We start from the raw sequence: 72,089 nt of genomic DNA, 5'->3' as shown, positions 1-72,089 counted from the left end.
AGTGTTCTTTATCACTTCCTTTATTATAGATTACTATCGGATTTTCCATACCATCAATGTCAGACTAACAGATTCTAACTAACAGGACCAAATTCCCCTCCAATTCAATTTTCAAGTTTGCTGATGACACCACCGTAGTGGGTCGGATCTCAAACAATGATGAGACAGAGTACAGGAATGAGATATAGAATCTGGTGAATTGGTGCTGCAACAATAATCTCTCCCTCAATGTCAACAAAATGAAGGAGATTGTCATTGACTTCAAGAACCGTAAAGGAGAACATGCCCCTATCTACATCAAAGGGGATGAAGTAGAAAGGATCGAGAGCTCCAAGTTTTTAGGTGTCCACATCACCAACAAGCTGTGACCGACACTATAGTTAAGAAAGCCCACCAACGCCTCTATTTTCTCAGAAGACGAAGGTAATTCGGCATGTCAGCTACGACTCTCATCAGCCTTTACTGATGCATCATGGAAAGCATTCTTTCTGGTTGTATCACAGTTTGGTATGGCTCCTGCTCTGCCCAAGACCGCAAGGAACTACAAAAGGTCGTGATGTAGTCCAATCCATCATGCAAATCAGCCTCCCATCCATTGACTCCGTCTACACTTCCTGCTGCCTCGGCAAAGCAGCCAGCATAATTAAGGACTCCACACACCCCGGACATTCTCTCTTCTTCCTTCGGGAAAAAGATACAAAAGTCAAGTCACGTACCAACCGACTCAAGAACAGCTTCTTCCCTGCTGCTGCTGAATAGACTTACCTTGTATTAAGTTGATCTTTCTCTCTACTCTAGCTATGACTGTAACACTACATTCTGCACTCTCGCATTTCCTTCTCTATGAACGATATGTTTTGTCTGTATAGCGCGCAAGAAACAATATTTTTCACTGCATATTAATACATGTGACAATAATAAATCAAATCAAATCAGATCTGCAGTTGCCTATTTTTCCATAACCCCACATATTTACATCACTAATCCCCCTAACCTACACATCTTGGACACTAAGGGGCAATTTAGCATGGCCAATCCACGTAACTTGCACATTCTTTGGACTGTGGGAAGAAACAGGAGCAACCGGAGGAAACCCACACAGACACAGGGAGAACGTGCAAACTCCACACAGACAATCGCCCTAGGCTGGAATGAATCCAGGTCCCTGACACTGTGAGGCAGCAGTGCCAACTATGGTGCCACATCTTCGCTTAATCTAATAGTCCTTTATTTAGCAATGGTTGGAACACTTCTGCTGCTGTTTTTTCAAATGAAAGGAATTGAGTTTTGTTGGAAACAGCACACATTTGCACATCCCCATGTCTAAAATACATGGTGGTGGAGTCTCTCTGTTTGTCACAAATGACAGTACAGTGGCGGTGGTGAACTTAGTTCAAATGATCAAGATGCAGAATCAGTTTGGGTAGAGATAAGAATTAGCAAAGTTAAAAGATCACTTCTGGGAATCATTTCTAGGCCCCGAACAATAGACATCATCTCTGACATAGGAGAGAGGAAAAATAATGGGGTCTTGTAAAAGCTGTGAGATTTTGTGTTTTGCACTGGAACGTGCTTCTCCAAGAAACTCCTTGAATATATTCTGCGGACTAATCTTCTATTCAACTTTTGACTATCTGATTCATGCAATCGAGATGCTTTTTAAAAGACCTAATTCAGGAGCAATTTATACAGTAAATGGAAGAACCCAGAGGAACATTGACATATAGAGGGTCTGTGCATACTGGTCCACAGATCCCTGAAAGTGGCAACACAGGTGGCTGACGTGGTTAAGAAGGCAGACAGTATGCTTGTCTTCATCGACCAGAACATCGAGTATAAAAGTTGGCATGTTATGCTAAAGTTGTCTGAAAATTTAGTTAGGCCACCTTTGGAATACTGCCTGCAGTATGTTCATCACACGACCAGAAGGATCTGGATGCTTTGGAGAGGGTGCAAAGAACGTTTACCAGAATGTTGCTTGGTCAAGGCGGACTAAGGTGTGAGGAGAGGTTGGATAAACATGGATAGTTTTCACTGCAAAAAGGGAGGCTGAGGGTTGACCGAATAGAGGTGTACACTATTCTGAGAGGCATCAGTATGGTGGATACTCAGAGACTTTTCCCCAGGGTGGAATGATCAACTACAAGAGGGCACAGGATGAAGGTGAGAGGGGCAAAGTTTAGGGGAGACCTGTGGGGTAAGTTTTCACACAGAGGGTGGTGGGTGCCTGGAATGCACAGCCAATGGAGGTGTTGGAAGCAGGCATGTTACCAATGTTCAAGCTGTATCTTGATAAACACATGGACAGGAGAGGAACAGAGAATGGAAACCGCGTATGGGCAGTAAGTACTGGGTCTGGATAAGGATTAGGAGTCACCGAAGGCCTGGTCGGCTGAAGGGCCTGTTACTGTGTTGTATGGTTCTTTGTTCTTATTTGTATACAAAGATTAAGATCACCTGTGATGATTGCAGTGTGCTTTTACAAGACCACATTATTTTTCTTCTCTACTATGTCAGAGATGATGACTATTGTTCGGGGCCGAGAACTGATTCCCAGAAGTGATCTTTTAACTTTACGAATTCTTATCTCTCCCCAAACTGATTCTGCATCTTGATCATTTGAACCAAGTTCACCTCTCACCACTGTACTGTCATTTGTTACAAACATAGAGGCTCCAAAACCATGTCCTGTCCTCCATTCACTGTCACCTATTCACTCTCCTCCTTTTCACAAATCAATGGATGCTATGTCCAGGGACAGTCGTGCACCTCGGAGGAGGAGGAGAGGACCTCAAAGGGTGGACCATAACATTATTGCCCTGCACCCTCGACATAACGAATTGTGGGAGAGACATCCCATTGCTGAGGGATGAGAGAGAGAAGCAACAGGAGTCAGAGTAAAAGCAGTTCTTCTTCTTCAAATACCAGGGGTCAAATTATATTGTTGAATATGCAGTCATTATAAACACAATCTCACACAGTCTGCTACTTACTACAGTTCCTGTATTTTACAGTCTAGATTCCTCAGAGCAACAGGCAGCAGTCTCAATCATGAATCTCCCAGTTTATTGTAACCCAGATTCAGATCCATCAGTGAGCGGTTTGTCCTGAGAACAGGGGCCAGGTCCTCGGCACAAGAATCTGTGAGAATATTTCCTTTCAGACTGGAGACGAGGGAGAGAAAAATAACAGGAATCAGGGTAAATTCCCAGTCTATTTAAGAATAAGCTTATAAACAATAATAATGTACAGTGCGGGACATTCAAGAAACACAACTTCAGTTGATACAGAAGGCAAAATACTGTTCATGCTGTAAATGTGAAATATGAATAAAATATGCTGGAAACTCTCAGCAGAACAGGCAGTATCTGTGACGATAGAAACAGATTTAGCTTCAGTTCAATTAGCTATAATTGAAACTTGGAAGTAGCAGAGAGTTAAATTGTTTTAAGTGACAGGGAGCTGGGGATGGGCAGGTGACGAAGAAAGATAAAAGTGGATAATAGATAAAATATAAAAGTTTACTCTCTGGAGCGGAGGAGGCTGAGGGGAGACTTAATAGAGGTTTATAAAATGATGAAGGGGATAGATAGTGAACGTTCAAAGACTATTTCCTCGGGTCGATGGAGCTATTACAAGGGGGCATAACTATAGGGTTCGTGGTGGGAGATATAGGAAGGATATCAGAGGTAGGTTCTTTACGCAGAGAGTGGTTGGGGTGTGGAATGGACTGCCTGCAGTGATAGTGGAGTCAGACACTTTAGGAACATTTAAGCTGTTATTGGATAGGCACATGGAGCACACCAGGATGATAGGGAGTGGGATAGCTTGATCTTGGTTTCAGATAAAGCTCGGCACAACATCGTGGGCCGAAGGGCCTGTTCTGTGCTGTACTGTTCTATGTTCTATGGAAGTGCCGGAGTGATTAAATGACAAAAAGGATGATGGTGAAAGGGAAGCACAGGATCCCCATGTCCTTACCCTGAGTCACTAGGGAGTTACATGGGATGGTCAGAGGCTCAGGAATGGAGTGTGTGGTTTTGTTGAAGATAATGTGAGAGGAACCTTTTTTATGCTGCCAGTGGTACGGGTCTGGAAGGTACAGCCGTGAAGTGTGATGGAGGCAGGCTGAATCGAGGCATCACAGAGGGCAGTCGATTAATATTCAAATGAAACAATGTGCAAAGATACGAGGAGAAGACAGAAGAATGAGAGAAATTCTAAATACTAGTCTGGTGAGCTGGTGCTTAGCCTCGTGGTTCTCCGTAACAGTTCTGTGAAGATAATGGTTGGAAATGTATCGATATTTTAACTGGAAGCTGGTGATGATGCAGTGTCGACAGGGTGAGGTAATTTCCCCAGTGTCCACAAAGGGCCATTGGTGTCTCTCTCAGGTAGAATCACAGAATTGTTCCACAGCAGAAGGAGACCATTCGGCTTGTGCTGTCTGCACTGACTCTCTGAATGAGCAATTTACTAAGTGTCATTCCCCCAAATTCTCCCCATAACCCTGCACATTCTTCCTTTTCAGAGAACAATCCAATTCCCTTTGGAAAGTTTCAACTGACCGTGTCACCACCATACTCTCAGACAGTGAATTCCAGCCCTGAGCCACTCGCTGCAGGGGAAGGCCCGGTTCAGGCAATGCTAGCACCACTCCATTTCATAGGCAGCAGCTCTGGAGAGACCAGTGGGGAAGATCTGGTCACTGAAAGCAGGGCTGAAATGGGAGAAGGAAGATTGAACTCAATTCAATGATGCACTTGAGAACACTTGGCAGTATTCCCCAAGACTACGTGAGTTTGGAGCAAATTTCTGTTCTCTCAGGACTGGAGAGTATCTGCCACATCAACCCAAGCAAATGTGGATGGAGATTTCCCGAGACCTGAGCAGGTGTGGATTATGTGGTTGCAGCGAAGCAAAAGGGTGAATAACCTATGTTCTGACAAGATGGTGAAACATCTTGTAGCATGTCATCTGAGGCATAGGGGGTCGAATGAGAATGAAAGTGAAATCGCAGAAAGGTCATCCCCACACAGACGCAGGCAATGCCCAGGCAGTAGCATCGACAGTCAGAGACATGCCAGCCTCTCTCTGCAGGGTTCTGGTTAGTCAGAGATAACTCATGCACTGTGAGAATGGAATGGTCATGATGTGGAGATGCCGAAATTGGACTGGGGTAAACACAGGGAGACGTCTCACAACACCAGGTTAAAGTCCAACAGGTTTATTTGGTAGCAAAATCCACTCGCTTTCGGTGCGCTGCTCCTTCGTCAGGGGCCGAAAGCTAGTGGGTTTTGCGACCAAATAAACCTGTTGGACTTTAACCTGGTGTTGTGAGACTTCTTACTGAATGGAATGGTCACAGGCAAGAGGATTTCCCTGTGGAGACATGATGGGCAGTCAGGTTGTCACCAGCTTAGGCTTGTGTCTTTGATGGGAGAGAAACAATGGGAATTAATGTGCCTGTAGAAGAGAGCACAAAACTTCAGAAAATGAACTAAAAACGGTGGCAGCGTCCAGATCCTGTAATCCTTACACCTTGAATGAGCAACGCTGGAGCTGGGAGAACAGCAGACAGGGTGAGAAATCGCTGATTGTGATATTGGTTATGGAGCTGAGAGTGAACAGTCGAATGGATAGGCTCAGGTGATTCTCTGGCACACACAACATAGACCCTGTGTGCCCATCACTGGTCACATGGAACAGGCTGAAGGACGTGTTGGAATGTACATTTTGTTACAAACTATGACCTTGAGAAATAAACTGAATATTGAATTTGATGATCAGTCATGAACAAAATGAATGGTGGATCAGGCTCGAAGGGCTGAATGGCCGACTCCTGCTTCTAGTTTCTATTTTCATCATGTTCCTATGCAGGTTATGTTGTCGGCACCGTGCTCATGTGTAGCTGGTGTCCTTTATTGTTACTGAAGCAGTATAATTGACATCATGTTGATTTTAATCTGAACTAATGCAGTGTTCTGTTGTTTCAGTGTTCCCCTGGGATGGCAGATTAGAACTTGATTGCAGGTGATTGACAGGTTATGACATGTGGCTGAGGGACTGCTATGTTTCACAGAGCATACTAGTTTTAGTTTTACTTTCAGAAGCTGCTGGAAGTTGAGACATGATGTGGAGATGCCAGCGTTGGACTGGGGTAAACACAGTAAGAAGTTCAACAACGCCAGGTTAAAGTTGGACTTTAACCTTGTGTTGTTAAACTTCTTACGAAGTTGAGACAAACAGCAATGTTGTCTCCCTCTCTGAAGTTGGAGTTTTTGCTGTTTAAGTGTTGCTGTGTTGGAAGCTGCCAGAGTTACCTCTCTGAGGTTGCATCCTTCTCTAAAAACAGCTGTCGGTTGGCTGTCCAGATGTGTTAAAAAGCTGGAAATCGGCAACACATGAGCATCCTTGTTTTTGTGCTAACTGATGTTGGAGAAGCGTGCATGTCTGTGGGTTTTGCTTTACATTGAAACAACAGAGATAGCGAGCTGTTCAGAGTTATACTGAGTCACGTTTAAGTCTTGCAATTGGTAAAGGTTATGCTAATTCTTGTTGTTATAATCTGACTGCATTCTTCAATACACTGTGTTCGATAAAAGCATCCTCGTGGGTCACTTGATTCATACCTGGAGTAAAACACCTCATGCTCATCAATGCCAAAATCAAATGGAAAACCGAGGGTCGAGGCTAACTTCACAAAACATCTTGGAGTTTCTGGTCTGCGTCTTAATAATTGCCTCCATTCATTCTTTCCTCTTCCTCACAAATCAAGGGTTGTGTGACGAGGTGACACCTGTCCCCCCAATGAGCATGTGAAAGGGTCCACATAGAGTCACTGTCACATTATTCCCCTACATCCACGGCACAAAAATCAATGGGATTGACATTCCATTGCCTTGGGATCAGAGAGAGAAATAACAGGAATCAGCGAAAATTCAGGTTCTGGTTCATCGCTTCCAGCTGGAGCTGTTATAGAGTTCTTCAGCACAGAAAGAGGCCTTTCGGCCCACCGTGTCTGTGTCAGCCATCAAGCACCAATCTATTCTAATCCATTTTCCAGCACTTGCTCCATAGCTGTGGCATTTCAAATGCTCATCTAACCGCTTCTTAAATGTTGCGAGTGTTCCCGACTCCACCCGCTGTCAGACACGAAGATCCAGATTCCCACCACCCTCTGGGTGAAAAAGCTTTTCCACAGAACCATAGAATCCAGACGGTGCAGAAGGCGGCCAATCACCCCATCCACTCTCCGAAAAAGCATCTTAACCAGGCCCACACAACCGCTTAACCCTGGACATTTACCATGGCAAATCCACCTAAACTACACATCTTGGGACACTAAGGGACAACTTAGCATGGTCGATCCACCTCGCATACACATCTTTGGACTGTGGGAGGAAACTAGAGTACCTGACGGAAACCGGCACACACGGAGAGGACATGCAAACTCCACAAAGGCAGTCACCCGAGGCCGGAATTGAACAAAGGTCCCTGACATTGTGAGGCAGCAATGCTGACCACTGTGCCATCTTCAATTCTCCTCTGAAAATCCAGCCAAATGCCTTAAATCTATGCCCCTGGTTATAGACCACTAAAACGAAGGGGAAAGGTTTCTTTCTACAAACTTATGTATGTCCCTCTTCATTTGATACAACTCCACAAAGTAGCCCCCCAGCCTTCCCTGTCTGAGTAAAACAACAGGAGCATTGACATACAGAGGGATCTGTGCATAATGGTCCACTGATCCCTGAAAGTGGCAACACAGGTGGATAACTTGATCAACAAGGCATGCAGCGTGCTTGCTTCATCGGCCACGGCATCAAGTATAAAAGTTGGCAAGTTATGTTGCACCTGTATTAAACTTTAGTTAGGCCACATGTGGAATATTGCGTGCAGTTCTGTTCACCATACTACCAGAAGGACTTGGATGCTTTGGAGAGGGCGCAAAGAAAGTTTACAAGGATGTTGCCTGGTCTGGTTAAGCTATGAGGAGACGTTGAATAAACTCAGGTTGTCTTCACTGGAAACACGGAAGCCGAGGGGGCGACCTGATTGAGATATCAATATGGTGGATAATTGGAGGCTTTTCCCCAGGATGGAAATGTCAACTACAAGAGGGGACAGTTTGAAGGCAAGGGGGGAAAGTTTAGAGGAGACATGCGGGGAGAGTTTTCACAAACAGGTTGGTGGGTGCCTCGAATGCACAGCCAGTGAAGTTGACGGAAGCAGGAACGTTCCCAACGTTCAAGGTTTAGCTTGATAGAAACACGAACAGGAGATGAACAGAGGAATATAAACCGCATATGGGCAATAAGTACTGGGTCTGAAGAAGGATTAGGAGTCACCACAGGCTCGGTGGGCCGAAGGGCCTGTTACTGTGCTGTGTGGTTCTTTGTTCTTCTTTGTACATGAAAATTAACATCACCCGTGATTATTGCAGTAAGCTTTTACAAGACCACATTATTTTTCCTTATAAAATGTCGGAGATTGTGACTATTGTCAGGAGCCGATAAATGATTCCCACAAGCGACCTCTAAAATTTGCTATTTCTTATCTCTACCCAAACTAATTCTGCATTTTGATCATTTGAACTAAGTTCACCTCTCGCTACTGTACTGTCATCTGTTACTAACAGAGAGATTCCACCACCATGTCTTGTCCTCCAATTACTGTCATCTATTCACTCTCCCCTTTTCACAAATCAATGGATGCTGTATCCAGGGAGAGCCGTGCACCTCCGAGGAGGAGGAGCAGACCTCAGAGGGTGAACCATAACATTATTCCCCCGCACCCTCAACAGAAAGATTTGTGACACTGACATCCCATTCCTTGGGGATCAGAGAAAGAAATGCCACGAGTCAGTGCAAAAGCAGTTTTCCTTATTAATAACTGATGCCAATCGTAATGGACTGAGTTTTTTTCTACAAATACCAGTGATCAAATTATATTGTTGAATATTCAGTTATTATGGAGTCAATCACACAGTCTGCTACTTACTGCAGCTTCTGTATTTTACAGCCTGGATTCCTCAGAGCCTCGGACAGCAGTTTCACTCCTGGAACTCCCAGTTTATTGAAACCCAGATTCAGATCTATCAGTGAGCGGTTTGTACTGAGAGCAGAGGCCAGATCCTCGGCACAAGAATCGGTGAGATCGTTACCAAACAGACTGGAGAGAGAAAAACAATAGGAAGTCGGGTAAATTCCCAGTCTTTTGAAGCATAAAATCATGAACAATAATAATGTACAGTGTGGGACATTCACAAAACACAACTTCAGTTCATACAGAAGGCAAAATACTATTGATGCTGTAAATCTGAAAGATGAATAAAATATGTTGGAAAGTCTCAGCAGGACAGGCAGTACCTGAGAAGATAGAAACAGATTTAGTTTCAGTTCAATTAGCCAAAATTCGCAACTGGAAATCGTAGTCAGTTAAATTGTTTTAAGGGACAGGGAGCTAGGGATGGGCGGGTGATGAGGAAAGAACAAAATGGAAGTGCCGGAGTGATTACATGACAAAAGGGATGATGGTGAAAGAGAAGAGCACAGGATTCCTATGTCCTCACACTGAGTAAGAAGTTTAACAACACCAGGCTAAAGTCCAACAGGTTTATTTGGTAGCCAAAGCCAGACCACAAGCAAAAGCAGCTCACACTGAGTCACAGGGAGGGACATGGGATGGTCAGTGGCTCAGGAATGGAGTGTTTGGTGGGGTTGAACATGATGAGAGAGAAACCTTTTTCAGACTGCCAGTGGTTCGAGTCTGGAATTCACAGTCTGGAGGTGTGGTGGAGGTCGGCTGAATCGAAGCAGTCAACAGGGAATTAGATGAATATTTGAATATAAACAGTGAGCGAGGATGCGAGAAAAAGGCTGGAGAATGACGCAAATTCCGAATGCTAGTTTGGTGAGCTGGTGCAGACACGATGGGCCAAATGGCCTCATTGTGCACCGTAACAATTCTGTGAAGATAATGGTTGGAAATGTATCGATATTTGAACTGGAAGTTGGTGATGATCCAGTGTGGACAGTGTTAGTAGCCATAGCCCTCAGTGAAATATTAGTACTTCTCTCCAATAGAGAGAGACAATTTGTTCCATGTAGCTTCAGGGACACAACTTAGTAAAAGCGGGGCAATGGGATGAGGTGGGACTTCATGAGCCCCCATAGCCGGTGTGGGGATCAAACCCACGACATTAACGTCATTCCACATCACACTCCAGACACTGAAACAACTGAATTAACTCCACACCACATTACCGGCAACATTAATATCCGAGAGGTGAGGGGAATCCGTCCACTCAGGCAGCACAGGCAGAATCACAGAATTGTTACACCATTCAGCCCAGGGTGTCTGCACTGACTCTCCGAATGAGCAGTTCATGAAGTGCCATTCCCCCACCTTCTCCCCGTAACCCTGTGCATTCCAGAGTTTAACTACTCTCTGCAGAGGAAGATCCGCTTCAGGCAATGCTGGCACCATATTTAAAGACAGCCAGCAGGACTTTCAAAGGCAGCAGCTCTGCAGAGAACAGTGAGGGAGCCCTGGTTAATGAACAAAGGGCTGAAATGGCAGAAGACAGATTAAACCCAATTCACTGACACTTCCCTGGAAATGCTCCTCGAGGCTACATGGGTTTGGAGGGAGTTTCTGTTCCCTCAGGACTGGAGGAGGAGATCTGTCTCATCAACCCAAGCAAATCTAGGATAGAAATTGCCGAGGGCCTGAGCAGGCAGCACGTGGTTGCACTGAGGCAAAAGGATCAATAACCTGATCTGTTCTGACAAGGTGAGCGTTAAACTTACAGACTGATGTGTGAATCAGGATATAAGTGAAATTGTCGAAAGAACATCTCCACGCCGACACTGGCAATGCCCAGACAGCAGCCTCACTGTCAGGAACATGTCAGCCTCTCTGTGAAGGGTTTCAGTCAGAGATGACTGTTGTACTGCCGAGACTGGGTGACCATCCTGGTGGTCCCACGATGGTCAGTCAGGCAGGCAGCATCATAGCCTTGTGTGTATCTTTGATGGGTGAGTAACAATGGAAATTTATGGGGTTCTGAAAGAGAGTGCAGAACATCAGAGAAGGAGCCAAGAGTGACAGTGTGCAGATTGTGTCATCCTTGTGCAAATAGAAGGTGAAGGGCTGGAGCTGGGAGACCTGGAGGCTGGGTGGGCAATCGCTGATGGTGAGATGGGTTGTGGATCCAGAGAGATTGTGTGAGTGAATGGATGGGCACAGGAGAGACTCTGCTGCTGAGTCCATAGCCTGGTGTTTGTGTGTTCACCATTGGTCACATGGAGTTCCAGATTAGGAACAGTCTGCAGGACATGTTGGAATGTGCATTGACCTCGAACATTCCTCACTCTCACAAATCACAATGCGAGAGGGAGGCAAGTGTTTATCTCGGAAGATGAGGAGGGGTCCTCAAAGGGTGCACTGTCACATTATTCCCCAAAACCTCCACCAGAGTAGATACCATCTCACACGATTAGCAAAGGGGTTACAATCTGGCAGCACAGACAAACCCGAGCAGCTGATAGCGGCAGTAATAGCTGAGTTCACTCACATTCGAGGGAACAGGGCATTGCCAGCTTCAGGAAGATGAAATGTGACTGGAGTCTTTAACAATGCAGCAGATACTGGAGCTGTACATAAGGTATTTTAATGTCTGGTGGAGTTTACAAAGGCTACGTGTATCCAAACACAAAGGATGGAGGATACAATCCAGGCCAGCAGTGTTACCATGTCTCAGGTATGAGAACAAATATCATCCTCCACAGAGAGATTGGTGACCTTCAGGGAGAGTCACAGACAGCACATTAGGCACAGGAAATACACATGAACCTGCATGTTATCACCACCTCCATGAACTCTGTGGAACAGGGGCTACGGGAGGGCTGGGGAAAACATGACGAGTCACTGTCAGAACCTCCCCAGCTCAGCAGGGAGGGTTCAGTTTGCCCTGAATGGGTATAGGAGCGTCTGCCTGCAACATTTGGGAGCTCCTTTCAGATGCTCCCTGGGCAGTGGTCCTCTTCTGCTCCAACTGTGACACACGCACCCCACGAAGCGATGATCCGGATGTGTGCAGAGGACCTGCAGTCCGCTGGATCCTTCCAGGACTCATAAAATCCAAGGACAAGGGCCACGGTCTTCGAAATTCTCAGAGCAGAGAGGTAAAGATCCTGTCTGTAGCTCAGCGGAAAGTGCTGGGAATGTGAGATGGGAAATACAGCACTGATTGAGGTCAATACATTTCCAATGTCTGTCTCATGTAGTGACGGCTCCAGAGAAATGGTAAAACATTCACAGAAACAGCAACAGGGCTGCAGAAGGTGGAAGATTTATCACGTTGAATGGCTGTGTTTGTAAGACTGATGCAAAACGTGTCTGTCTGACTGAATCTCGAACCTCCCAACATATCCCAGGGTACCTGGCCCATGGTCCATGGGGTGCCTCATCATAAAGTGTCTGGTTAACATCGTATGGCATCACACTTTCTTCAGGTTGTATGGAGCACAGCACAACACCAGGACATTTGAGACTCTTTCTGGGCATTTTGAAGGGTTCCAACAGATCTATCTTTAGAATTCCTCTGGCCTGCTCAATGGTCACACAAGTTGCCCTTTAGCAGCTGTTGTCTCTCTCCTCTGTAACTGGGTTTGGGTTACACACAGGCACAATTACCCATCCCTTCAGTGGGTAGCGCCGGTCTTAATTTTTTTCACGGTGATGGTTACACGGGCAATGCCAATCAATATTTGTAGCCCATCCCCAACTGCCCTTGAGAAGGGGGTGGTGAGCCATCTTCATATATTCTGCAGACTATCTGGTACAATGTCTATCGGAAGGGACATCTGGGATTATGATCCCACAGTCGTGATGGAAAAGCAATATATTCCAAGTTGGGTGATGTGTGACTTGGAAGGGAATCTGAAGGTGTTCCATTCTTCTGATTTCTTTGCCCATCTAGGTGATAGAAAGTACGCGTTTGGAAAATGCTACCTCAGGAGCCTTGGTGAATTGCTACAGTCCACCTTGTGTGCAGTACACACTGATGCCACTGTGTGTCAGTGGTGGACAGAGTCAATATTTAATTTGGTGGATGGCTTGCTGATCCAGTGGGCCACTTGGCCCATCGAGTCTGCACCAACTCTTCAAATGAATATTCTACTCAGGCCCTATCTCTGTAACTCCACATATATGGCCCACCAATCCCCCGAACCTACACATCTTGGGACACTAAGGGACAACTTAGCAGAGCCAATCAACCGAACCTGCCCATCTTTGGACTGTGGGAGAAAATTGGAGCACGCGGAGGAAACCCACACAGACACTGGGGGAACGTGCAAACTCCACACATACAGTCATCCAAGGTGGGAATTGAACCCTGGTCCCTGGCGCTGTGAGGCAGCATAGCTACCCGTTCTATCACTGTGTTGCCTAATATTAGCGGTGTGTCCAACATTTGTGGCATGTCTAACACTATTGATGAGTGGATATGACAAGACTGCAGATCTCTGATCTGATCCATTGGTTTTGGTATGATTGACCTCGGTCTATCATATGCTGCTTCCGCTGTCTGGTCCGCAAATGGCCGTGTGCTGTAAGTTCACCAGGTTCACATCTCATTTATAGATACATTCAAGTCTAATTTGTGAATCTATGTAAAGACAACTAGCCATAGTAACACTCTACTGATTGCTGGGGAAAGCCACTGTAAGCTTCCTCCAACTGAAAGATTACAGTTCGCCACTCCTGTCTGTCTCACAGATAACTCCATATCCATGCTGCCTTCGTCTCTTTCATTTCATGGCTTTAACTTTGCTGCCAGGCTGATTATGTCTCTATTAATAGTGGACAGTGTTTCTAATAACACGAATATTGATAGCAACAGTCCTTTCAGTATCATTGTGTGTGTTGAAAACATTGTCCATTATTAATAGGGATATAATTCCGACTATTCTGTACTGTGATTATTACCAATCGCAGCTGAGCTGAGCCTTGAGCTCCTAAGTTCATACGATATAGGGGTAGAATTAGGCCATTCAGCCCATCGAGTCCACTCCGCCACTGGTCACGGATGATAGGCTCCTCAACTCCATTTTCCTGCCTTCTCCCCAGAACCCTTCAACACATTACCAATTAAAAATCTGTCTAAGTTCTCCTTAAATTTACTCACTGTACCACCAACCACCGCACTTTGGGGTAGCGAATTCCACAGATTCACAATCCTTTGCGAGAAGTAGTTTCTCCTCAACTCTGTTGTAAATTTGTTCCCCCATATCCTAAGACTATGACCTCTCATCCCAGAATGCCCCACCAGCGGAAGCATCCACTCCACTTTTACTTAATCCATACCTTTTATCATCTTCTATACTTCAACTTCATCTTCCCTCATTCTTCTAAATTCCAGAGAGTCTGGGCCTAAACTGTTCAATCTCTCTTTATACAACAAACCCCTCATCTCTGAAATCAATCCAGTGAACCTCCTCTGAACTGCCTCCAATGCCACTTCATCTTTCCTCAAATAAGGGGACCAAAACTGTGCAGAATACTCCAGGTGCAGCCTCACCAATGCCTTGTATCGTTGCAACAATACTTCCTTACTTTTATATTATATTCCTTTTGGTATAAATTCCAACATTTTATTCATTTTCTTTATTATCTGTTGTACCTGCATGCTAGTTTTCTGTGACTCATGAACGAGGACACCCAGATCCCTCTGTACCGGAGCACCCTGAAGTCGCGCTTCCCATTTTTCCAAGCAAAATGCACAACCTCTCACTCATCCACGTTAAACTCCATCTGCCACATTTTGGCCCACTCTCCTAACCTATCTTGCTCCATTTGTAAGGTTCTGATTTCCTCATTGTAACTTACTGTCCCGCCTCCTGGGGTGTATGAGCTCCTGGGCTGTAATCTCTGGAATTCCCTTCCTAATCCTCTCCACCTCGATCTCTGCCTTTTTTTTTACATGATCCTCAAGCTTCGTTTAACACAAATTCGAGAGTGGATCCCTCGGGATGCAACTCATCAGATTCCAATGTCATTGGTTAACTGTCTTACCAATATACAGCAATTTTCTATTTTTAATTCAACTGAGAAATTTACAGACTTAAACATCTATAATCTGAATGACAAATTAACTAATTTGAACATGTGGCCTCCCATAAAATGGTATTTCGAGAAGCATTTAATTATTTTGTCCATCTTTTTTATTCTGATGAATGTTTTTGAGAATAACTATTAATGATTAGTTAAAGCTTTCACTCCGGAATCTCAGTTTATTGTAACTCGGGTTCAGACAGATCAGTGAATGGTTTGTACTGAGTGCAGCGGTGAGAATATCTGAGGCTCTTACCCTCCGACCTGGAGGTCAGAGACAAAGGTGACAGGAATCAGAGTAAATCCGTGGTGTTTAACAGTAACACGAATACTGACAGGAATGATAGTGTGTAGTGTTTATTAATGACACTATTACTGACACTGATAATAATTTACACTATCAGACATCCAATTATTATAAAGTATCAGAGTCTGATCCTTACCTCAGTACCTGTATTTTGCAGTCTGGATTCCTCAGAGCCGCACACAGTAGTTTCACTCCTCAATCTCTCACGTTGTGATCCAAACTAAATGGAGAGAGTGAGAAACACATTAAAATCAGCTGAATTTTCACCAGGAAGAAGAAACTGGGCTTATTTTTGTGTCAGAAACTTAGCACCAGTGGAAAACTGATTCATGTTACAATACTACGCCATAACCAATTGTCCTTTTCATTAAATGGGAAATAAAATAGTCAGCAATGAAAAATGATGAACAATTGACTATCACTGGTTTGCCGACTGGTGAAAACCACTTGTACACCTCGCAAAATATATATTTGTGTTTAATTGTCCATGGGATATGGGTGTCGCTGGTGGACCAGCATTTATTTCCCACTGCTAATGGCCCCTCGAGAAGGTGACGGCAATTAGGGATGGGCAATAAATGCTGGTCTAACCAGAGATTCCCACGTCCTGTGAACAAGCAAGTAATTTTTAAACATGTCCCTCAGTCTGGTCTCATTTCCTGATCATCAGAATTACCGTCCTGAATCTCAGAAGCTGCCAAGTTTCTGGAAATTCAAATCATTTCTGCTGCTACATAAATCCTGGATATTATGAGAATTGTACAATTTAGTGAGAGTTAAATGATAAAGCTGTGAGAGTGGATCCCTCAGGATTCCCTGTACTACTTAACTCTGACATGAGATTAATCTGTAAAATATCTCAGGGTGAGTTAAAGTCTGAAACTGGGCTAACTGTTGCTGTAAGATCCGGATTTTATACAGCAAGGAAAGATATTCTCCCATTAGAAAGTTGAAATATTCCTGTTTGATTAGTTTATAGGAGAGGGGTGTCTCCCACTATATTCCATATTAAACAGGCTCTACATTTTCTGCAGGTATGCAGTGTTCTGTTTCCGGGAATTCCCGGGAGTTCTCTCTTCCCGATAATCCTTTCCCTTTGTGAGGATCGATCAGAAAATCCTGTTTCACGTCACTGACAGTTTGTCTGGCAGTTTCCAGCAGCAGGTTTCCTCATTCAGGAAATTCTGGTTGCCTCGGCTTAGATCTAAGTTCTGCGGTCCTGCCACATTTGGTTGTGAATGGTAGTGGACGATGAAATAACAGAAGGGGGAGGCTCCACAATATTCCCATCCTCATGATGGAGGAGACTAGCACATCAGTGCAAAAGATATGGCTCAAATATTTGTAACTAACTTCAATGGCTGAACCATACTGAGGTCCCCAGCATCACAGATATCAGTCTTCAGTCAATTCGATTCACTCCATATGATGTCAAGAAACAGCTGAAGGTACTGGATACTGCGAAGATCATGGCTCTTAACAATATTCCAGCAATTGTACTGAAGATTTGTGCTTCAGAAGTTGCTTTGTTCCGAGCCAAGCTGTTCCAGTACAGCTATAACACTGGCATTTACCCAAAATAGTGGGAAATTGCCCAGGTATGACCGTACACAAAAAACAGAACAAATCCAATCTGTCCAGTTACCACTCCATCAGTCTACCCTCGATCATCAACACAGAAATGGAAGGTGTCTTCAATACTATCAAATGGCACTGAATTAACAATAACCTGCTCGCTGACTCTGAGCTTGTGCTGAGTCAGGGTTACTCAGCTCCCTACCTCATTACAGGCTTGATGCAAACACGGACAACAGAGCTGAACTAAGGATGAGAGATGAGAGTGACTGCCCTTGACATCAAGGCAGCAGATGACCACATGGAGCATCAAGGAGCCAGACAAAAACTGAAGTCAATGGAAATGAGAGAAAAAGCTGCCGGTTGGAGTAATCACAGTAAGAAGTCTCACAACACCAGGTTAAAGTCCAACAGGTTTATTTGGTAGCAAATACCATAAGCTTTCGGAGCACAGCTCCCTCATCAGATGGGGTGGATATCTGTTCTCCAACAGTGCACAGACACAGAAATCAAGTTACAGAATACTAATTAGAATGCAAATCTCTACAGCCAGCCAGGTCTTAAAGGTACAGATAATGTGGGTGGAGGGAGCATTTAACACAGGTTAAAGAGATGTGTATTGTCTCCAGACAGAACAGCTAGTGAGATTCTACAAGCCCAGGAGGCAAGCTGTGGGGATTACTGATAATGTGACATAAATCCAACATCCCGGTTTAGGCCGTCCTCATGTGTGCGGAACTTGGCTATCAGTTTCTGCTCAGCGACTCTGCGCTGTCGTGTGTCGTGAAGGCCGCCTTGGAGAACGCTTACCTGAAGATCCAAGGCTGAATGCCCGTGACTGCTGAAGTGCTCCCCCACAGGGAGAGAACAGTTTTGCCTGGTGATTGTCGAGCGGTGTTCATTCATCCATTGTCGTAGCGTCTGCATGGTTTCCCCAATGTATCATGCCTTGGGACATCCTTTCCTGCACCGTATCAGGTAGACAATGTTGGCCGAGTTGCAAGAGTAGGTACCGTGTACCTGGTAGATGGTGTTCTCTCGTGAGATGATGGCATCCGTGTCGATGATCCGGCACGTCTTGCAGAGGTTGCTGTGGCAGGGTTGTGTGGTGTCGTGGTCACTGTTGTCCTGAAGGCTGGGTAGTTTGCTGCGGACAATGGTCTGTTTGAGGTTGCGTGGTTGTTTGAAGGCAAGAAGTGGAGGTGTGGGGATGGCCTTGGCGAGATGTTCGTCTTCATCAATGACATGTTGAAGGGTCCGGAGGAGATGCCGTAGCTTCTCCGCTCCGGGGAAGTACTGGACGACGAAGGGTACTCTGTCCACCGTGTCCCGTGTTTCTCTTCTGAGGAGGTCGGTGCGGTTTTTCGCTGTGGCGCCTCGGTGAGTCGAGCGCCATATCCTGTTCTTATGAGGGCATCTTTCAGCGTCTGGAGGTGTCTGTTGCGATCCTCCTCATCCGAGCAGATCCTGTGTATTCGGAGGGCTTGTCCGTAGGGGATGGCTTCTTTTACGTGTTTAGGGTGGAAGCTGAAGAAGTGGAGCATCATGAGGTTATCCATGGGCTTGCGGTACAGTGAGGTGCTGAGGTGACCGTCCTTAATGGAGATGCGTGTGTCCAAGAATGCAACCGATTCCGGAGAGTAGTCCATGGTGAGTCTAATGGTGGGATGGAACTTGTTGATGTCATCATATAGTTGTTTCAGTGATTGCTCAACATGACTCCAAAGGAAGAAAATGTCATCGATGTATCTAGTGTATAGCATCGGTTGAAGGTCCTGTGCGGTGAAGAAGTCTTGTTCGAACCTGTGCATGAAGATGTTGGCATATTGAGGTGCGAATTTTGTCCCCATGGCTGTTCCGTGTGTCTGGATGAAGAACTGGTTGTTGAAGGTGAAGATATTGTGGTCCAGGATGAAGCGGATGAGTTGTAAAATTGCATCTGGAAACTGGCAGTTGACGGCATTGAGTACTGAGGCTGTTGCAGCAATGCCATCATCGTGGGGGATGCTGGTGTAGAGTGCCGAGACATCCATTGTGACGAGGAGTGCTCCTGGTTCAACTGCTCCATGTGTGCTGAGTTTCTGTAGGAATTCCGTCGTGTCGCAACAAAAGCTGGGGGTTCTTTGTACAATGGGTTTCAAGATGCCCTCGACATAGCCGGAGTAATACCAGAACAAAGGAAGATAGTTGTGGTTGTTGGAGGTCAGTCACACCATCTTCAGGACATCACAGCAGGAATTTCTCAGGGGAGTGACCTAAGCCGCAACCATCTTCAGCTGCTTCATCAATGACATTCCCTCCATCATAAAGTCAGAAGTGGGGATGGTCGCTGATGACTGCACAACTTTCAGCACCATTCCTGACTCCTCAAGAGAGCGAAGCAGGACGTGTACAAATGCAACAAAAATTGGAAATATTCTGGGAAAGGCTGACAAGTGCCAGGCTATGACCATCTCAAACAAGAGTGAATCCAATCATCTCCCTGTACATTCAATGGCATTATCCTCCTGAATCCCCCACTTTCAGCATCCTGGTTGTTACCATTGATCAGACACAGATTAGCCAGATCAATACTGCGGCTATAAGTGAAGGTTAAAGACCAGGAATTCTGCGCAGAGTAACTCACCTCTTGACTTCCCAAAATATTTCCACCATCTACAAGACACATGTCAGGAATTTGATTGAATACTATCCAATTCACTGCATGACTGCAGCTCTAGATTCAAGAAGCTCGCCACCATCCAGCTTGTTTGATTGGCAATCCACCCATTAACTTCAACATTCACTCCTTCCAGCACAGAGGTACAGAGTTAATAGTGTGTACCATCTACAAGATGCAGTGCAGCAACTAACCATGGCCCGTTACAAAGCATTTTCCAATCTTGTGATTTCTACCCCTAGAAGGACGAGGGCAGCAGATGAATGGAAACATTACCCCCTGGAAACTCCCTTCCACGATGCACAACATTCTGACATGGAAATATATCGCAGTTCCTTCACAGTGACTGAGTCAAAATCTTGGCACTCTCCAGCTAACGGCACTGTGGGTGCACTTACACCACAAGAGTCCGTACATGCAGTGATGGTGATATGGTAGTGAGCATAGCTGCTTTCCAAGCAATGCGAACGGGTTTAATTTGCAGCTATCTCAGTTTGTTGGAATGTGTGAAGAGAGGACCAGGAGGCAGTCACCACAATCTAGAGGTAATCCAATTCAGTCCGGTCTGTGGCTCCAGGCTGGAACAGGCATGTTCAACTTAGCTGGGAGTCGGAAAGGCAGTGGATCATGCAGCTACTCTGAAGGTGGAGGGGCAGTGGATCATTCAGCTACTACGAAGGTGGAGAGGCAGTGGATCATGCAGCTACTATGAAGGTGGAGGGGCAGTGGATCATGCAGCTACTATGAAGGTGGAGGGGCAGTGGATCATTCAGCTACTATGAAGATGGAGGGGCAGTCGATCATTCAGCTACAATGAAGGTGGAGAGGCAGTGGATCATGCAGCTACTATGAAGGTGGAGAGGCAGTGGATCATGGAGCTACTATGAAGATGGAGGGGCAGTAGATCATTCAGCTACTATGAAGGTGGCGGGGCGGTGGATCATTCAGCTACTATGAAGGTGGAGGGGCGGTGGATCATGCAGCTACTATGAAAGTGGCGGGGCGGTGGATCATGCAGCTACTATGAAGGTGGAGGGGCAGTAGATCATTCAGCTACTATGAAGGTGGAGGGGCAGTGGATCATGCAGCTACTATGAAGATGGAGGGGCAGTAGATCATTCAGCTACTATGAAGGTGGAGGGGCGGTGGATCATGCAGCTACTATGAAGATGGAGGGGCAGTAGATCATTCAGCTACTATGAAGGTGGAGGGGCAGTGGATCATGCAGCTACTATGAAGATGGAGGGGCAGTAGATCATTCAGCTACTATGAAGGTGGAGGGGCAGTGGATCATGCAGCTACTATGAAGATGGAGGGGCAGTAGATCATTCAGCTACTATGAAGGTGGCGGGGCGGTGGATCATGCAGCTACTATGAAGGTGGAGGGGCGGTGGATCATGCAGCTACTATGAAGGTGGCGGGGCGGTGGATCATGCAGCTACTATGAAGGTGGCGGGGCAGTAGATCATTCAGCTACTATGAAGGTGGAGGGGCAGTGGATCATGCAGCTACTATGAAGATGGAGGGGCAGTGGATCATGCAGCTACTATGAAGGTGACGGGGCAGTAGATCATTCAGCTACAATGAAGGTGGAGGGGCAGTGGATCATGCAGCTACTATGAAGATGGAGGGGCAGTGGATCATGCAGCTACTATGAAGGTGGCGGGGCGGTGGATCATGCAGCTACTGTGAAGATGGAGGGGCAGTAGATCATTCGGCTACTATGAAGGTGGAGGGGCGGTGGATCATGCAGCTCCTATGAAGGTGGAGGGGCAGTGGATCATTCAGCTACTATGAAGGTGGAGGGGCAGTGGATCATGCAGCTACTATGAAGATGGAGGGGCAGTAGATCATTCAGCTACTATGAAGATGGAGGGGCGGTGGATCATGCAGCTCCTATGAAGGTGGCGGGGCTGTGGATCATGCAGCTACTATGAAGGTGGCGGGGCGGTGGATCATGCAGCTACTATGAAGATGGAGGGGCAGTAGATCATTCAGCTACTATGAAGGTGGAGGGGCGGTGGATCATGCAGCTACTATGAAGGTGGCGGGGCGGTGGATCATGCAGCTACTATGAAGATGGAGGGGCAGTAGATCATTCAGCTACTATGAAGGTGGAGGGGCAGTGGATCATGCAGCTACTATGAAGATGGAGGGGCAGTAGATCATTCAGCTACTATGAAGGTGGAGGGGCAGTGGATCATGCAGCTACTATGAAGGTGGCGGGGCGGTGGATCATGCAGCTACTATGAAGGTGGAGGGGCAGTAGATCATTCAGCTACTATGAAGGTGGAGGGGCAGTGGATCATGCAGCTACTATGAAGATGGAGGGGCAGTAGATCATTCAGCGACTATGAAGGTGGAGGGGCAGTGGATCATGCAGCTACTATGAAGGTGGCGGGGCGGTAGATCATGCAGCTACTATGAAGGTGGCGGGGCAGTAGATCATTCAGCTACTATGAAGGTGGAGGGGCAGTGGATCATGCAGCTACTATGAAGGTGGCGGGGCAGTGGATCATGCAGCTACTCTGAAGGTGGCGGGGCGGTGGATCATTCAGCTACTGTGAAGATGGAGGGGCAGTAGATCATTCAGCTACTATGAAGGTGGAGGGGCGGTGGATCATGCAGCTCCTATGAAGGTGGAGGGGCAGTGGATCATTCAGCTACTATGAAGGTGGAGGGGCGGTGGATCATGCAGCTACTATGAAGATGGAGGGGCAGTGGATCATGCAGCTACTATGAAGATGGAGGGGCAGTAGATCATTCAGCTACTATGAAGGTGGAGGGGCGGTGGATCATGCAGCTCCTATGAAGGTGGAGGGGCAGTGGATCATGCAGCTACTATGAAGGTGGCGGGGCGGTGGATCATGCAGCTACTATGAAGGTGGAGGGGCGGTGGATCATGCAGCTCCTATGAAGGTGGCGGGGCTGTGGATCATGCAGCTACTATGAAGGTGGCGGGGCGGTGGATCATGCAGCTACTATGAAGATGGAGGGGCAGGAGATCATTCAGCTACTATGAAGGTGGAGGGGCGGTGGATCATGCAGCTACTATGAAGGTGGCGGGGCGGTGGATCATGCAGCTACTATGAAGATGGAGGGGCAGTAGATCATTCAGCTACTATGAAGATGGAGGGGCAGTAGATCATTCAGCTACTATGAAGATGGAGGGGCAGTAGATCATTCAGCTACTGTGAAGGTGGAGGGGCGGTGGATCATGCAGCTCCTATGAAGGTGGAGGGGCAGTGGATCATGCAGCTACTATGAAGGTGGCGGGGCGGTGGATCATGCAGCTACTATGAAGGTGGAGGGGCAGTGGATCATGCAGCTACTATGAAGGTGGCGGGGCGGTGGATCATGCAGCTACTATGAAGGTGGCGGGGCGGTGGATCATGCAGCTACTATGAAGATGGAGGGGCAGTAGATCATTCAGCTACTATGAAGGTGGAGGGGCAGTGGATCATGCAGCTACTATGAAGATGGAGGGGCAGTAGATCATTCAGCTACTATGAAGGTGGCGGGGCGGTGGATCATGCAGCTACTATGAAGGTGGCGGGGCGGTGGATCATGCAGCTACTGTGAAGATGGAGGGGCAGTAGATCATTCAGCTACTATGAAGATGGTGGGGCAGTGGATCATGCAGCTACTATGAAGATGGAGGGGCAGTGGATCATGCAGCTACTATGAAGGTGGCGGGGCGGTGGATCATGCAGCTACCATGAAGATGGAGGGGCCGTGGATCATTCAGCTACTATGAAGATGGAGGGGCAGTGGATCATGCAGCTACTATGAAGGTGGCGGGGCGGTGGATCATGCAGCTACTATGAAGGTGGAGGGGCAGTGGATCATGCAGCTACTATGAAGGTGGCGGGGCGGTGGATCATGCAGCTACTATGAAGGTGGCGGGGCGGTGGATCATGCAGCTACTATGATTGTGGAGGGGCGGTGGATCATGCAGCTACTATGAAGATGGAGGGGCAGTGGATCATGCAGCTACTATGATTGTGGAGGGGCGGTGGATCATGCAGCTACTATGAAGGTGGCGGGGCGGTGGATCATGCAGCTACTATGAAGGTGGCGGGGCGGTGGATCATGCAGCTACTATGATTGTGGAGGGGTGGTGGATCATGCAGCTACTATGAAGGTGGCGGGGCGGTGGATCATGCAGCTACTATGAAGATGGAGGGGCGGTGGATCATGCAGCTACTATGATTGTGGAGGGGCGGTGGATCATGCAGCTACTATGAAGATGGAGGGGCAGTGGATCATGCAGCTACTATGAAGGTGGAGGGGCAGTGGATCATGCAGCTACTATGAAGGTGGCGGGGCAGTGGATCATGCAGCTACTCTGAAGGTGGCGGGGCGGTGGATCATTCAGCTACTGTGAAGATGGAGGGGCAGTAGATCATTCAGCTACTATGAAGGTGGAGGGGCGGTGGATCATGCAGCTCCTATGAAGGTGGAGGGGCAGTGGATCATTCAGCTACTATGAAGGTGGAGGGGCGGTGGATCATGCAGCTACTATGAAGATGGAGGGGCAGTCGATCATTCAGCTACTATGAAGGTGGAGGGGCGGTGGATCATGCAGCTCCTATGAAGGTGGAGGGGCAGTGGATCATGCAGCTACTATGAAGGTGGCGGGGCGGTGGATCATGCAGCTACTATGAAGGTGGCGGGGCGGTGGATCATGCAGCTCCTATGAAGGTGGCGGGGCTGTGGATCATGCAGCTACTATGAAGGTGGCGGGGCGGTGGATCATGCAGCTACTATGAAGATGGAGGGGCAGTAGATCATTCAGCTACTATGAAGGTGGAGGGGCGGTGGATCATGCAGCTACTATGAAGGTGGCGGGGTGGTGGATCATGCAGCTACTATGAAGATGGAGGGGCAGTAGATCATTCAGCTACTATGAAGATGGAGGGGCAGTAGATCATTCAGCTACTATGAAGATGGAGGGGCAGTAGATCATTCAGCTACTATGAAGGTGGAGGGGCGGTGGATCATGCAGTTCCTATGAAGGTGGAGGGGCAGTGGATCATGCAGCTACTATGAAGGTGGCGGGGCGGTGGATCATGCAGCTACTATGAAGGTGGAGGGGCAGTGGATCATGCAGCTACTATGAAGGTGGCGGGGCGGTGGATCATGCAGCTACTATGAAGGTGGCGGGGCGGTGGATCATGCAGCTACTATGAAGATGGAGGGGCAGTAGATCATTCAGCTACTATGAAGGTGGAGGGGCAGTGGATCATGCAGCTACTATGAAGATGGAGGGGCAGTAGATCATTCAGCTACTATGAAGGTGGCGGGGCGGTGGATCATGCAGCTACTATGAAGGTGGCGGGGCGGTGGATCATGCAGCTACTGTGAAGATGGAGGGGCAGTAGATCATTCAGCTACTATGAAGATGGTGGGGCAGTGGATCATGCAGCTACCATGAAGATGGAGGGGCAGTGGATCATGCAGCTACTATGAAGGTGGCGGGGCGGTGGATCATGCAGCTACTATGAAGATGGAGGGGCAGTGGATCATTCAGCTACTGTGAAGATGGAGGGGCAGTGGATCATGCAGCTACTCTGAAGGTGGCGGGGCGGTGGATCATGCAGCTACTATGAAGGTGGCGGGGCGGTGGATCATGCAGCTACTATGATTGTGGAGGGGCGGTGGATCATGCAGCTACTATGAAGATGGAGGGGCAGTGGATCATGCAGCTACTATGATTGTGGAGGGGCGGTGGATCATGCAGCTACTATGAAGGTGGCGGGGCGGTGGATCATGCAGCTACTATGAAGGTAGCGGGGCGGTGGATCATGCAGCTACTATGATTGTGGAGGGGTGGTGGATCATGCAGCTACTATGAAGGTGGCGGGGCGGTGGATCATGCAGCTACTATGATTGTGGAGGGGTGGTGGATCATGCAGCTACTATGAAGGTGGCGGGGCGGTGGATCATGCAGCTACTATGAAGATGGAGGGGCGGTGGATCATGCAGCTACTATGATTGTGGAGGGGCGGTGGATCATGCAGCTACTATGAAGATGGAGGGGCAGTGGATCATGCAGCTACTATGAAGGTGGAGGGGCAGTGGATCATGCAGCTACTATGAAGGTGGCGGGGCAGTGGATCATGCAGCTACTCTGAAGGTGGCGGGGCGGTGGATCATTCAGCTACTGTGAAGATGGAGGGGCAGTAGATCATTCAGCTACTATGAAGGTGGAGGGGCGGTGGATCATGCAGCTCCTATGAAGGTGGAGGGGCAGTGGATCATTCAGCTACTATGAAGGTGGAGGGGCGGTGGATCATGCAGCTACTATGAAGATGGAGGGGCAGTGGATCATGCAGCTACTATGAAGATGGAGGGGCAGTAGATCATTCAGCTACTATGAAGGTGGAGGGGCGGTGGATCATGCAGCTCCTATGAAGGTGGAGGGGCAGTGGATCATGCAGCTACTATGAAGGTGGCGGGGCGGTGGATCATGCAGCTACTATGAAGGTGGCGGGGCGGTGGATCATGCAGCTCCTATGAAGGTGGCGGGGCTGTGGATCATGCAGCTACTATGAAGGTGGCGGGGCGGTGGATCATGCAGCTACTATGAAGATGGAGGGGCAGTAGATCATTCAGCTACTATGAAGGTGGAGGGGCGGTGGATCATGCAGCTACTATGAAGGTGGCGGGGCGGTGGATCATGCAGCTACTATGAAGATGGAGGGGCAGTAGATCATTCAGCTACTATGAAGATGGAGGGGCAGTAGATCATTCAGCTACTATGAAGATGGAGGGGCAGTAGATCATTCAGCTACTATGAAGGTGGAGGGGCGGTGGATCATGCAGCTCCTATGAAGGTGGAGGGGCAGTGGATCATGCAGCTACTATGAAGGTGGCGGGGCGGTGGATCATGCAGCTACTATGAAGGTGGAGGGGCAGTGGATCATGCAGCTACTATGAAGGTGGCGGGGCGGTGGATCATGCAGCTACTATGAAGGTGGCGGGGCGGTGGATCATGCAGCTACTATGAAGATGGAGGGGCAGTAGATCATTCAGCTACTATGAAGGTGGAGGGGCAGTGGATCATGCAGCTACTATGAAGATGGAGGGGCAGTAGATCATTCAGCTACTATGAAGGTGGCGGGGCGGTGGATCATGCAGCTACTATGAAGGTGGCGGGGCGGTGGATCATGCAGCTACTGTGAAGATGGAGGGGCAGTAGATCATTCAGCTACTATGAAGATGGTGGGGCAGTGGATCATGCAGCTACTATGAAGATGGAGGGGCAGTGGATCATGCAGCTACTATGAAGGTGGCGGGGCGGTGGATCATGCAGCTACTATGAAGATGGAGGGGCAGTGGATCATTCAGCTACTGTGAAGATGGAGGGGCAGTGGATCATGCAGCTACTATGAAGGTGGCGGGGCGGTGGATCATGCAGCTACTATGAAGGTGGCGGGGCGGTGGATCATGCAGCTACTATGATTGTGGAGGGGCGGTGGATCATGCAGCTACTATGAAGATGGAGGGGCAGTGGATCATGCAGCTACTATGATTGTGGAGGGGCGGTGGATCATGCAGCTACTATGAAGGTGGCGGGGCGGTGGATCATGCAGCTACTATGAAGGTAGCGGGGCGGTGGATCATGCAGCTACTATGATTGTGGAGGGGTGGTGGATCATGCAGCTACTATGAAGGTGGCGGGGCGGTGGATCATGCAGCTACTATGAAGATGGAGGGGCGGTGGATCATGCAGCTACTATGATTGTGGAGGGGCGGTGGATCATGCAGCTACTATGAAGATGGAGGGGCAGTGGATCATGCAGCTACTATGAAGATGGAGGGGCAGTGGATCATGCAGCTACTATGATTGTGGAGGGGCGGTGGATCATGCAGCTACTATGATTGTGGAGGGGCGGTGGATCATGCAGCTACTATGAAGATGGAGGGGCGGTGGATCATGCAGCTACTATGAAGGTGGAGGGGCAGTGGATCATGCAGCTACTATGAAGGTGGAGGGGCAGTGGATCATGCAGCTACTATGAAGGTGGAGGGGCAGTGGATCATGCAGCTCCTATGATTGTGGAGGGGCGGTGGATCATGCAGCTACTATGAAGGTGGAGGGGCAGTGGATCAGGGGCAGTGGATCATGCAGCTACTCTGAACCTGTCCACACTGAGTTTAAAAGGAGAATGGTAAATCTGATAGTGACACACAGGAAATCTAAGTTCATTGGCCATTAAAAAACTGCCGTTTGGGACTACCTTTATAATGCTGTAAATTGGAGGAAGCAACAGAAAGGGTCGATGATGGTGCTGCTGTTGATGTGGTGTACATAGACATTCAAAAATCATTTGACACAGTGACACACAACAGACTTGTGGCAAAAGCTCATGGAATAAAAGGGAAAGTAGCAACGTGGATAAAAACACTGGATGAACAAGGAGGAATGGTCAATGGTTAGTTTTCAGGCTGGAGGATGTTGGTCGTGGAAAACCCTTCTGTTTGGTATTGGGATCCATGCTTTTCCCTGATATAACTTTTCAACATTGCCACAATTATAGAGGTTAAAAAACTGTTGCTTATTTTCAGAGCCAAACTGAAGGACAGAAACACTTTGGTTCAGTTGGAACCAGTTAACCCAAGAAGCAACACGGTGTTCACAGAGGGTGCCAGTACAGGCAGGACAGCGGAGGGATTCAAAAAACAGGTCCCAGAAGATAGATAACTGTCAGAAACCAAGGAGGAAAAGAGGAGTGCCAGGAAGACAGAAGTTAAAGGGACAAAGAACTGATATCTGAACCAGCTGCTGCTCTCTGAAATTGAAGAGGGAGGCAGATAGAGGCTCCCAGTTAAAGATAGAGCTGCAAGGTGCAGGCATGGTAAAGTTTGCGAATGAGAATCCAGACATCTGATGTAATCCTTACGTTGGTGACACCTTCATACAGCCTATGAAGCACTGGTGTACTGTTGGCATGGCTAGGTATGGAGGAAGAATGGAAGGACATATTGAAATATTGGAGGGGGATCCTTGGTGAAGGCATCTGAGAGAAAGTGTTGTTTGGGGAAATCTTCCAAAGCCTGTTTTCTGAGTGTGGAGTTTAGAGACACTGGTGTGGAAGTGGAACTTGTTTTTTCACAGCGTGACAAACATTGGGGGGATTTAATGAAGAATCCACTCAAGTAACTTTGGGTGGCATCTGTCACTTAGTTTCAGAGTGCTGTGTATCTGACTACAGTTGGCTTGTTGATTCACATGGACTGTGTACTTACTGAGAACATTAGAGCATTTTGTGTCATCTTTACTGATCTGCATCCATCTCTGAAGTTAGATGGGGTGAAGTAGTAGTGCAAACTTTTTAAATAACTGTTTTAGTATTTTGTTAAAGTTAATTGACAACCTTGTTATTCTGTTCATCTACATCTCTAAATAATTTTTAAAAAGTTATGATCTACTGAGCTGGAGTTCTGCTCTATGACCTGACTGTCCAGCAGTCAGCTGGGATCATAGCATTGTCAATAGGGCTTAGACTACAAGAGCCAGGAGGCTGTGCTGAACCTGTAAAATACACTAGTTAGATCTCAGTTCTGGTTGTCATTCATGAGGAAGCCACACATTCTTTAGGAAGAACAGATTGGAGAGGGTGCTGAAGAGGTTTACAAGGTTGGTTACAGGGGTGAGAACCTTCAGTTAAAAGGATCGATTGGAGAGGTTGGGACCGTTCTTCTTGGAGGGAAGAATGCGAAGAGGAGATTTGATAGAAATGTTCAAAACAATGCGGGTGCTGGACACAGCGGGTAGCAAGAAATTGTACAAGGATCGAGAACAAGATTTAAAGTGATTTTCAAAAGAAACAAATGAAAAGTGAAAAAAAACTCTTTTTTTTCACACAGCGAGTGGTTCACGTCTGGAATGCACGACCTGGAATTAAGATGGAAGCTATTTTATACTGGGCCTTTTACAAGGCTGCAGTCAGAACCATGGTACATAAAAACTCGTGCGTTGTTGTAATTTAACAGGAAGTTTTATTTTCATAACTGCGCACCGTAAGGTTTAATACAAGACTGAACCTCCACCGCAACCCTAACTGATGATGTCACCAGTGATCACGTGATTTGTAAAGGGAATTGTTCCGATATAACACACACCAACTACAATACATAACAGAGGCAGAGCGCAGGAAAATAATCCTGATAATAATTAACCATTAACTCAGCTGCACTGAACAGAAGAGGAACTAAATTCTTTATAGCATCATAAATAATCAGGTGGTTTCCATTGCGAGAGTGAAATATCTTTTTTCAGTTTATAGGAAGGCCTTTACACTTCTATTGATTTAAAATTTCTCCCAGGAATCTTTATATTCATTCAAGGAATGCGAACATCGCCAGTTATGCCAGCATTTATTGCCCGTGCCGAGTTGCCCACGAGAATCTGCCTTCTTGACCTGCTGTAGTTTCATCATAGATTCACAGATTTCTTACAGATTCAGAAGGAGGTCAATCAGCTCATCATCTCTGCATCTGCTCTCAAATCAGGATTGACTTTGTGCCAGTTTCCTCTCCTTTCCCTGTGACCACTGGACATGGTTTCCCTCTTGACTTCCTTAATGGAACCTGCCTCTGTTTTATTTAGAAGAAAGGAAATGGCTCCTCAACAATTAAAATATCAGCTCAGACCAAACAGTTACCTCAACTCCTGACATTTGTGCAGAACGGATCCCAGCTGCTGGAGTTCTTCACACTGACTGTCGCATCGCTGTAGATCGAGGTGTTTTATTGCATCACAGAATCCAGTGACATGAGGCAGGACCGCACAGTCAATGTGGTCACTAACAATCCACTAAATGAAAGTGTTTCCACAGATCCCACTGTGTTCCGAGTCAGTAGTTTATTCTGAGACTCAAACAGGTCGTGAAATGTGTTCAAGAGTTTCCTTTTCCCAGTTTCACTTCCCATGCTCCCAATCTGTGCTTCAACCTTCTCCTTCACCCAGTCAGTCACTCGGCAGGTTGTTTGATGAAGAAATGGACCCAGAAACTCCTTCAGCGGTCGAGCTGACTGTGGGGAGGAGAGACCAGCAACAAAACGGAGAAAAATTTCAAATCACCCATTTTCCTCGCTGTGGGTTTCACTGAGGAGTTTCCTGATCTCCCTGGGATCTGGAGTCAGGAATTGTGTGAGTGCAGCTACAAAGTCTTGGATGGTGTGGTGTGGGAATGTGTAAACCACACTCTGGGCAGAATCATCACTCCCCAAAAGTTCCATCAGGAACCCAGACAGGAACTGGGAAGGTTGTAGATTGTACTCAATCAAATCTTCATTTCTAAACACAATCTTCTTCTTGGAGATTCCTGTGAAGGCCATCCCACCAAGCTTCAGTAACACATCACGGGGGTTTTCAATCTCTCGGCCATGGTTTTTCAGAATGTTGTAAATATAGTAGGAATATAGTTGGGTGATGGTGTTGGGAACTTGCTGCGGTTTCCTGTCTCTTTGTGTAAAGAAGGGACCCAGTGACAGACCGAGGATCCAGCAGCAGGAAGGGTTGTAGCACATGGTGTACAGGATCTCATCCTCCTCCACGTGTTTGGACGCAGCCACTGCCACCGTCTTATCTTCAAAAAACTTGTTGAAATAGTCTATGTTCTTCACCAAAAAATCCCAGGATTTCAGCCCAGACACTGATCTCAGCCTTTTCCAATAAATGTAATGCAGTGGGGCGACTGGTCACTCGCACTGAACATCCTGGGAGCAGCTTGTGCTGTATTAAACTGTACACAATGTCAGACACTTCACACCAGCAATCGGGGTCTGTGCACATGGACTGAGGTTCTGTATTTCTCCGATTGTCAGCAAAATCAATCCTGTCCTTGAATTCATCCAAACCATCGAATATAAACAGCAATCCCTCTGGGTTCTTCCAGAGCTCTCCCAGAATATTCCCAAAGTAAAGGTAGAAAAACAGTATCAAATTCCTGATGCTTATTCTACAGTTAACAGTGTTCCAATCCCAGAATTTAAAACTGAAAGCAAATTGAAAGTGTGGGTATATTTTCCCAGTGGCCCAGTCATAAACAACCTTTTGTACCATTGTTGTTTTTCCAATTCCCGGGACTCCACTCACTGTTGTTGAATCCCCAGAACTGGATTTTCTCTGGGAAAAGCTGCTCTGGAGCAATTGATCAGTTCGGATTTTTTCCAGTTCTCTCCGGAGATGTTTCTCTCTCCATTCTTCATGGTCTCGGCCTCATGTCAGCAGTTCACGTCCCACAAGTGTCCAATCTCGAACAGTAGTAATAACCGTTAGCTCAGCGTATCAATCGATCAGCTGGAAAATCTTAACCTTCTCCTTTATTAGGACAGTGTTCATTCTTAGTGTTTCAGTTTGTACCCGGAGTGTCTCCTTGTGTTTCTGTTAAGACATCTTCAATTAGAACAGAGAGAAAATTTTAGTTGCATTAAGACACTGTCTTTGCTGATTTGAGAGATTTATTTTGCAGTATCAGTCAAGGTTGAGCAGGAAATAAAATTGAGTGATTGGAAATCTTGTTTGACAATGCGGATATCGAAGAGGATGGTCAGAGGATACAGCAAGGTATAGATTGTCAGAGGATACAGCAAGATACATGGGCGGAGAAATGGCAAATGGAGTTTAATCTGGACAAATGTGAGAGAATGCAATTTGGAAGGTCCAATGCATGTAGGAATTATACAGTAAATGGTAGAACGCTTAAGAATATTGACAGGCAGAGAGATATGGGTGTACATGTCCACCAATCACTGAAAATGGCAAAGCGGGTGGATAAGGTAGTCAAGAAAGCATATGGCATGCTTGCCTTCATCGGGTCAGGGCACTGAGTATAAAAATTGGCAGGTCATGCTGCAGCTGTACTGAAACTTAGTTGGGCCTCACTTAGAATATTGTGTACAATTCTGGTCGCCACTCTACCAGAGGGAAGTGGGTGCTTTGGAGAGGGTACAGAAGAGGTTTACCAGGGTGTTGCCTGGTGAGGAGGGTATTAGCTATGAGGAGGGGTTGGATAAACTCGGTTTGCTCTCTCTGGAACAACAGAGGTTGAGAGGCGACCTGATCGAGGTTTACAAGATTATGAGTGGTATGGACAGAGTAGGTAGTCAGATGCTCTTGCCGAGGGTGGAAAAGTCAAGTACGAGGGGACATAGGTTTAAGATGCGTGGGGAAAAGTTTAGAGAAGATGTGCGAGGCAAGTTTATTTTACACAGAGGGTGGTGAATGTCTGGAACGTGCTGCCTGGGGTGGTGGTGGGAGCAGGTAAAATAGCGGCATTTAAGGGGCAACTAGACGAATATACGAATAGGATGGGATTGGAAGGATACAGACTCCCTAAGTACATACGGTTTTAGTTTATGCTGACATCATGATCGACGCAGGCTTGGAGGGCCGAAGGGCCTGTTCCTGCGCTGTACTTATTTTTGTTCCTTGTTTTTTGAACGGACAGAGATATTTCCAAGTCAGGGTGGTGAGTGACTTGGAGGAAAACAGACGTTCCCCTGTGACTGCTGCTCTGGATCTTCTGGATGGCAGCAGTCATGAGTTTGGAAAGAGCTGTCTCAGCAGCCTCACTGTGTTCGGCAGCGCATCTTGTAGATGACACTGCTGTCATTTTTCCTCATTGGTGGAGGGGATAATTTTTGTGGGCAGGTCTTAATCAAGCAGTCTACTTTAAACCGGTATGTGAGGAATTCCATGCGTGTCATTGGAGCTGCACTTACCCAGGTGAGGGCAGAAAATTCCATCACACTTCTGACTTGTACATGGCAAAAAGTTTTTGGGGAGTAAGAGATGACTTACACGCCTTAGAATTCTTAGCAGTTGACCTGTTGTTGTAGTCACATGATTTATATGTCTCGTCCAGTTCAGTTTCTGGTCAATGGTAATCCTCAGGATGTTGATAGTTGGGGATATAGCAAACAGTAATGCCATCGACTATCAAGGGGCGATGGTTGAATCCACTCTTGTTGGAGATAGTTATTGCCTGGGACAGGTGTGATGCGAGCATTACGTGCAACCTTCAGATCAAACCTAGATTTTCCAGAATTTGCTGCATTTGGACATGAATTGCTTCAATATCTGAGGAGTTGTGAATATTACAGAACATTGTACAGTCATCAGTAAAATCTCCGCTTCTGAACACTGAGCCCTGGTGGTCTGGGCTCGGCTTGATTGTCCATCTGGGATTTTGTTGCTCACTAATTTGATATGTTTATGATGGGAATGATTTGTCAGGTGCAGCGAACCCTTTACATCTGGCTCAAGGCCCTACTCTTTGCTGTGAGCCCAGAACATCCAGGCACACAGGAGCTCTGTCCTGAGATTCACACGGTACCGGGAATCTGCAAGGTGTGCATAAGACTTCAGAAGTAATAGCAATTAACAGCTGGATTAAGTGAAAAGATGAAATGGCCACATTTTGAAAAAAAAAGACAAATCATATGTATTGTAATTAGAAGCTCTGTATAATTGTGGATCAAGGACAAAACCGAATCATGCTCTACCCAATTTCCAGTCTTTAATTTTCAGTATCCCAGATTTTCACAATCTCTGAAACAAAGGCTCCAATCAGTCATTCAGATTCTCAGAAGTGAAATAGTTTATAATCTCCATTTCCTCCCTTATTTTCCAGGTGACTGGGTAATTCAGATAAACCATGTGCGATGTTCATATAATCAAACGAATCAGCTCCTGTTTAAATAAATGAACTTTCATGAAATCAGCTCTGTGTAATATTACAGTAATATCGACACTGTTTAAATGGGAAATTGAATTCACTGTGATTTTACCGGACCAAGCTCCTGTATGTCTTTCAGTATCTTATCCAGCTTTGGGACTCTGTAACCCATTTTCACAAAGGATTCCCACATCACCCTTCGAGCCCGAGATCCTTTCCCCATCACCAGATTGAGGAGAAGTTTGGAACTGTCCGCCTGGTTTCCCTTCTCCACGAGCTCAGTGACTTTCTGTAAAGAACAATAATGAATATATTGAAGAGCGGAGTGAACGACAAACACTGAGAAAGAGAGAGAAGACACCAGCTCAGTGATGGGATTTCCAGTTGTTTCAGCTGAGAACTCAGTCACGGGTCCTGATCCATAATGAACACGGACTGAAAATTCTCTTCACATCTCATTCCAGTCATTAACGGTAAACAAATATGAATAAACTAAACTAGAAATCAAAAATATATTTCCAGGGCGTGAGGTCTGACTGAGAATCCAGAGTATTTCAATCTGATGAGTTCAGTGTCCAGCATGACATCAGGTTCCTGATTGACAATATGATTCACTATTTTCTCACACGTCATTCCTGCTGCCTCACTTTGTGATTCAGTCAGAAATTCTGAGGAGATCAGGTAAATTCCTTTCTCTCTGAGATGGTGGTGAGTCTTTGGAACTCTCTTTCTGAAAGGGTGGTGGAAGCAGAGTCTTTGAATATTTCTAAGACAGAGGTAGATGGAGTACAGGTCAGCAAGTGGGTGACAGGGTATCGGGGACAGGCGGAATGCAGATTTTAGGTTACCATCAAATGAGCCATGATGTTATTAAATAGCGGGGCAGCCTTGAGGGGCTGAACAGCCTACTCCTGCTCCTCGTGTGTCTGTAAATAAGACAGTGGTGAATCAGAACTCAGGTGGTAAGGACAGGATTATTTTGCCCATTAAGCTTTATAAATAGAAAAATGGGAATTTTAAAATGAAAATTGTCTGACAAATTAACATTTACTAGGCCCAATACCGAATGTTGATTGTGTCAGCAGAACAAGCCAATAATAAGCCAATAATAATAACACAGTAATAATGACAGTACAGTAGTAATAATAATAGTACAGGCCCTTCAGCGCAACATCAAGGGCCGAAGGGCCTGTACTGCGCTGTAATATTCTATGTTCTATAATGGTGAAAAATGTAATCACTTAATCATTTCCACTGAAAAACTCAAATGCCAGAAACAGAACTCTACTTTTTCCAAATTATTACCAGTATGAAAGTTCGCTAAGGAGAATTGGGGAGTTAGATAGTTTTCGACAGATAACAACATTCAGCTACAAGTAGACGCAGCGGGGTGGGCGGTGGGCTTTCAAGACAGGAAGGTCAGTCAATAATCGTGCTACTGAGACATTCTTGACTGGAGAAATTAAGCACCCTGGCCCCAAGTAAATTCCCTGCCTGATCTTTTTTCCAATTAAGTTGGAGGAATCCATTTTCATCAACTGAAGGAGGACAGTAAACAGCAGGTTTTGTCTTTTACGTTTGATCTGATACCAGATTTCATTGGGTTCAGAGTTAATATTGAGGATTCTCCATGTTCACACAATACCACTGGGCTGTCATCCCTGATAGATCCATCTGGTGGGAATGTACATATCCAGGAATAGTGATGGAGGAGGTTGGAACGTTGTTTGATGCTGAGAGACACAGGATCATATTGATGTCAGGCTGTCGGTTTTTTTTATTCATCCGTGGGGCCTGGGCGTCACTGGCTGGCCACCATTTATTGCCCATTCCTGGTTGCCCTTGAGAAGATGGTGGTGAGCTGCCTTGTTGAAATGTTGCAGTCTACGTGCTGTAGGTTGATTCACAATGACGTTAGGGAGGAAATTCCAGGATTTTGACCCAGCGACTGCGAAGGAACAGCGACATATTTCCAAGTCAGGACTGTGAGTGGCTTGGAGGGAAACTTGCAGGTGGTGGTCTTCCTATGTACCTACGGCCCTTGTTGTTCTAGATGGAAGTGGTCGTGCATTTGGAAGGTGCGGTCTCAGGATCTTTGGTGAATTGCTGCAGTGCATCTTGTAAATAGTACACACTGCTGCTACTTAGCGTCGGTGGTGGAGGGATTGAATTTTTGTAGATGTGGTGCCAATCAAGCGGGCTGCTTTGTCCTGGATGGTGTCAAGCTTCTTGAGTGTTGTTGGAGCTGCATCCATCCAGGCAAGTGGGGAGCATTCCATCACACTCCTGACTTGTGCCTTGTAGTTGGTGGATGGCTTTGAGGAGTCAGGAGGTGAGTTACTCACCGCAGTATTCCGAGCTGTGTTTATGTGGTGAGTCCAGTTGAGTTTCTGGTCAATGGTAACCCCAAGGATGTTAACAGTGGTGGATTCAGTGATGGTTACACCATTGAATGTCAAGGGGCAGTGGTTAGAGTGTCTCTTATTGGTGATGGTCATTGCCTGGCATTGGTGTGGTGTGAATGTTACTTGGCACTTGTCAGTCTAAGCCTGGATATTGTCCAGATCTTACTGCATTTGAACATGGACTGCTTCAGTATCTGAGGAGTCACGAATGGTGCTGAACATGGTGCAATCATCGGCGAACATCCCCACTTCTGACCTTGTGACAGAGGGAAGGTCATTGATGAAGCAGCTGAAGATTGTTGGGTCTGGGACACTACTCTGAGGGACTCCTGCAGAGATGTCCTGGAGCTGGCATGGCTGACCCTCCATAACCACAACCATCTTCCTATGTTCAGGTATGACTCCAACCAGAGGAGTGTTTTCCCCCTGATACCCATTGATTGCAGGTTTACTCAGGCTCATTGATGCCATACTCGATCGAATGCAGCCTTGATGTCAAGGGTTGTCACTCACACCTCACGTCTGGAACTCAGCTCTTTCTTCTATGTTTGAATCAAGGCTGTAATAAGGCCAGGAGCTGACCTGAGCGTCACTGAGTAGGTTATTGCTGAGCAGGTTCTGCTTGATAGCACTGTCGATGACCCCTTCCATCACTTTACTGATAATCAAGAGTAGACTGGGTGATAATTCGCTGGGTTAGATTTGTCCTGCTTTTTATATACAGGACATACCTGGGCAATTTTCCACATTGTCGGGTAGATGCCAGTGCTGTAACTGTACTGGAAGAGTTTGGCTAAGGGAGCGGCAAGTTTTGGAGCAGAAGTCTTCAGTACTATTGCCGGAATGTTATCAGGGCCCATTGCCTTTGCAGTATCCAGTGCCTCCAACCTTTTCTGGATATCACGTGGAGTGAATCGAATTGGCTGGGGACTGGCATCTGAGATGCTGCGGACCACTGGAGGAGGCTGAGATGGATCATCTACACGAAACTTCTGGCTGAAGATTGTAGCGAATGCTTCAGCCTTATCCTGGGCTCTTTCATGATTGAGGATGGGGATATTTGTGGAGCCCCCTTCTCCAGTGAGTTGTCCAATTGTCCACCACCCATGCTCGACTGGATTTGGAAGGACTGCAGAGCTTAGATCTGTTCCGTTGGTGGTGGGATCGCTTAGCTCAGTCGATCACTTGCTGTTTTTGCAATTTGTCATGCAAGTAGTTTGGTAGCTTCTCCAGGTTGACACCTCATTTTTAGGTATGCCTGATGCTGCTTCTAGTATGCCCGCCTGCAGTCTCCATGATCCCCTGGCTTGATGGTCATGGTTGAGTGGGGAATGTGGTGGGCCATGGGGTTACAGATTGTGCTGGAATACAGTTCCACTGCTGCCGATGGCCAAAAGCTCCTCATGGATGCCCAGTCTTAAGATGCTAGATTGTTTCAAAGTCTGTCCCATTTAGCATAGAGTTAGTGCCAGACAACTCGATGGGGGTTGTTCTTAATGTGAAGGCGGGACTTTGTCTCCACAAGGACTGTGCGTTGGTCACTCTTACTGACACTGTCATGGACAGATCTGCAGCCAGCAGATTGGTAAGGATGAGGTCAAGTATGTTTTTTCCTCTTGTTGCTTCCTTCACAACCTGCTGCAGACCCAGTCTCGCGGTTATATCCTTCAGGACCCGACCAGCTCAATCAGGAGTGCTGCTACCGAGCCACTCTTGGTGGTGGAGAATGAAATCCTGCACCCAGAGTACATTTTGTGCTCTTGCCAACCTCAGTGCTTCATCCAAGTGTTGTTCAACATGGGGGAGTGCTGACTCATCAGCCCAAGGAGGATGATACATGGCAACCAGTAAGAGATTTCCTTGCCTGTGTTTAACCTGAAGCCATGAGACTTCCTAGGGTCCTGAGTTGATGTTAAGGACTCCCAGGGCAATTTCCTCCCGACTGTCGACCTCTGTGCCGCTCTGCTGGGTCTGTCCTACCAGTGGGACAGGACATATCCAGGGATGGTCTGGGGTGTTGTCTGCAAGGTATGATTCTGTGAGAATGACTGTGTCAGGCTATTGCTTGACTAGTCTGTGTGAGACACCCCTCCCAATTTTGGCACTAGCTCCAGATGTTAGTAAGGACGACTTTGCAGAGTCAACAGGGCTGTTTGTTTTGTTATCTCTCAAGTGCCGAGCTCAATGCTGGGTGGTCCATCCGGTTTCATTTCTTTGTAGCGATTGATACAACTGAGTGGCTTGCTAGGCCATTTCAGAGGGCAGTTGAGAGTCAACCACATTGCTGTTGCTCTGGAGACCACAAATAGTCCAGACCGGGTAAGGATGGCAGATTTATTTGCTGAAAGGACATTAATGAACCAGGTGGGTTTTTCTGACAATCGACAATGATTTCATGGTCATCAGTAGACTCTTCATTCCAGATATTTTTGATTGAATTCAAATATCACCAACTGCCGTGGCGGGATTCGAATCCAGGTCCCCCAGAACATTACCTGTGTTTCTGGATTCATAGTCCAGCGATAATACCACTGGGCCATCGCCTTCCCTGGCTTGACTAGTCTGTGGGATGGGCTTTATAAGATTTGTTACAAATGTGAGTGAGGACTTGTTAGGGTCGACTGGGCATGTGACCAAATCCAGTGTACGGTGGTCCACCCAGATTATCCTTATTGTAGCTGTTTTGCCTCTTTTTCAAGGCAATTTCAGAGGGGTGTGAAGAGTTAGCCATGTTGTTGTACATCTGCAGCCACATACAGGCTGAGTCAGGATGGCAGGTTTCCTTCAATAAAGAGCTATCACTGCCACAGTGAGATCAAAACTCTGCCCCGAAGGAATTGGTGGCTTTGGACCTTCAGTTCTCAAAGCTCCCCACCTCTGAGGCTTCCTTAACCTCATGCCTGGGACTCGTGTAGACTAATGGCAGGCATTTTATTGGTCAATAACTTCGTCATCAGTGCAGCATATGACTCCTTGTATGCTCCTCCATAATTATCCTCAACACCGGTGCTCCACAAGGCATGTCCTCAGCCCCTTATTATACTCTTTATACACCTATGTGTGGCCATATTTCCCTCCAACTCAATTTTCAATTTTTCTAATGACACCGCTGCCGTGGGTTGAATCTAAAATAACGGTGAGACGCAGTGCAGGAAAGAGATAAAGAATCTGGTGAAATGGTGCAAAAATCATCTTTCCCTCAATGTCAACAAAACAAAGGAGATAGTCATCGACTTCAGGAAGCGTAGTGCAGGACATGCCCCTGTCGACATCAACGGTGAAGTAGAAATGGTCGAGAGCTTCATGTTTCTAGGTGTCCTAATAGCTCGCCATCGTTGTTGCACCAAGTTGAACACCATTCCACAGACATACACCCTTCTTCAGACTTGACGGAGCAGCAAGTATGCTCACGTGATGCTGGATTTTCAGCTTTGTGACACTATGGACAGAATTCCAAACCAGCTGTTTGCAGAGAAGGATATATCCTCAAAACAGCCAAACTTCAGAGAGGTAAACTTAACCTCAGGTGACTTCCAATCTTCAGATTCCAGAGAGGTAGAAACTGCAATGGCTCTCAGCTGCTTCTGAAAACAAAACTAAAAACTGAAATGTTCTGTGAAAATTAGCTGTCCCGAGCCACATGACCTGTCAATCACCCCCATTCAAGCCCCACTCAGCAATCCCAAGGGACCATTAGAACCATAGAGCACTGCATTAGTTGAGGTTCAAATCAATATGACATCAATTTTACTGCCTCAGTAACAATACAGCACACCGGTTACAGACAATACGGTGCTGACAAAACATTCTGCAGAGAAACATTTTTAAAATTCATTTCTGGGACATGGTTGTCCAACAATCTTTCCTGGTCCCTCTATGCTGACGCTATAGCTAAGAAAACCCACTAATACCTCTACTTTCTCAAGAGGTTAAGGAAATTTGGCATGTCCATTTTAACTCTCACAAATTTCTACCATAGAAAACATCCCTTCTGATTTAATCACAGCTTGGTATGGCTCCTGATCTGACTGACCAAGACCGCAGGAAACTACAAACGGTTCTGAACGTAGCCCAGTCCAACACGCAAACCAGCCTCCCATCCATTGACTCTCTCTACACTTCCCGCTGCCTCAGAAAAGCAGCTCGCATAAGTAAGGATCCTATCGACCTCTGACATACTCTCTTCCACTTTCTTCCTTCGGGAAAAAGATACAAAAGTCTGAGATCACGTACCAACTGACCTTTGAATGGACCTACTCTATGTTAAGCTGATCTTTCTCTACACCCTAGCTATGACTGTAACACTATATTCTGCATGCTCTCCTTTCCTTCTCTCCTATGTACTCTATGAACAGTATGTTTTTTTTCATAGTGTGTGAGCAACAATACTTTTCACTGTATCCCAATACACGTGACACTAATCATTCAAATCAAAGATGATGATCTAGACAGAACCTGCTATTTTACTATCAGTTGTTAATAGGTCCTGAAAGTTTGGTAAAGTTATAAATAATCTAAACTCATTTTCTTCCATTTACCCGATGTTCTTGTCCATTGAAAATCCACTCATCTTTCAACAATGAGCTGACTCCACCCACCCCTTCTTCAATCGCCTGTGCGAGTCTGTCCCGGTAGAATTTTGTCAATTGGAACAGTTTGTAATTATCGCACTGCCAGGAACTCAGGGATTATGGAGTTTGAATCTGTAAATACAAATGGAGAAAAATAAACACATTTCTTTCATTGAATTTCTATCCATGCCGGTCTGCCTTCTCTTCCAGGAAGCAACTGGAGCCTCCTGTGAACCACATCATCAGATACCTTCTTGAAATCCAGAAACAGTCAGTGAAAGCATATTTGACCATACTCCTTATAACCACCTTTATCCCAAATCCATTCACACCCATTGTTAACAAGAGGCTGTCAATTTCAAATATAAAATCAACATTTTTTTTCAAACACTCACGAGATGTCAGGTTTGTTGGCAAGGCCAGAATTTGTTGTGAATTCTTAATTGCTATTGGAAAGGGTGAGACACCGTCTTGAACCGCTGCAATGTACCTGGTGCATGTACACTCACAGTGATATTGGGAAGGGAATGCCAGGACTTCTAATCAGTGACAGTGAATGAATGGAAATATAGTTCCAAGGAAGGATGGTGTGGAGATTGGAGTCTGAACATTGGAAGTCACCTGAGATTAAATTCACCTCTCTAAACTTTGGCAGTTTAGAGGATATATCCTTCTCCGCAAACAGCTGGCTTGGATTTCTGTCCATAGGTGTTACAAAGCTGAAAATACTGAAATTTGCAGTATTCCCATGTATCTGCTGTCCTTGCCCTTCCAGTGTGGCAGAAGGGGAGTTGGAGAAATGCAGTACATCCTATAATCAATGCACATTGCTGCCACGATGCATCAATTGCAAAGGGATCAAGGTGGTGGATGTGTTAAGGTCCAGGCCAAAGACTGCAAAGTGTTTTGTGAAGTTGTCCGAGACCCTACGTTTTACATTTGACTTTGATCATTGATGAGCATAAGGTGCTTCACTTATGATTTAAGTGACCCACTCGGAAGCTCCAGCAAAGTTTGTTTAAGAACACAGTTAGAATGTAACAAAAATAATTAGCATAACTTTTACCAATTGCAAGATTTAAACACAACACATTGTAGTTCCTCACAGTGAGCCATCGTTGTTGCACCAAGTTGAACACCATTCCACAGGCATACACCCTTCTTCAGACTTGACGGAGCAACAAGTATGCTCACGTGATGCTGGATTTTCAGCTTTGTAACACCCATGGACAGAATTCCAAACCAGCTGTTTGCAGAGAAGGATATATCCTCAAAACAGCCAAACTTCAGAGAGGTAAACTTAACCTCAGGTGACTTCCAATCTTCAGATTCCAGAGAGGTAGAAACTGCAATGGCTCTCAGCTGCTTCTGAAAACAAAACTAAAAACTGAAATGCTCTGTGAAAATTAGCTGTCCCGAGCCACATGACCTGTCAATCACCCCCATTCAAGCCCCACTCACTTTGTCACAAAAGAATACAGTGAGGGGGATTGACACTGTTCAGTGCAGCAAAGAACAAGAATGCAAAAGAATGTTGCCTGCCCGGTGCCAGTCTGACGGCGAACAGTGGGTCTGAGACTTTTATTCTAAACTTAAATAAACAATAGCTGATAAAAGACAGTAAAAACCGCTAGCATGAGTTTTATAATTATTTAAACAAGAAAAGAGCAGGTACAGTGGGTGTTGGTCCTGTGTAGAGTGAGAATTGGGAGTTAATAGAAGATAATAAAATAGCAGATGAAGTGAACAAATATTTTGCTGCTTTATTCACACTGGAGGATACAAACAACATTCAGTAATAGGTGTAAATCAAGAGGTTGAAGGGAGAGAGGAACTTGAAGAAGTTACAATCACTGGGAGGATTGGTATGGAGCAAACTGCAGGAACCGTGGACTGACAAATCTCCAGCTCCTGATGAACTTCATCCCAGGATCTTAAAGAGGTGGCTAATGAGGTAGTAGATGCGTTGCTGTTAATTTCCTAACATTCCCTAGCTTCTGGAAAGGTTCCATCAGGTGAAGAACCAGTAAATTTAACCCATGCATTCAATAAGGGATGGAGGTAGAAAACAGGGAACAATAGGCCAGCTAGTTTGACGCCTGTTGTGGATAAGGCGTACAAATCGATCATTAAGAAGATTACAGACGGGTACTTGAAAAACTCAAGGAAATTTGAAAAAGTCAGTCTGGTTTTGCGCAAAGCAAGTTGTGTTTAACTGATTTATTGTCATTCTTTGAAGGAGTAATGTGCTCTGTAGATAAAGCAGAGCCTGCAGACACGCTGCACTTGGATTTCCAGAGGCCATTTGCTAAGGTGCCATGTCAATGTTTAGTGGAAAATAAAAGCTCACAGTTTAGGGGGTAACATATTAGTATTGATAGAAGATTGGCTGGCTGGCAGAAAACACAGAATATTTATGAATGGGTGTTTTTCTGATTGGCAGGATGAGACAAGTGGAGTCCCGCAGGGGTCTGTGCTGGGGCTTCAACCTGTTGCACCTTATATCAATGAAATAAATGAAGTGAAGGCATCATGGCTAAATTTACAGAAGACACAAAGATTGATAGGAAAGTATGTTGTGAAGGACACAAGGAGTAGGATTTTCCTGCCGCACTCGCCCCAATGCCGGAAATTCCTGCCCGAGGTCAATAGACCTTTGCATGGTCCATGTCCCGCCTGCTACCATTACTGTGGCAGGCAGGACGGGAAAACTCCGCCAAAGGAGGTTGCGCATGGTTGAGTGAGTGGGTAAAATCTGGCAGATAGAGTGTTCTGTGAGAAAATGCGAAGTTGTTTGCTTTGGCAGGAAGAATAAGAAAGCAGAGTATTATTAAGCAGGAGAATGACTGCAAAATTCAGAGCTGCAGACATGAGTCACAAGAAGTTAACATGTAGGTGCAGCAAGTAATTAAGGCTAATGGAATGCTATCCTTTATTACAAAGGGAATTTAATTTCGAAAGGATATTATGCCTCAGCTATACAGGGCTTTGGTGAGAGCAGATCTCGAATATTGCATGCAGTTTTTGGGCTCCTTATTTCAGAAAGGAAGAAAATGCATTGGAGGTGATTCAGAGGAAGTTAACTGGACTGATACATGAATGAGCGGGTTGTCTTCTGAGGAAAGGTTGTATAGACCGGGATTGTTTCCACTCGAGTTCAGAAAAGTGAGCAGTGACTGAACTGAAGTATTTAAGATGCTGAAGAGTATTCACAACAAGGACATGAAAAGGATTTTTAATCTTGTGGGCAAGTCCAGAACTAGTGGGCACTGTTTTAAAATTAGGATCTGCCTTTTTAGGTCAAAGATTAAGAGATTCTCTGAGAGCTGATGTGCCCCTCTGGAGCTCTCTGCCTGAGAAGAGGTTGGAGGTGGGGTCATTAAATATTTTAAATTGGAGGTGGGTACATTCTTGTTCTGCAATCAAACCAAAGGTTATTGAGGATAGATGGGAATGTGGGTTTCAAAACACTAATAGATCAGCGAGTTTATTCTCCCGGCCCCGCCGCATCTGCCCAACACCAGCCTTCAGCACATTGTTCACTATTCCACCAATCGTGGATTACTTCTCTTGTTCATTAGCTGCTGATACTCTCACTAGTCGGCCGATCAGCAGCAAATGGGGGAGAGAAACAACCTCTGAATCTTGAATTGGAACTCAGCTGTTTGACAACAATTTGAAAACTGCCTCTGGGGCCGCGTGGAGGATCTTCACGGGTCACACCCGGACCCCGCGCCGAACCTTGGACAAACCTGCTCCAGATGCTCAATCACTCCCACTTTCTACTCAGTCCCTGTCCCGTTTCCTCTTTCTGTGTGAGCTGCATATAGGACAGAAATTCTATTTGTATTGTTTTGTGATCCTACCTGTGTCCATGCTCATTCTTGTTGAAGATGTTGGATATTCTCCCTTGTTTGAACCTTCAGCCATGATATTGACAGATGTTCTCTGATTCTGAGACTCTGTAATGAGGATAATTTCAATGTCAGGATCAGATGTAAATATTAAAATCAGAAGCAGAGCATTGAGATCTTTACTGGTGCGTCAGATATATTTCAGAATATTACAATCTCTTGTTACCACGATATTAGTAGTAGTAGACTTCAGTGTTCACCAAGGAGAGGGGCCATGTTTTTGAGGAAGAGAAGGTGTTACAGGCTAATAGGCTGGAGGAAATAGATGTTCGGAGGGAGGATATCCTGGTAGTTTTGAACAAACTGAAGGTCAATAAGTCCCCTGGGCCTGATGAAATGTATCCTAGGATTCTTTGGGAGGCAAGGGATGAGATTGCAGAGCCTTTGGCTTTGATCTTTGGGTCCTCGCTGTCCACGGGGATAGTGCCAGAGGACTGGAGAATGGCGAAAGTTGTTCCTCTGTTTAAGAAAGGGAATAGAAATGACCCTGGTAATTATAGACCGGTTAGTCTTACTTCGGTGGTTGGTAAATTGAAGGAAAAGATCCTTCGGGATGGGATTTACGACCATTTAGAAAGATGATGATTAATCCGGGATAGTCAGCACGGATTCGTGAAGGGCAAGTCGTGCCTCACAAATTTGATTGAATTTTTTGAGGAGGTAACTAAGTGTGTTGATGAAGGTGGGCAGTTGATGTCAGATACATGGATTTTAGTAAGGCGTTTGATAAGGTCCCCCATGGTCGGCTTATGATGAAAGTGAGGAGGTGTGGGATAGAGGGAAAGTTGGCCGATTGGATAGATAACTGGCTGTCTGATCGAAGACAGAGAGTGGTGGTGGATGGAAAATTTTCGGATTGGAGGCAGTTTGCTAGCGCAGTGCCACAGGGATCAGTGCTTGGTCCTCTGCTCTTTGTGATTTTTATTAATGACTTAGAGGAGGGGGCTGAAGGGTGGATCAGTAAATTTGCTGATGACACCAAGATTGGTGGAGTAGTGGATGAGTTGGAGGGCTGTTGTAGGCTGCAAAGAGACATAGATAGGATGCAAAGCTGGGCTCAAAAATGGCAAATGGAGTTTAACCCTGATAAATGTGAGGTGATTCATTTTGGTAGGACTAATTTAAATGTGGATTACAGGGTCAAAGGTAGGGTTCTGAAGACTGTGGAGGAACAGAGAGATCTTGGGGTCCATATCCACAGATCTCTAAAGGTTGCCACTCAAGTGGATAGAGCTGTGAAGAAGGCCTATAGTGTGTTAGCTTTTATTAATGGGGGTTGGAGTTTAAGAGCCGTGGGGTTATGCTGCAACTGTACAGGACCTTGGTGAGACCACATTTGGAATATTGTGTGCAGTTCTGGTCACCTCACTATAAGAAGGATGTGGAAGCGCTGGAAAGAGTGCAGAGGAGATTTACCAGAATGCTGCCTGATTTGGACGGTAGGTCTTATGAGGAAAGGTTGAGGGAGCTCGGGCTGTTCTCTCTGGAGCGGAGGAGGCTGAGGGGAGACTTAATAGAGGTTAATAAAATGATGAAGGGGATAGATAGAGTGAACATTCAAAGACTATTTCCTCAGGTGGATGGAGCTATTACAAGGGGGCATAACTATAGGGTTCATGGCGGGAGATATAGGAAGGATATGAGAGGTAGGTTCTTTACGCAGAGAGTGGTTGGGGTGTGGAATGGACTGCCTGCAGTGATAGTGGAGTCAGACACTTTAGGAACATTTAAGCAGTTATTGGATAGGCACATGGAGCACACCAGGATGATAGGGAGTGGGATAACTTGATCTTGGTTTCAGATAAAGCTCGGCACAACATTGTGGACGAAGGGCCTGTTCTGTGCTGCACTGTTCTATGTTCTATCTATATAGACGCGGCACGGTGGCTCAGTGGTTAGCACTGCTGCCTCACAGCACCAGGGACCCGGGTTCACTCCCCGGCTTGGGTCACTGTCTGTGCAGAGTCTGCACAGTCTGCACTCCAAAGATGTGCAGGATCGGTTTCTTGAGAGCCTGTGAACCGGTACAATTTACGGCTGCATGGGCGGCACAGCAGTTAGCACTGCTGCCTCACAACGCCAGGGAACCAGGCTCAATTCCGGCCTCGGGTGACTGTGTGGAGTTTGCACATTCTCACTGTGTCTGTGTGGCTTTCCTCCGGGTGCTCTGGTTTCCTCCCACAGTCCAAAGATGTGCGGGTTAGGTTGCTTGTGTAACATAATCTGACTGAGAAAATGCCGTCAAATAAAGAAAGACAAAGTAGTGGAGCAGACAAATCTTATCCTAACCTGCAGATTCTGTGCTTCCATGTAGAGTCTGCTCGTTTTCTCTTTGTAAACTCATTGCTACCAAACGTGATGTTGTTCCTGGTTTTCTTTCAGCAAATCACACTTCAGTAATTGGAGCTGATCTTTGTAATTTGAGATTTGTATTACATCTCGATGGGCAAAATGGCTTCCTGTTGTGCTGGAATGACTCTGACTGTCTCCGTCCTCCGACTGGAAGATGCTATTTGGAAAATACATCATTGAGCCAGTTTAAAAACTCTGAATTATGAATAAAGTTAGTTACAAACAATTTGTAATTAATTGCTGTCATTGAGTTCAATAGGAGTTCATGCCTCTCGAACGAATCACTGGGTTTCTTCCTGAAACTGTGTCAAAACCCCATCGAATTTCTCATGTTTGGACTTTCAAACTAAGAGCCAGTGTCAGATGTTTCAATGCAGGATTTGATAACTTAAAAGGTGAACACATTAACCATTTAACTGCTGAATGAAAGTGTGGTTGCACAGAGAGAAATTTATTTCCCCATGCTCACTCATATTATGAAACTGGATCTTATTCACTCCAGCTGCCTGTCGACCCTGCATCCTGTGCTCACTGACTGACATTGGGAATCAGTTCAGAAATGTCTCGATTTTAAAGTTCTCATTCTCATGTTCAATTTTCTGAATGATCTCACTCCTTCCGATCTCTTTAACATTCTCCAATGCTGTGACCATTCAAAGTTTCAGCGTTCTTTCAATTCTGCATCCCTCATTTCTTTCATCCCTCCATTGTCAGCCGTGCCTTCATCTGCCTGGGTCTTGAGCTCCAGAATTTATTCCCTTCTATCCCTTAAAAATCTTTTTAAAATCTGCCTCTTTTATCAAGCTTTTACTCACCTGTCCAGTCAGGACAATAAGACAATAAACTTGCCTGATTTTGCGCCAGTGAAGGACTTTGGAATATTTTATAACGTTAAAGGAGCTATATAAATGCAAATTGCTTTTGTTGAAATAAAAGCAAAATACTGTGGATGCTGGAATCTGAAACAAAGGGTGGCACGGTGGCTCTGTGGTTAGCACCACTGACTCACAGTGCCAGGGATCCGGGTTCTATTCCCGGCTTGGGGCACTATGTGGGGACTCTGCACGTTCTACCAGTGTTTCCCTGGGTTTACTCTGTTGCTCTGGTTTCCTCCCTCAGTCCAAAAGACGTGCTGCTTAGGTGCAATGGCTATGCTAAAACTCTCCCTCAATGTAACCCGAACAGGTGGCGGAGTGTGGCGACTAGGGGATTTTCACAACAACTTCATTGCAGTGTTAACATAAGCTTACTTGTGACACTCACAAATACACTTAAACTAAAATGCTGGAAAATCTCAGCAGGTCTGACAGCATGTGTGGAGAGTGAATAGAATCAATGACCCTCAGTAGAGCTGACCATGGTCCTTGCGAGCATTCCCACAGGTGAAATGGCGCTAGTGGCGACAGGTTCTGAACTTTTGCACAAGACAAACAGATCGCCGCTCTCTCCTCGATTTGGGTATCGAGCCCTGACCACCAAAAATAATTTCTTTAATAACTCAGCTTTCCTTTGGAAACTTGACTTACGATATTTTATAGTATGTCTGGCTGACTGTGAGAAATGGAATCCCAGTATGAGGCCCAAAAATCATTCTCAGTGGTTGATTATCCATTAATTAAGTAAATTTCCTTCCACATAGGCGTTGGCCTAATTCTGAAAATGATTCCTGAAGCTTCTTTTTGTGTGTGTGCTTCGTTCATTTCTGCTTTGTTCAAGGTGTTGATGCAAAAGCTATCGGCTTCTCTTTCCCATCGGGCATTACGTGAGAAACTACTGCCTCCATCCCATACCATGATGCGTTACATGACAATTGCAAAGGTAAATTCGGATTCAAGTGTGTCAGGACTTCTGACTTTACTGGTGCCTCTTTAGCTTGTATGAAGGTTTTCTCACACGGACCCACCCATTTCCATTTCCTGTCACGACACAAAAGGTTGTGCAAAGGTTTAAGAATAGTCGCTAGATTAGTGACAAACCTTTCGTAAATAATACTTGAATAAGACCAAAGGAGAACTAAGATGATTGATGTTGAGGTGCAGGTGCCTCAGTCATGGCTTTGACTTTTGAAGGCAATTTGTGCAGTCTCTTTGCATCTATGACATGACCCAGATAGTCAACAGAAGATTGGAAAAAAATCACATTTATCTTTCCGTACTCTTAATCCGTGATCTTCTCGTCTCTGGAGTGCGGCATCTAGGTTGTGGAGATGTTCTTCCTCATTCTTTCCAGTGACTTAGACATCACCTGTGAAACACTGGACTCTTTCTCATCTGCTTCGAACTTGATCCATGGAACATTGGAACAACACAGGTGCAGACGTGATACCAAATGGAAGTCTTGTATATCTGAATAGCCCTTGGTGTGTCACAATAGTCAAATATTGTTGTGAATCTGGATCCACATTCATCTGGAGATAAGCATGACTAAGATCAATTTGACTAAAGCGTTGCCTTTAGCCAAACCAGTGAATAAATCCATCTTCCCCCATCAGTACAACAGCTGTTAGCTCTGGGATCGGGCATTTCCCAAGAGTTATCATTAACTCTCTACATCAGATGTGACACAGACAGCTGCCCAGTGAAATCCAGTGAGTCCCACAGATCTCCACAACCTGGTTCCAGGTGGGATCATGTTCACTGAGACTCCACACTGGCTAATCCCATTGGTTAAAGATTTACTCCCAATGCAGGGTGAAACCAGACTGATTCCCGTGGTAGAGAATATTCTCAAGGGAAATGTGGAGTTTGGTGATCAATGGTGAATTAAATGATCCTTCACTTGGTTTCTGACAGCCTGGCAGGTTTGTATTATGTTAAAATGTATATATGATCTGTTTGATTTGACGGAGTTTTGATATTAAGCTCTGGTAATTTATGAATTATATCTCTACACTTATACATTCTAAGTGGATATGGTTCCTCTGGACAGTCACACTCTCCATGAGATGTGTGCCCTGATTGAAGCTCCAATTTGAATATAGTTACCATATTACTCATTGCGTCAGCACTTGATCAATGAACACTGTCGGAGGTGAAAATAGTTCCCACTCTTCGACTAATATGAACACTGATGTATAATATTGTAATTAATAAAGGTATCATTAAATCAGGTCATATGGTTTGAACTGAAGAACAAGAAAGGGATAATCACATTTCTGGGAGTATAACATCTGCCCCAGACAGTTCTGCCTATATCGTTGGCACCACGTAGGTGCCACCGATATAGGCAGAACAGGAACAGAGGTTCTGCAGAGGGAATATGAAAAGCTGGGAGCCAAATTAAAAAGCAGAACCAACAAGGTGGTAATCTCTGGATTACCACCTGAGCCACAAGCGAATTGGCGCAGGGTCAATAAGATTAAGGAGGTAAATGCGTGGCTCAAAGATTGGTGTGGGAGGAATGGGTTTGAATTCATGGGACATTGGCACCGGTATTGGGAAGATGGGACCTGTTCAGATGGGATGGTCTTCATCTGAATCGTGCTGGGACCAGAGTCCTGGCGAATCGTATAACCAGGGCTGTAAATAGGGCTTTAAACTAAATAGTGGGGGGGAGGGTTCAGGGGTATGGGGAATTACAAAATCAAAGGTAAGGAGAGGGTACGAGTGAGGGTTAATGATGAGGACATTCATCTCGTTAAAGGAGTCAAGGGCTCAGGCAGAGTAAAAAAGGTGACAAACACAAGAAGGGAGGTGGTCAACGCACCGCAAGGAGATGGTCTGGGGAAGGATAACCAGTTTGTGACAGGTAGGGACAGAGCGTGCAATCAAAAGAATGCACTAACAAATCGGGTCCATATAAAGGCTAGCATAAAGACACTTTACCTGAATGCACGTAGCATTCGAAACAAAGTGAATGAGTTGATGGAACAAATCGGTACAAATGGGTATGATCTAGTGGCCATTCCAGAAACGTGGTTGCAGGGTGACCAGGATTGGGAACTGAATATCCAGGGGTATCAGACATTTCGGAAGGATAGACAGGAAGGAAAAGGAGGTGGGGTAGCTCTGTTAATTAAAGATAACATCAGGGCGGAAGTGAGAGACGATATAGGCTTTCAGGAGCAGAATGTGGAATCGTTGTGGGTGGAGATAAGGAATAGTAAGGGGAGAAAGTCACTGGTGGGTGTGGTCTATAGGCCCCCAAATAATAACTTTGAGGTGGTTCGGGCTATAAACAAGCAAATAATGGATGCGTGCAAAAACGGAACAGCAATAATCATGGGGGATTTTAACCTGCACGTTGATTGGTTGACTCAAGTCGGACGCGGTGGACTTGAGGAAGAGTTCTTAGAATGCTGTCGGGATAGTTTCCTCGAACAGTATGTTACAGAACCTACGAGGGAGCGAGCTACCTTGGATCTGGTCCTGTGTAATGAGACAGGTAAAATTAATGATCTTCTTGTGAGGGATCCTCTTGCAATGAGTGATCACAATATGGTTGAATTTCTAATACAAATGGAGGGAGAGAAAGTAGGGTCCCAAACCAGTGTCCTCTGCTTGAATAGAAGGGAGTACAATAGGATGAGGGCAGAATTGGCTAATGTAGACTGGGAGCGCAGACGAGTTGGTAGGACAGCTGAGCAACAGTGGCGGATTTTTAAGGAGATTTTTCTCAGTACTCAGCAAAAATATATTCCTGTGATAAAAAAGGAATGTAAGAAAAGGGATAACCAGCCATGGATAACTAAGGAAATAAAGGAGAGTATTAAATTAAAAACCGATGCACACAGAGTGGCCAAAACACGTGGGGAATTAGAAGATTGGGAAAGCTTTAAAAAACAACAAAGAACGACTAAGAAAGCGATAAATAAAGGAAAGATAGATTATGAAACTAAACTAGCACAAAATATAAAAACTGATAGTAAACGTTTTTACAAATATATAAAAAGGAAAAGAGTAGCTAAAGTAAATGTTGGACCCTGAGAAGATGAGAAGGGGAATTTAATAATGAGAAACGAGGAAATGGCCGAGGCCTTAAACAAGTTTTTTGTGTCGGTCTTCACGGTAGAGGACACAAATAGCTTACCGAAAATTGATGGTCATGGGACTGTAGGGGGTGAGGTCCTTCAAACGATTACTATTACTAAAGAGGTAGTGCTTGGTAGGCTAATGGGACTAAAGGTCTTAAGGTAGACAAGTCCCCGGGCCCGGATGGAATGCATCCCAGGGTACTGAAAGAAATGGCAGAAGTAATAGCAGATGCGTTGGTTGTAATTTATCAAAATTCGCTGGATTCTGGGGAAGTGCTGGCTGATTGGAAAACAGCTAATGTGACGCCACTGTTCAAAAAAGGAGGTAGACAAAAGGCGGGTAACTACAGGCCGGTTAGCTTAACGTCCGTAGTTGGGAAATTGCTGGAATCCATCATTAAAGAAGAAATAGCAGGACACCTGGAAAAAAATGGTTTGATCAAGCAGACGCAGCATGGGTTCATGAAGGGAAAGTCGTGTTTGACGAATTTACTGGATTTTTATGAAGATGTAACGAGTGCAGTTGACAGAGGGGAACCGGTGGATGTGGTGTTTTTGGATTTCCAGAAGGCGTTCGATAAGGTGCCTCACAAAAGGTTGCTGCCGAAGATTAGGGTACAGGGAGTTGGGGGTAAAGTGTTAGCGTGGATTGAGGATTGGCTATCGAACAGGAAGCAGAGAGTTGGAATAAATGGGTGCTTTTCTGGTTGGCAGTTGGTGACTAGTGACGTGCCGCAGGGATCGGTGCTGGGGGCTCAACTGTTTACCATATACATAGACAATCTGGAGGAGGGGACCGAATGTAGCGTAACAAAGTTTGCGGATGATAGAAAGATGAATGGGAAAGCGAATTGCGTGGAGGATGCGGAAAGTCTGCAGAGAGATTTGGATAGGCTAAGTGAGTGGGCGAGGATCTGGCAGATGGAGTATAACGTTGACAAGTGTGAGGTTATCCACTTTGGAAGGAATAATAGTAAAATGGACTATTATTTAAATGGTGAAAAATTACAACATGCCACTGTGCAGAGGGACCTGGGGGTCCTTGTGCATGAATCGCAAAAACTCAGTTTGAGGGTGCAGCAGGTGATCAAGAAGGCAAATGGAATGTTGGCCTTTATCGCGAAGGGGATGGAGTTCAAAGCAGGGAGGGCTTGCTGCAATTGTACAGGGTACTGGTGAGGCCGCAACTGGAGTACTGTGTGCAATTTTGGTCCCCTTATTTGCGGAAGGATGTATTGGCCTTGGAGGGAGTACAGAGAAAGTTCACCAGGTTGATACCGGAGATGAGGGGGTTAGCTTATGAGGAGAGATTGAGTAGATTGGGCCTGTACTCGTTGGAGTTTAGAAGGCTGAGGGGAGATCTTATAGAGACATATAAGATAATGAAGGGGCTAGACAGGGTAGCGGCAGAGAGATTCTTTCCACTTCGAAAGGAAACAAAAACTAGAGGGCACAGCCTCAAAATAAGAGCGAGTCAGTTTAGGAGAGTTGAGGAGGAACTTCTTCTCTCAGAGGGTAGTGAATCTCTGGAATTCTCTGCCCATTGAAGCAGTGGAGGCTACCTTGTTAAATATGTTTAAGTGACAGGTTGATAGATTGCTGATCAATAAGGGAATTAAGGGTTATGGGGAGCAGGCGCGTAAGTGGAACGAAACCATTATCAGATCAACCATGATCTTATTGAATGGCAGGCAGGCTCGAGGGGCTAGATGGCCTACTCCTGCTCCTATTTCTTATGTTCTTCTGCTCTTAAAAGAAAGTAAATGAGCAAATATGTAGTGAAATTGCTGAGAAGAATGTATTCAAGAGGTGGCTCAATATTGTAATTGGGGCGAATGGGATCAAAGGTTAGAGGGAGAAAGCAGGCTTAGGCAATTGAGTTGGATGATCAGCCATGATCGGAATGAATGGCGGAGCAGGCTTGAAGGGCCAAATTGCCTTCTCCTGCTCCTATCTTCTACATTTCAATGCATAGAACATAGAACAGTACAGCTCAGGAAAAGGCCCTTCAGCCCATAATGTTGTGTTAAAGATGATGCCTAATCCATTCTGCCTGCCCTTGGTTCAAGCATATCCCTCTCTTCTTTGCATATTCATGTGCTTCTCTAAAAGCCTGTTAAATGCCCCTGTCGTATCTGCCTCCACCACTACACCTGGCAATTCGTTCCAAACACCTACCGCTGCCACCAATGGCAGCGCGTTCCAGATACCTGCCTCTCTCTGTGTGAAAAACTTGCCACTCATATCTCCTTTGAATATTCCCCCTCTCACATTAAGTGCACGCCCCCTAGTCGTAGACATTTGAACTCTGGATGGAAAGTTCTGACTGTCAACCCTATCATCATTTTATAGGTTTCTATCAGGTCTCTCCTCAGCCTCTGCCCCTGCAGAGAAAAGAACCCTAGTTTGTCCAGCCTCTCCTTATAGCTCATACCCTCCAATCTAGGCAGCATTCTGGTAAACCTCTTCTGCAACCTCTACAAAGCCTCCACACCCTTCCTGTAATGTGGCAACCAGAACTGAATGCAATACTCAAAGTGCAGCCCAACCAAAGTTTTATGAAGCTGCAACATGACATCCTAACTCTTGAACTCAATGCCCTGACCAATAAAGGCAAGCAAGACATATGCCTTCTGTATTATTGTAAACCAGCAACAAATACACCAAACGGGGTGGATTCTGGCCCAGTGGAGTTATTCAAGAAGATGCTCAGAATTTCATTAATTCAAGATGACAAGTGAAGTGAATCAATGGCAGGTCATCGTTAACTGTCCTTATTGAGGATGACATCTACTCAGAGTAAATGGAGTTAAGATGCAGATTAGTCAAAATTTAATTAAATAGAGGAAGGGCTCAAGGGGCAGAATGACTGCCTCCTGTTACTATATTTAAACGTTGGTTGAATAATGATGTGTGAAACTTCTGGAGGATTTGTACCTCCCTTTTAATGAGTTGAACTTGTTTTCTTTATTTCAGATCGTGCAACATTTTTATTCAGAGAATGATCAGATAATCGGTATCAAGGGGCAAACTTTATAAATGATAGTTCAGAAAAACACATGCAATGTTCCATCCTGTGCCAGTTATAGAATGAGGCCCCTAAACTTACTGCTGGTTTTATTCTGGGTTCAACCAAAAACTCTGAACAAGAGATTTACTATCTCGTGATATTAAATATACAGATTTGGAAATAACTGATTTATAACCTGATCCAATATGCTGAGGATTCTAGATTGGATCCATGAGGTTAAATATTAATTTTGATGTCAAACTGATAACAGTGAGACAGGTCAGAGCAGTGTGCACTCTGACACTGTTTCCAACTCTCCAGCTCTGTTGGGCAAGGTCCACTGGTTCTCCTGCGCCCAGCTGGCAGGACAAGACAACATGTACTCAGGTTGTTGCTTTACTACGAGTAAGTTACAGACACATTGCAGAGTCCTAATGATTTACTTTGAACCACAGCAAAAAAGCTTGTCTCTTCCAACAACTTTATTGAGCAGTGTTACGACCTGTACCTGGTTTTCCATTTTTGGACTTATTTTGATCTTTTGGAAAAAGATATTTCTTTGCTTTCACTGCTGGCCTCGCTTTATTAATTCACGTTACTGACACTAAAACCAACACTGATAAATTCAGTAATATTAGCTCATCAAATATGCCCTTAAACAAGCTGCATTGGATCAAACCTCCTATGAAATGGACAGCTTTATCAGAAGTTTAAACATTATCTCGGATCCTGCTACTGCGAGGTGTGTACAGCATTTCACAGTGTATCAGGATGCTACTGGATGTGTACAGAGTTTCACAGTGTATCAGGATGCTACTGGATGTGTACAGGGTTTCACAGTGTATCAGGATGCTACTGGATGTGTACAGGGTTTCACAGTGTATCAGGATGCTACTGGATGTGTACAGAGTTTCAGTGTATCAGGATGCTACTGGATGTGTACAGGGTTTCACAGTGTATCAGGATGCTACTGGATGTGGACAGAGTTTCAGTGTATCAGGATGCTACTGGATGTGTACAGAGTTTCACAGTGTATCAGGATGCTACTGGATGTGTACAGAGTTTCAGTGTATCAGGATGCTACTGGATGTGTACAGGGTTTCACAGTGTATCAGGATGCTACTGGATGTGTACAGAGATTCAAAGTGTATCAGGATGCTACTGGATGTGTACAGGGTTTCAGAGTGCATCAGGATGCTACTGGTTGTGTGCAGAGTTTCACAGTGTATCAGGATGCTCCTGGATGTGTACAGGGTTTCACAGTGTATCAGGATGCTACTGGATGTGTACAGAGTTTCACAGTGTATCAGGATGCTACTGGATGTGTACAGGGTTTCACAGTGTATCAGGATGCTACTGGATGTGTACAGAGTTTCACAGTGTATCAGGATGCTCCTGGATGTGTACAGAGTTTCACAGTGTATCAGGATGCTACTGGATGTGTACAGAGTTTCACAGTGTATCAGGATGCTCCTGGATGTGTACAGAGTTTCACAGTGTATCAGGATACTACTGGATGTGTGCAGAGTTTCACAGTGTATCAGGATGGTACAGGATGTGTACAGGGTTTCAGAGTGTATCAGGATGCTACTGGTTGTGTGCAGAGTTTCACAGTGTATCAGGATGCTCCTGGATGTGTACAGAGTTTCACAGTGTATCAGGATGCTACTGGATGTGTGCAGAGTTTCACAGTGTATCAGGATGCTCCTGGATGTGTACAGGGTTTCACAGTGTATCAGGATGCTACTGTATGTATACAGAGTTTCACAGTGTATCAGGATGCTACTGGATGTGTACAGAGTTTCAGTGTATCAGGATGCTACTGGATGTGTACAGAGTTTCACAGTGTATCAGGATGCTACTGGATGTGTACAGAGTTTCAGTGTATCAGGATGCTACTGGATGTGTACAGAGATTCAAAGTGTATCAGGATGCTACTGGATGTGTACAGGGTTTCAGAGTGTATCAGGATGCTACTGGTTGTGTGCAGAGTTTCACAGTGTATCAGGATGTTCCTGGATGTGTACAGGGTTTCACAGTGTATCAGGATGCTACTGGATGTGTACAGAGATTCAAAGTGTATCAGGATGCTACTGGATGTGTACAGGGTTTCACAGTGTATCAGGATGCTACTGGATGTGTACAGGGTTTCAGTGTATCAGGATGCTACTGGATGTGTACAGGGTTTCAGAGTGTATCAGGATGCTACTGGTTGTGTGCAGAGTTTCACAGTGTATCAGGATGCTCCTGGATGTGTACAGGGTTTCACAGTGTATCAGGATGCTACTGGATGTGTACAAAGTTTCACAGTGTATCAGGATGCTCCTGGATGTGTACAGAGATTCAAAGTGTATCAGGATGCTACTGGATGTGTACAGGGTTTCACAGTGTATCAGGATACTACTGGATGTGTACAAAGTTTCACAGTGTATCAGGATGCTCCTGGATGTGTACAGGGTTTCACAGTGTATCAGGATGCTACTGGATGTGTACAGGGTTTCACAGTGTATCAGGATGCTACTGTATGTGTACAGAGTTTCACAGTGTATCAGGATACTACTGGATGTGTACAGAGTTTCACAGTGTATCAGGATGCTACTGGATGTGTACAGAGTTTCACAGTGTATCAGGATGCTACTGGATGTGTACAGGGTTTCACAGTGTATCAGGATGCTACTGGATGTGTACAGGGTTTCACAGTGTATCAGGATGCTACTGTATGTGTACAGAGTTTCACAGTGTATCAGGATGTGTACAGAGTTTCACAGTGTATCAGGATGCTACTGGATGTGTACAGAGTATCACAGTGTATCAGGATGCTACTGGATGTGTACAGGGTTTCACAGTGTATCAGGATGCTACTGGATGTGTACAGGGTTTCACAGTGTATCAGGATGCTACTGGATGTGTACAGGGTTTCAGTGTATCAGGACCTGTCAGGTGTAGATCAGTCGCTTCTGACTGGCTCTTGCAGCTGCAGCAATCAGATTGCTGATCAAGTTGCTATTAAATGGTGACTCCCACAATAAGGTTGGTCGATGAGCCAATAGTGGCACCGCTTTTGAATGTCAAGGGGAGTTGGTCAGACTTTCTCGTCTTGAGGACAATCATTACTTGATCACCTGTTGCACCTGCAGACTGGGTTTTTGCGTCTCATGCACAAGGACCCCCAGGTCCCTTTGCACAGTAGCATGTTGTAATTTTCTTCCATTTAGATAATAATCCAATTTGCTATTATTTCTTCCAAAGTGAATAACCTCGCATTTGTCAACGTTATACTACATCTGCCAGATCCTCGCCCACTCACTCAGCCTGTCCAAATCTCTCTGCAGACCTTCTCCGCCCTCCACACGATTCACTTTTCCACTTATCTTTGTGTCGTCTGCAAACTTTGTTCCCCTACACTCAGTCCCCTCCTCCAGATCGGCTATATAAATGGTAAATAGTTGAGGCCCCAGTACCGATCCCTGCGGCACGCCACTAGCTACCATCTGCCAACCAGAAAAGCACCCATTTATTCCGACTCTCTGCTTCCTGTCGGATAGCCAATCCCCAATCCACGCTAACACCCTACCCCCAACTCCGTGTGACCCAAAAGGCAAATGGGATGTTGGCCTATATCGCAAGGGGGATAGAATATAAAAGCAGAGATGTCTTGCTGCATCTGTACAGGGCATTGATGAGGCCGCAGCTGGAATACTGTGTGCAGTATTGGTCCCCTTATTTGCAGAAGGATATATTGGCCTTGGAGGGAGTGCAGAGAAGGTTCACCAGGTTGATACCGGAGATGAGGGGTGCTGATTATGAGGAGAGACTGAGCAGATTGGGTTTGTACTCGTTGGAATTTAGAAGGCTGAGGGGGGATCTTATAGAGACCTATAAGACAATGAAGGGGCTGGATAGGGTAGAGGTGGAGAGATTCTTTCCACTTAGAAAGGAAGCAAGAACTGGAGGGCACAGCCTCAAAATAAAGGGGGGGTCAGTTTAGGACAGAGTTGAGGAGGAACAACTTCTCTCAGAGGGTGGTGAATCTCTGGAATTCTCTGCCCACTGAAGTGGTGGACGCGACCTCGTTGAATATGTTTCAATCACGGATAGATGGATTCCTGATCGGTAAGGGAATTAGGGGTTATAGGGATCAAGCGGGTAAGTGGAACTGATCCACTTCAGATCAGCCATGATCGTATTGAATGGCGGGGCAGGCTCGAGCGGCTCGATGGCCTACTCCTGCTCCTATTTCTTATGTTCTTATGTTCTTATTACTTGTCATTTGTGTGGCATGAATGTACTTGTCAATCACCAGTTGAAGGCTGAACGGACCCAGATCTTCCTTCATGCATCAAGGACTGTTTGATTATTTGTGAGGCATTGTGAAAAGAACTAGAGCGATCATAAGATCATCAGTTTGATAAGAAACAGGAACAGGAGTCAGACATTTGGCACATTGATGCTGCTGAACCATTCAATAAGATCATTGCTGAATTGATTACAGTTTCAACTCTGCTTTCTTGTCTGTCCCAATATCCCTTGACTCCGTTATTGGTCAATGATCAGTCATGAAAGGATTCAATGCCCCCCCCCCCCCCCACCCCCCGCCATTTCCACCACTCTGAGGAACTGAATTCTGAAGACAAATTATCTTCTGAGGAAATAAGTCGCTCCTTGTATCTTAGAATTAAATGGGAGACACCTTGGGTCAGAATTCTCCAGTTTCACACAACCCGCTCCTGCTAACAGCGAGAACAGAGAATTTGGCGCTCAGCCAAGTCTCCATTCACAGCAGCGGGACTGGAGAATCCCAGCCACAGGCGAGGTTGGTGAATTCTGGCCTTTATTTTTAAACTGTGTCCCCTCTCTGCTCTCTGCATCTATCCTGTCAAGCCCGTTCAGAATTTCACAAACAGTGGAGTTCCGTTGTAACACGTTGTAACGATTTAGCGCGAAATCGGATATGACGCGATGAATCATTGGACCCTTTTTTTTGCTCTTTCCGGTTTAGTGATTTAGGGCGACCCCGATGACATTCACGATAACATTTTATGGACCCCAGCCATCGCGTTACAACGGGGCTCCACTGTATTTCACTATCATCTTTTATTCTTCTGAACTCCGAGTATAGGTCCAACCTGCTCAGCCTTTCCTCATAAAACAACCCTTCAACTTTCTCTGAACTGCTTCCAATGTCAGTAATCCTCCTTAGATAGAAGACCAAACCCCGACACAGTATTCCAGTTGTATTCTCACCAAAGCTGTACAGTGATGAAGGAGGCAGTTTGAGTAGTGGCATTAATACTGGACGAGTAATCCAGAGACCCAGGGTAATGCTCTGGGAATTTGGGTTCCCAAGTCCCACCATGACAGATGATGAATCAATTTGGGGTAAAATCTAGAATTAAAAGTCTAATTGGAGGAAATCTGTGACTCATGAATCAGTAATGTTAACTCTGAAATGGTTTAGCAAGCCAGTTCAAGGAGAATGGGCAATAGGTGTTGGCCCAACCAGAATGATTTTTTAAAAAAGTTGCAGAAAGGCTTCCTTTCTCATACTCCATTCCTCCTCACAAAAAATGAATTAATGTTCCATTTACCTATTTGAACGTTAACTTGTGATTCACATCCAAGGCCAACAGATCCCTCTGTACTGCAGCAATCAGCAGTTGCTCTCTTCCTGAACATCTGCCAAGCTTTTGCTTTTTCACTTAATCTAGTTCAATTTCTACAGTCCTGAGATGTCCCTCACAGCTTGCTTTAGTATCTTTGGCTACAATACAGAAGTCACTCCAAGTATCTAAGAACAGGAGGAGGACACTCAGCCTCTCGATCCTGTTGCACAGAAGTACCTGCAGCCATTCTGCTAATTGAACATGTTAGAAAGGAATAAAAGTTATGCTGTACAGCACAACAAGCCTGGTAGACAGGAGGAATCGGTGATCATTCAGTCCCTTAAGCCTATTTTAACATTCAATTAGATCTGAGTTGATCTGTACCTCAACTCCATCTGCCCACATTAGATCATATCCATTCACAAAAACAGAAAATGCTGGAAAATCTCAGCCGGTGTATCAGCATCTGTGAAAAGATAACAGAGCAAAGGTTTTGATACAGGATGACCCTTCGTCAGAACTTTTATTTTCGCTCATACTTTAAGTTTCCTCCTACAAGCTGTAATTGAATCAGAATTCGACCCAATTGAGTTCCGAGAAATCAGGAACACAGAGAGACTAGTATTTATTTATTATTATTATTTTACTTTTATTATTCCTATTTATTATTACGATTATTTATTTTTTCCAGCAGTTTCTCTCTTGGACACAGAGAGACTATGTGAGTTGGTAAAGCTACAGCAACAAACTGGAAATTTATGAATAGGCAGTGTGAGGCCATCCACATTAGTTCTGAGTATTTTCTCAGAAGGAAGTTATGAGGGACATTGGATAAAAAAGTGATTTCCGTCTCCGGGTAAAAGAGATAAAAGCAAAGGATTTAGGGAAGGAATTTCAGAGCTGCAGGTCTTGGCAGTTGAAGGCACAGCCGCTAATGCTGGGGTCAAAGGGAGTGCAGATACACAGCAGGCCAAACATGGAGGAATGCAGAGATCTCAATCGAGAAAAATCATGGACCTCTGTGAACAGGAAGTTGAAAATTCTAGGGTTGGAAGAAGCCACAAAGCTGAAAAGAAATGAAGCCTCAAAGGGATATGAATTGCAGGGTGAGATAGTTCTCCTCGGATGACAAACTGAATAATTTAGGCTTATACTCTGAGCTGAGAGAAATGAGAGGTGATTCCACTGAAACATACAAGTATCTGAAAGAGCTGGGCAATGCAGACACTAAGTAGCTGTTTTACACTTGTTCGGAAATCTAAAACTGGAGTGCAAATTCTCAGGATAAGTAATGGATAATTTAGAATTGGGGTGAGGAGAAATGTTTTCACTCAGAGGCTTGTGAATCTTTGGAATTCTCTACCCCAGAGAAGGTGGATGATCCAGCACTGAAAATATTCAGGAATGAGATTTAATGGACTATTATTTAAATGGCAAAAAATTACAGCATGCTGCTGTGCAGAGGGATCTGGGTGTCCTTGTGCATGAATCACAAAAAGTTGGTTTGCAGGTGCAGCAGGTAATTAAGAAGGCAAATGGAATATTGTCCTTCATTGCGAGAGGGATGGAGTTTAAAAACAGAGAGGTTATGTTGCAGCTGTATAAGGTGCTGGAGAAGCCACAACTGGAGTACTGTGTACAGTTTGGGTCTCCTTACTTGAGAAAGGATATACTAGCACTGGAGGGGGTACAGAGGAGATTCACTCGGTTGATTCTGGAGTTGAAAGGGTTGGCTTATGAGGAGAGACTGAGGAGACTGGGGCTATACTCATTGGAATTCAGAAGAATGAGGGGAAATCTTGAAGAAACATATAAGATTATGAAGGGAATAGATAAGAGAGAAGCAGGGAAGTTGTTTGCATTGGCAGGTGAAACGGGAACTCGGGAACATGGCCTCAAAATAAGGGGGAGCAGATTTAGGGCTGAGTTGAGAAGGAACTTCTTCACACGAAGGGTTGAGAATCTGTGGAATTCCCTGCCCAGTGAAGCAGTTGGGGCTCCCTCATTAAATGTTTTTAAGGCAAGGATAGATACATTTTTGAACAGTAAAGGAATTAAGGGTTATGGTGAGTGGGCGGGTAAGTGGAGCTGAGTCCATGAAAAGATCAGACATGATCCTATTGAATGGTGGAGCAGGCTCGAGGGGCCAGATGGCCTACTCCTGCTCCTAGTCCTAATGTTCTTATAGAGTGAAGGGATATGAGGAGCAGCTGGGAAAGTGGAGATGAGGCAGAAGAGCAGCCAAGATTGTATTCAATGCAGAGCAGGGTCAAGGGAGAATGGCGAATGTTGTTCCTCTGTTTAAGAAAGGGAATAGAAATGACCCTGGTAATTATAGACTGGTTAGTCTTACTTCGGTGGTTGGTAAATTGATGGAAAAGGTCCTTAGGGATGGCATTTACGACCATTTAGAAAGATGCGGATTAATCCGGGATAGTCAGCACGGATTCGTGAAGGGCAAGTCATGCCTCACAAATTTGATTGAATTTCTTGAGGAGGCAACTAAGTGTGTTGATGATGGATTTTAGTAAGGCGCTTGATAAGGTCCCCCATGGTCGGCTTATGATGAAAGTGAGGAGGTGTGGGATGGAGGGAAAGTTGGCAGATTGGATAGGTAACGGGCTGTCTGATCGAAGACAGAGGGTGGTGGTGGATGGAAAATTTTCGGATTGGAGGCAGTTTTCTAGCGGAGTGCCACAGGGATCAGTGCTTGGTCCTCTGCTCTTTGTGATTTTTATTAATGACTTAGAGGAGGGGGCTGAAGGGTGGATCAGTAAATTTGCTGATGACACCAAGATTGGTGGAGTAGTGGATGAGGTGGAGGGCTGTTGTAGGCTGCAAAGAGACATAGATAGGATGCAAAGCTGGGCTGAAAAATGGCAAATGGAGTTTAACCCTGATAAACGTGAGGTGATTCATTTTGGTAGGACTAATTTAAATGTGGATTACAGGGTCAAAGGTAGGGTTCTGAAGACTGTGGAGGAAAAGAGAGATCTTGGGGTCCATATCCACAGATCTCTAAAGGCTGCCACTCAAGTGGATAGAGTTGTGAAGAAGGCCTAGAGTGTGTTAACTTTTATTAACAGGGGGTTGGAGTTTAAGAACCGTGGGCTAATGCTCCAACTGTACAGGACCTTGGTGAGACCAAATTTGGAATATTGTGTGCAGTTCTGGTCACCTCACTACAAGAAAGATGTGGAAGCGCTGGAAAGAGTGCAGAGGAGATTTACCAGGATGCTGTCTGGTTTGGAGGGTAGGTCTTATGAGGAAAGGTTGAGGGAGCTAGGGCTGTTCTCTCTGGAGCGGAGGAGGCTGAGGGGAGACTTAATAGAGGTTAATAAAATGATAAAGGGTATAGATAGAGTGAACGTTCAAAGACTATTTCCTCAGATGGATGGAGCTATTACAAGGGGGCATAACTATAGGGTACGTGGTGGGAGATATCGGATGGATATCAGAGGTAGGTTCTTTACGCAGAGAGTGGTTGGGGTGTGGAATGGACTGCCTGCAGTGATAGTGGAGTCAGACACTTTAGGAACATTTAAGCGGTTATTGGATAGGCACATGGAGCACACCAGGATGATAGGGAGTGGGATAGCTTGATCTTGGTTTCAGATAAAGCTCGGCACAACATCGTGGGCTGAAGGGCCTCTTCTGTGCTGTACTGTTCTATGTTCTAAGGGGCCATACAGTCTACAACTGTTACTATTTCTGATGTTTTTAAATTAAAAGCCAGACATTTCCCAACTGGGGGCCAGGCAGTAATATACAAATTAACACTTACCGTTCACTGCCTGGCAGACAGGAAAAGAAGATATTAATGTCCATGGAGAAGTAGTCAGGGTCAAAGCGGCAGGCAAGTTCACACATTTAGCCAATTAGGAATGGCTGGAACAGAAAAGAGAAAGATCTTACAGGTGGAGCATGGACAGTCTTAAAAACCATCACCTTGTCTGAATCTACAATCGTGATGTGGAGATGCCGGCGTTGGACTGGGGTAAACACAGTAAACACAGTAAAACTCTGACTGAATCTACAATCACCAGCTTCTCCATTTCCCAAAATAAAAATGAAGAATGCATCAACCCACTGCTCTCTATTTATTCAATTGCAGCTTCCAGCTTCACTTCGAATTGAAATCCTTAATGATAATTTATGGTGCAATTTGAAAGGTAGTTCAAAAAACAGTGAGACTTGGGATAACAGGCAGAGAGTTTTAAACACAACACTGGTTGAAACATTGTTTAAAAAGCTGGGAAAATATTCCAAATTTGTTAAAAACTGGAGTAATTCCTGCTGGGAATCAAACCCAGGTCCCTGGAGCTGTGAAGCAGCAGTGCTAACCACTGTGCTACCGTACCACCCAACTCGAAAAGCAATTATCTGAAAGAGTGAGGCCAAAAATAACCTCCCCTCCTGTTCCCCCTCCAACTGCCTGCTCTAATTGATTTTCCGATTTTGAATGGAATTATCAGCTGACAGAAGTTTTACTCACTGATATGGGAGCTCAGGACAAGGGGGCAAATATCTTATCAGAGCCAGGATATTCAGGAGATAAATTTAGGAAACACTTACTCACACAAAGGGTGGCAGAAGTGTGGAACTCTCTCCCACAGATAGCTGCAGATACTCGCTGTTGAATATTCTCCCCATGTCTGCATGGGTTTCCTCCGGGTGCTCCGCTTTCCTCCAACAGTCCAAAGATGTGCAGGTGAGGTGGATTGGCCATACTAAATTGACCCTCATGTCAGGGGGATAAACAGGGTAAATATGTGGGGTGACAGCAATAGGGCCAGAGTGGGATTGTGGCTGGTGCAGACTTGATGGGCTGAATGGCCTCTTTCTGCACTGTGGGGATTCTGTGAACAATTTTCAGTCTGAGATGGGGATATTTCTGCTGCCAAAAGGTGTGGATCTGAAGCCCAGGCGGCTGGATGGAGTTTGTCTCCCAGATCAATGGGTGGCTCAGGCTGGAGGGACTGAATGTCTGGCTCCTCCTCTTGCTGCTGCCGGAACTCAGAGCTTGTGCAGCTCCTGGAGCTGGGGGAGGCCATTCGGCCGCTTCGATATGGGACAGCCCACCTTTCAGACAGTTTATCCCTTGTCTGATGTCGGTGAGCTTTGTGTTATTTTTATTGAAGGGTCATTAACAATGTGCAGATTCACACAGACTCTATCCATGTTACTGGGTCACCAATGTTGCTGATGCTTCCCCCTGAGCGCGGGACACTCACAGTGAAGAAACAGCCTCCTCAGCCAGGCCCGGCCCGTTGCTAAGGGAACGCGGATCAGTCACTGCGCAGGCGCGGCCCGTCGCAAAGGGAACCTGGCCTCGTCATTGCGCAGGCGCGGCGCCTCTCCTCTGCAATCCGCTGACGTCAGCTCGTCAGCTCACGTGACGAGCTGTCAATCAATTGCCCCTTAAATATTGGGAATATATGGGAATAACAATATCAAGTTACATATGGAATTTTAACCATATCTCACCATTGACTTCAGTCATACACACATGTACAAATACATGTACACACACATGGCTAGGAACTTGCACATGTGATTTCAAAATGAAAGTAGATATAACTTTTGGGGCTCAAGGGATCAGGATATTGAATTTGATGATCAGCCATGACCAAAATGAATAGCGGAGCAGGGCCAAATGGCCTCCTGCTTCTCATTTCTAAGTTTCATACACTAACCCCCAAGCAGGCAAACACTTACACACACACACAGAATCACACACACAATTTCTCTCTCACGCACACACACTTGCCCATATAAGCACACAGATGCACACACCCTTCCCATGCACATATACTCTTACACACATACATGCAGAATACACACCCAAATACAGAGCACCTCCCACCTTGATACACACACACACACATACTGATACAGGCACCAAAATACATACACAGACACACACACTGATATACACGATTATACAGGTACGTACATACACAAACAAATACAATCTCCCATTTCATTGTTTCATCAAACAAGGCAGTTAAGAAAATACAGTTAGATACAGATGAAAACTCCCTTCATATTAGCCTCTCTTTCCCACTTTCCATCCAGCTGGAATGGGTAACAGAGAGAAACAAGGAGAGAGAGAGAGAGTAACAGAGGAGAGGAAAGCAATGGAGTGAGAGTCACAGACAGGGAGAGAAAGTGATTGAGATGGAGTGTGTTAGGCAGAGTTCTTGCAATGCTGAGTGCAGTGGCCTTTGAAGGTACCACACAGAACACAAAAAATAGGAGCAGAAGTAGGCCACTCTGCGCCTTGAGCCTGCTCCTCCCATTGATAAGATCATAGCTGATCTGACTGTGGCCTTAACTCTACTTTGCTGCCTGTCTCCCCACAATGCTCAACTCACTCTCTGGGAAAAGTGGTTAGCACTGCTGCTTCACAGCGCCAAGGACCCAGGTTTGATTCCCAGCTTGGGTCACTGTCTGTGTGGAGTTTACATGTTCTCCCTGTGTCTGCGTGAGTTTCCTCCGGGTGCTTCGGTTTCCTCCCACATTCTGAAAGACATACTGGTTAGGTGCAGTGAAAGGAACAGACGTCAACTGGGGGAATTTCACAATAACTTCATTGCGTTGTTAATGTAAAACTTGCTTGTGACCAATAATGAATTTTAACTTTGAATTCTAAACACTAACCGCCCCCTGAGAGAACAAATTATTCCTCCTCATCTCCATGAATTTTAAACTCTGCCCCTTGATACGAGATTCCCCCGTGTTGGCTCTGTTCTATGATAATACAGATGTTTAAAGATTATTCAGTAGTTCTTTAAGGGCACCAGAAACGGAAAAAACATGTGGCTCTTTACACAACAGATATATTTCAAGGGGATGTTGCAGCCAGCTGTGTGTGAGTGGGCAGTAATCTTCCCTCAGAATCAGACAGATTGTGGGTTCAGCTCAGAGCCTCAAATACTAGGCCCTGGGTATCAATCAGAGACTCCGAACACAGCATGATGTGAGAGCGGACAAAAGAAAATGGTGTTGAATTTGTGAGCCTTGCTTTGTGGAAAGCTTTAGTGCTTGGCCAGAATGTTAACTTTTCAGTGGGCCGACCAAATATTAAGCTGATCTTTCTCTACATCCCATCGGTAACCGCAACACTATATTCTGCACCTTCTCCTCTCCTCCTCCCCTATGTACGGTATGTTTTGTCTGTATAGCGCACAAGAAACAATACTTTTCACTGTATCCCAATACATGTGGCAATAATAAATCAAGTCAAATTAACACGTGAAGTTAGACCCTGTGGGGTGACAGTTGTCTGAATACAGATTCTATCTTATTGTAACATTCAGGTACCACGTGTACTGAGTTCATCAGCGTTCTCTCTGTATTGTGTGAATCCAATCTTGAAATATCCACTAATGTTGCTAATTCTGCCAACAGAAAGAGTGTTTGCATTCTCCGTGATTAGACCTCTTAATGATAAACAACATGGTTGATGAGTGGGATGGAGAGAGAGAGGAAGAGATGCAGTGTAACAGAGAGGTCGGGAGAATGAGAGAGAGCAATGCGGAGAGTAACAGTTGTCTGAATACAGATTCTATCTTATCGTAACATTAAGGTACCACGAGTATTGAGCTCACCAGCATTTGCAGAAGCCATTATATAAATCCCGTTCTGCCTGTATTGTGGTGAAACCAATCTTGAAATTTGCACTCATGTTGCTAATTTTGCCAAGACAGAAAGAGTGTTTGAATTCTCCATGATTAGACCCCTTCATGATAAAGACCATGGTGGATGAGAGGAAGAGAGAGATGGAGCAATGCAGAGTAACAGAGATAGAGGGTAAGGGAGCAATGCAGAGAGTAACAGTGAGATATTTGGAATAGAGATTAATTCAGATGGATAGTGAGTGTTGGGAAGTACAAGACGCTACATTAGCAAGGTAAAGATTTGAAAATGGAGGAGTGTTTCTTACCCACTTTTAAAAGACAATCCACACTCACACCAGTCACATTTCACACTCTTGCTCAGTCCTGTGTTGGGGGATGTTGAGTGTGGGATCAGTGTTTGCTTTTCTCAAACCGCACTGATATTCCCAACAAGGGCAAGAGGTTTCAGTGTTTAAAAAATGTAAACATTTAAAAACAAAAGCAGACGGGATTTGGTTAAATCTCACGGGATCCAGGGTGAGGTAGCCAAATGGAAACAAAATTGGTCGATGACAGAAGACGGAGGGTGGTTTTTCAAACTGGAGGCCTGTGACCACTGCCTCGGGGATCGGTGCTGGGTCCCCTGTTATTTGTCATTTACATTCATGATTTGGATGAGAATTTAGTAGGCATGCTTCGTAAGTTTGCAGATGACACCAAGGTTTGTGGCACGGTGGACAGTGAAGAAGGTTATCGAGGATTGCAACAGGATCTTGATCATTTGATCGAGTGGGCTGATGAATGTCGGATGGAGTTTAATTTAGGTAAATGCGAGGTGATGCATTTTGGTAGATCGAACCAGTGCAGGACTTACTCAGTTATTGGTAGGGCGTTGGTGAGAGTCATAGAACAAAGTGATCTAGGGGTACAGATTCATAGCTCCTTGAAAGTGGAGTCACAATGGACAGAGTGGTGAAGAAGGCATTCCGCATGCTTGGTTTCATTGATCAGAACACTGAATACAGGAGTTGGAATGTCATGTTGAAGTTGTTGAAGACATAGGTGAGACTTCACTTGGAATACTGTGTACTGTTCTGGTCACCCTATCATACACAGGATATTATTAAACTAGGAAGTGCGCAGAAAAGAACTATGGGGACGCTACAAGGTCTTGATGGTTTGAGTTATAAGAAGAGGCTGCATAGACTGGGACTTTTTTCCCTGGAGCGTAGGAGGCTTGGGGGTGGTCTTACAGTGGCCTGGCTGGATTCACTTTTTCTTTTCAGATTCAGTGTCACAGTCCTGCCTGGGTTCACTCTGTCCTTTTGAGATTCACAGTCACAGGCCTGACCAGATTCAGTGTGTCCTTTTGAGATTCAGTGAAAATGTCTGGCTGTGTTCAGCCTGTCCGTTGAGATTCAGTGTCACAGGCCTGACTGGGTTCAGTCTGTCCGTTGAGATTCAGTGTCACAGGCCAGGCTCGATTCAGTCTGTCCTTTGAGATTCAGTGTCACAAGCATGGCTGGATTCAGTGTCACAGGCCTGGCTGTGTTCACTGTGTCCATTGAGATTCAGCGTCACAGGCCTGGCTGGGTTCTCTGTGTCCTTTGGGATTCAGTGCTACAGGCCTGGCTGAGTTTACTGCATCCTTTGAGGTTTAGTGTCACAGACCTGGCTTGGTTGAACGTCTCCTTTGAGATTCAGTGTCACACATATGCCTGGATTGACTATGATCTATGAGATTCAGTGTCACAGGCCTGGCTGGGTTCACTGCGCCCTTTGAGATTCAGTGTCACAGGCCTGGCTGGGTTCACTGCGCCCTTTGAGATTCAACGTCACATGTATACCTGGATTCACTCTGTCCCTTGAGTTTCAGTGTCACAGGCCTGGCTGCGTTCACTCTGTCGTTTGTGATTCAGTATCACAGACATGGCTGGATTCACTGTTTTTTAGATACAGTGTCACAGGCCTGGCTGGATTTGGAGTGTCCCCTGTCGCGATTTGGAGTGCCCCCTGTTAATTATGAGCGCACGGTTCAATTATGAGTGCCTATTGTCAATTAGGAGTGGCCTCTGTCATTTCCGACTGTCCCCGGTCAATTAGGAATGCCGCCTATCTCGATTTGGAGTGCCCGATCTCGATTATGTGTGTCCTTATCTCAATTAGAGGGCCATGGACCAAATCCTGAGTGGACTGACAGGAGTCCAGTGTCACCTGGAAGATATCTTGGTCATGGATTCAACTATTTTCCAAGCAGTTGGAGAATATATAAAGGTTGCAGGAGCACGGCCTGCAAGTCAAGAGGGAAATGTGAGTTCTTCCAGGAGTCCATTGAATACCTGGGTCATGTAATTGAGGGCAATGGATTATACAAGGCCGAAGATGGAGGCCATCTTGAAGGCCCCAAGACCAGGCAATGTGTCCCAATTAATGTATTTGGGTCTAATCAATTGCTATGGCAACAGCATTGAAACTGATGCTCCGTTTGCTGGTGAAAGGACAGCTGTGGAAGTGAACAAAAAAAAATAGGAGGCCTTCGTGGCGGTAAAGCAGGCTTTGAAGAGATTGGAAATGATAGTTCACTTTAACCCAAAGTTACCGTTGCAGCTTAGATGCGACACCTCGCCCAATGGGGTTGGGGCTGTCCTGTCTCTCATTAGAGGAAGATCCATTGTATTCGCTTCTAGATCATTGATGAAAGGTGAGGAAAAGTATGCTTGGGTGGAAAAAGAAGGCTTCGGCATCGTCGTTATGTCAAGAAATTAAATGATCTGCCATGATTATGTTGAGTGATGGAGCAAACTCGAAGGGCTGAATTGCCGACTCCCACTCTTAATTCCTAGAATTCATCTTCCATCCTTGGACCATACACTGGGGTACCATCCATGGCAGCAGCTCGATTGCAGAGGTGGGCGTTGGTGCTGTCAGTAGACCCCCCAGTCAAAGAAACACAGCAATGCGGAAGCTCTGCCAAGGCTGCCTTTGCCTGGAGATAAAGATGTTCCTGGCTGGAATGTGAAGATAATGCATTTCACACAAGAAGATAAAGTTCCGGTAACCGCTAACCAGGTATGGAAAGCAATCGGAATGATCTGGTTATGAGGCAGGGAGTGGAACTTGTCCAGAGAGGGAGAGTAGAAAGCACCCAGAGTTATAGCGGTCAATGTGCAGAAGCTGGGAGCTGTCGGTGTTGCTGGAAGCCTCATTCCCCCATCATTAAATGGAAAGGTGCTGGAACGGGAGCACCAAGGGCACCCGGGGGTGCTGCCAATGAAAGAAATAA

General features: G+C 45.5%; 1 long non-coding RNA gene across 1 annotated transcript; it reads right to left on the bottom strand.

Moving 5' to 3' along the window:
• Positions 1 to 15,578: 15,578 nt before the first annotated feature.
• On the bottom strand, positions 15,579 to 65,820 carry LOC144486506 (uncharacterized). Its single transcript, XR_013496275.1, has 3 exons — positions 65,764 to 65,820; positions 64,969 to 65,072; positions 15,579 to 15,650 (listed from the first exon to the last, which is right to left on the bottom strand). It is a non-coding gene; the product is annotated as an uncharacterized LOC144486506 (long non-coding RNA).
• Between the last annotated feature and the right edge of the window lie 6,269 nt (positions 65,821 to 72,089).

Source organism: Mustelus asterias, unplaced genomic scaffold, assembly GCF_964213995.1.
Source record: "Mustelus asterias unplaced genomic scaffold, sMusAst1.hap1.1 HAP1_SCAFFOLD_374, whole genome shotgun sequence".
Taxonomy (NCBI): domain Eukaryota; kingdom Metazoa; phylum Chordata; class Chondrichthyes; order Carcharhiniformes; family Triakidae; genus Mustelus; species Mustelus asterias.
The sequence above is the reverse complement of the archived record's forward strand: the minus strand, read 5'-3'. Positions and strand labels throughout refer to the sequence as shown.